At 44.1% G+C, this 71,500-nt stretch overlaps 1 protein-coding gene across 1 annotated transcript; it reads right to left on the minus strand.

Moving 5' to 3' along the window:
* Positions 1–9,748: 9,748 nt before the first annotated feature.
* LOC146363614 (uncharacterized) lies at positions 9,749–23,301 on the minus strand (the record flags this gene model as incomplete). Its single annotated transcript, XM_084918999.1, has 14 exons — positions 9,749–10,118; positions 11,973–12,172; positions 13,010–13,258; positions 14,372–14,464; positions 14,657–14,691; positions 15,046–15,133; positions 16,409–16,779; positions 17,938–18,440; positions 18,978–19,067; positions 19,974–20,211; positions 20,503–20,746; positions 21,281–21,341; positions 21,690–21,821; positions 22,953–23,301. Coding segments are annotated over 14 exons (2,934 nt in total), but the record flags the coding sequence as incomplete, so codon positions are not given.
* Between the last annotated feature and the right edge of the window lie 48,199 nt (positions 23,302–71,500).

Below are 71,500 nucleotides of genomic sequence, written 5' to 3' on the forward strand. Positions count from 1 at the left end.
GGTTACGTAAGCTTGTAATTGCAAAAGGACAATCCTCTCTAGTGTTTTAGATAAAAATGGAAGTTTGGAGATCGGCCTACAGTTCGCTAGGTCACTTTGATCACGACTACTTTTTTTGAGGGCAGGTTGCACCACCGCATGTTAAAGTGAAGATGAGAAACGGCCCACGAGTAATGACAAGTTTATCAATGATAAGAAATGAGGCCCAATTACATCAAACTCATCCTTAATAATCCGTGATGGGAGGAGATCATGAGCCGAGTTTGAACCTCTCAATTGTTCAATTATGCTTTTAAGAGTAGAAAGTGAAACCGGTTCAAACTAGTAAAAGGTTGATGGAAATCCTCTAGGTAGGTGTTTTGTGCATTGAAGTCAACAAACAACTTCAATCATTTTTCTGGAGCCTTAGGAGGTGGTTGAGTCCTCATTGAGGAACGCCACATATCTGTCAAACAGAAGGGACACGTCACTGGCAGCTACGACACCATGAAACCTGTCCTGTCTGACCTTTAATCAGCTATTTCTGTCATTAGGTGTTTCTAAAGTATGATTGAGACATAATAGAATAATCCTTTATCCTTTGTTAATAGTTTAATACTGATGATCTGTCAACAACATGTTCTAAAAAAAAGTCCTCAGGTCTTAAACTGGTGGAGTCCTGAACTGCAGGCATGTCCAGAAGATTTATCAGCAAAATTTTCTCTAATCAGGCAGCACGGTGGCACGGTGGTTAGCACTGTTGCCGCACAGCAAGAAGGTCCTGAGTTCAATTCCACCATCAGGCCGGGGTCTTTCTGTGTGGAGTTTGCATGTTCTCCCCGTGTTTGCGTGGGTTCCCTCCGGGTACTCCGGCTTCCTCCCACCGTCCAAAGACATGCAGCTTGTGGGGACAGGTTAATTGGAAAATCCAAATTGCCACTAGGTGTGAATGTGAGCGCGAATGGTTGTCTGTCCTTGTGTGTTGGCCCTGCGACAGACTGGCGACCTGTCCAGGGTGTACCCTGCCTCTCGCCCTATGACAGCTGGGATAGGCTCCAGCGCCCCCTGTGACCCTGAAGCGGAAGCGAATGGATGGATGGATTTTCTCTAATCACTGGTGGGAGATGCTACTGCTTCTAAGATGTGAACGTTTCATTACAAGTAAGAGTCCCGGGTTGCACTTTGTTTTATGGCACATTATCAGATATGATGAGCTGTATCATATCTGATAAAAACATTTTCTTTATTAAACTCTAAACACAGTGACACTCTGATCTGACACCTCACTGAATATGGTGCCATTATTAACCTCATATATGTGTTTTAAATTCAAAACAGTTATTACAAGACATTAAAGACAATAATTTTAATGGATCTTTATCTAGCATAGTTTTATTTTATTACAGGGTGATTTGTTGCTCATTAGAAGAAACCTCTTTGTTAAACTCTAAAATTCCTTTTTGCTAAAGCATATGTGGTGGGGCGTGGTCTGCGGTGCCGTGCGCACGCACCTGGACAGCATCCGCAATCACGCCAGCCGTGTTAAAACACGGGGACTCAGGGGTTGGTTGTTGTTGTGGTGGTGTGACAAAGGTGAATAAAGATGGCTCAGAACACAAATCTGTGGTACCTTCGTGCCTTAATTACACCACAGCATATGTCTCTGTCTCTCTTCCACAGCATGTCTTCTATCCTGTCTTCCTCTACTCACCCAAACCTGTCGTGGCAGATGGCCCCGCCCCTCCCTGAGCTCTCTGCATTTAATCATTAGTTATTTCTTCCCACTGTTGCCAAAGCACCAGGTCATAATGGGATGTGATTGTTGAGGTTTTTTGCTATATACATAAAATTGAACTGAATTGAAATCTATCCACCATGGATTATATGATTGCATTAGCACAGTGGTTCCCAGACTTGTTTTGCTAGGTCCCCCTTTGTTTTGCAAGAAAGTCTTGGTGCCCCCCCCCCACACACACACACACACACACACACACACACAAACACACGCACATATCACATCCTCCAACCACACACACCCATATTTTGTTTTCAAACTCCATTGCAGTTTACTTCACACCTCAAATCTTTTAAACAGATAAAAGTAAACTGCAATAAATTACAATAAAATAAACTACCACTTTTACATAACAGAAGAACAAACCATTTTGTGTATTTTTTTTAAATTGTGTGACAATATTCAACATTGCTATCAATACATTTTTCAAAAAATAGAAGTTGGGTGGGAAGTATTTTTGGCGATGTTTCATCTTCTGCTTTCCGTTTGTGTGGGACCCCTGTCAAAAACCTGTCCGTTATGCTCGCAGTGTCCTAGTATTCTCTTTTTATTCATACTGCGCTCTCCCTGCATTGGCTCTGCCCACTTTGGGAACCGTGGGCTCTGTGGAAAAGTGACCCTGAGCACACAGCGGGAGCATTCTGCATCCAAGTGTGAAACAGAAAGTTGCCGTTGCAAACAATTTCAGGATCATGTGTAGAACTGACAGTATGAAGCACGCACTGAATGCATTTATTTCGTAATTTTTTTTTCCAATGAACTCTCGCTTACATGAAATTACTTTTCAGGTCTGGATTTCATGTTGATGCCAATGGTTTGTATTGTCGGTGTCACAGTAAGAACTTACCTCACTAACTGGAACACCTTTTATTAAAACCACCTGCACACACTGAACACTGAATGGAGGCTGGAGTAGATACAAACCATCATTGTTCTTTTAATTAACAAACTGAGTCATCTACAATTATAACATGTTTATTAAAAGATAATTAGACCTCCAATTTGTAGTTTTATGTTAACTCAAAGAAAGAAGGCTGGAACTCAAAGACTGTCCTGGAAGCATGTCCACTGGAGTTTATGTTCACAGATTCAATCTGTCTGATCATAGTTCAGAATCATTGTTAAATCATTAAGTAAAGATATGAAGCAATGTCCAAGCATGGCGCAGTTTAAAAAGCGGTTTAAGGATATGGTTTTTACAGGGTACAGGGAAAAGGTAGAGATTTGATAGGGTGTTCTTGTCTAATATTTTCATGTGTGTGTGGGTGCACGGGTATGTTGGTATGGGTATATATATATATTTGTAGGTTGTGTATCCTTGAGGTGTTAATGGGGTTATTGAAAATGTGTATATGTGCGTATGTGTATATACGTATGTATGGATAGATAGAAACATATATGTACATATATTAAAAAAAAAAAAAAATTACACATAACATATAATGTAATTGCAAGGAGGTATTTCTGTAGTCTATTGATACTAGATAGTGGAAAAGGGGTGGGATTAAATAAGCTTATGCTTCTTCCTGCTCCTTGTTGAACATGAACGTTATTTGGAGTTGTGGTTGCTCGTTTTCCTTTTGTTTTGCTTTGTTCATTTGTCTCTTTTAATTCTATTTTGTTGTACTTTTTCAACATGTGTTGTTTACTGCACTGCTATCACTGTTTTGGAGTTCAGTAAATGACGGCACTCCTTCTTAGCCTTTTCAACCTACTTTCATTTCAAACCTGCGGTCAAGCTCTCCTTCAGTGTTCATGGGAGGATTTTAACTTCAACTGTAACTCAGATGGACTCAATTTGATATACCTAAAAGGGTTTAATTTACCAACCAAGAATCAATAGAGACCATAGAGAGTGAAGACAATGACCTTCAGAGTGACCAAGCAGGCAACCACGAAGCACTGAAGTCCTACAGAATCACCCTCACAATAAACAACACATTCAGTGTTTGTATCATATCTATCTAATAGACTCCAATTTGTGCATGTAAATGGAGAGTCCTCTTCACACACTGAGGTTAATTATGGAGTTCCACAGGGTTCAGTGCTAGGACCAATTCTGTTTACATTATACATGCTTCCCTTAGGCAGCATCATTAGAAGACATAGCATACATTTTCACTGCTATGCAGATGACACCCAGCTCTATCTGTCCATGAAGCCAGATAACACACACCAATTAGTTAAACTGCAGGAATGTCTTAAAGACATAAAGACCTGGATGGCCGCTAACTTTCTGCTTCTTAATTCAGATAAAACTGAGGTTATTGTACTTGGCCCTGAAAATCTTAGAAATATGGTATCTAACCAGATTCATACTCTGGATGGCATTACCTTGGCCTCCAGTAACGCTGTGAGGAACCTTGGAGTCATTTTTGACCAGGACATGTCCTTCAACGCACATATTAAACAAATATGTAAGACTGCTTTCTTCCATTTGCGCAACATCTCTAAAGTTAGAAATATCCTGTCTCAGAGTGACGCTGAAAAACTAGTTCATGCATTTATTACTTCCAGGCTGGACGACTGTAATTCATTATTATTAGGATGTCCAAAAAACTCCCTGAAAAGCCTTCAGCTAATCCAAAATGCTGCAGCAAGAGTCCTGACAGGGACTAGAAAGAGAGAGCAGATTTCTCCTGTTTTGGCTTCCCTTCATTGGCTTCCTGTTAAATCCAGAATTGAATTCAAAATCCTGCTCCTCACATACAAGGTCTTAAATAATCAGGCCCCATCTTATCTTAATGACCTTGTAGTACCATATCACCCTATTAGAGCACTTCGCTCTCGCTCTGCAGGCCTACTTGTTGTTCCTAGAGTATTTAAAAGTAGAATGGGAGGCAGAGCCTTCAGTTTTCAGGCCCCTCTTCTGTGGAACCAGCTTCCAGTTTGGATTCGGGAGACAGAAACTATCTCTACTTTCAAGATTAGGCTTAAAACTTTCCTTTTTGCTAAAGCATATAGTTAGGGCTGGACCAGGTGACCCTGAATCCTCCCTTAGTTATGCTGCAATAGACGTAGGCTGCCGGGGATTCCCATGATGCATTGAGTTTTTCCTTTCCAGTCACCTTTCTCACTCACTATGTATTAATAGACCTCTCTGCATTGAATCATATCTGTTATTAACCTCTGTCTCTCTTCCACAGCATGTCTTTATCCTGTCTTCCTTCTCTCACCCCAACCGGTCGCAGCAGATGGCCGCCCCTCCCTGAGCCTGGTTCTGCCGGAGGTTTCTTCCTGTTAAAAGGGAGTTTTTCCTTCCCACTGTCGCCAAAGTGCTTGCTCATAGGGGGTCATATGATTGTTGGGTTTTTCTCTGTATCTATGAAGCGCCTTGAGGCGACTTTTGTTGTGATTTGGCGCTATATAAATAAAATTGAATTGAATTGAATTGAATTCATAATAGATGTTTTCATTATGAAAATCACCATAACAAACAACTTTGATTTCTTGGAGCTATAAAGAGATACTAGAACAATCAAAACAAAAGAGTGAATGAAGACAGTCACCACCCTAAAGTATAGAATATTTCTCTGCATTGGGTGTGTTGCTGCTTAGATACATCGTCAGACTGTAATAGACTGTGCTGTCAGTCAGCTTGTTGGTATTTGCCAGGAGAATAAAAAAGAATCGACATGCTTTTGTTAAACATGTTCCTGGCTCTGATCACTGATGTCAGCAGCTGCTGCACGCAATGAATCAAACAAACAAATTTCCCATGCGTGGGACTAATAAAGGTTGTCTTATCTGTTATGTGATCTTAAACATCTCTGCGCAATATTTAGCAAAGACTTCCTACAAAACATTTCATGTAAAAGTAACTTATGTTGACTGAACCTTACTGAACCTCAGTCAGTCAATACGGCAGTTATGTGACCCACACTGTAGTGTTGGGGATGAATGTGTGAAATGAACCAGGATTTGTAGTTTGAGATATATCAAAAAATGTCTTAGGACTGGCTGGTTCTATGATTTAAAAAATAAAGCTTTCCAGTAAAGTGCCATATTTGCCACATGGCAAAAGACAATTAGTCTTTGTTTGTACATAAATGTTTGTACATAAAAAAAACAATTAATGAAAATAAAAAAGGGATAATTTCATGTTCATAGTCTTACAATCCCCCAGCAGCATAAGTCTTGAGCAGTTTTGTAGGAGTGGGGTCTAAAAGACACGTTGATGGTTTGGAGGAAGTAATTATTGAAGTTAACTCAGAAAGATCAATTGGAGAAAAAGACTCTAAATGAATATCAATGTAACTGAAAGTAGCTGTAGATAATGTTACATCTGTGGATTACAGCCCGTTCTCACTCCCGAGGCGTAACTGATTTGTCGCTAGGGTGCAAGAAGCGTCTGTATATTACACTTCCAGGCACCTGACACGTCCCGGATATGATGAATCAGTAGAATGAGTCAGGAAATATGAGAACCGTTTGGAATGAATCTACACTGTACATTTGTTTTACTTAAACCGCTTTGGAAAACACTATTTAACATTATTACTTTAATAATGTTAAATAGTGTTTTCCAAAGCGGTTTAAGTAAAACAAATGTACACGTGTAGATTCATTCCAAACGGTTCTCATATTTCCTCATTTTTCTGATCTCATCATATAGGGACGTGTCAGGTGCCTGGAAGTGTAATATACAGACGATTTGCCACCTAGCGAAAAATGTTACGCTTTGGGAGTGAGAACGTGTTGGAGATGATTATGAGTAGATTAAGAAGTAAAATTATTAACAAGATGATCGACCTCTGTTGGAGTAGCGTTCAGGTAGCTGCTCTGCTCTGTGTTGGTACAGGGCATTGAAGATGATAACAGTGGGTGGATTATATTCTTAAACTTAGTTACAGCGCTTTCAGAAAGACATCTACTGTGATAAAGTCTACTCTCCACTGCTGTGTAATCAATTATTGTGAATGTAAATGTTATCAGGAAATGATCAGACAGGAGAGGGTTTTCAGGAAACACTGTTATACTGCCTGTATTTATCAGTAATGTACCAGAGGCCTTCAAGATGGCAGAAGTTAAAAAGCCATCTCCAACCTTCCTTTCATATCAAGGAAATGGAAACAGAAATGGAAATCAAATCCTTGAAGGAGTAGTTGTCAAACAGCTGACAGATCATCTGCAGAGGAATGGCTTATTTGAAGAGTTTCAGTCAGGTTTCAGAGCTCATCATGTCAAAGAGAGTCGGGATTAAATGAGACAGATATAATTTATGTAGGCTCTCAAATGAGTTATGATCTGATATGGATGAGGACTCAGGTTTCGTTTTAAAGCTGAGAAAACCAAAATGTCTTTTGACTGTGGTCAGAGTGAAAGGATTACTCTCCTGCTGCATATTGAAGGTTTATGTGAGAACAGTGAGCTGTCTGGAGCACAGAATGTGAAGACCAGCAGAACAATGATAAACAACAATGCCTGTGTGTTTGTACTGCACATCAGAGCCAACGACAGGCTGTCATGTGACTGAGGAGCGGTAAGACACTGCATACAAGACACTGAGTTGAATATGTTTCTCTGTATTCACATAAAAATGCATCTATTTACTCAGAAAAGAGTGTATTTTTAAAAATCTGGCTGATTTCTGCATGGTTACATAATCCTTCCTTATGAAACCATCCTATCTGATGACTTCATAATGAAATCAACCCAGGCTGGTTCCAGACAGCAAAGCTGACTGTTCAATAAAGGCAAACATTTGATGCATTTCCGCTCAAATTGTAGGGACTGACAGTTAACAAAGGAGAGCACAATAGAAGAAATGACACACCTGCTAGTTTGGGAGTTTCTCTCTATAATAATACACCACATTTACAATACAGTATATTTGCCAAGTCATACTCTGAGTTCCTCTGCATGAAAACAAAAAAGAAAGGAAAACAGAATCTAAGAATGGCTGGAAACATATGAGATTGTAAATATATGCTCTGACAAAAGTCAAAAGAACAAACTGGACAAGCTCCTTGAAGTGCAATTTAAATATTCCAGCTTTGTGGTGCCTTATTTAAACAAAAATATAAGAATCATGTAATGGAACTTTTCTTAAGAAATAAATGTGGAATCCTTTCATTCACATTAAATAATGTGAAAATAAGTACGATGCATCCCAGTTTACTGAGGTGTGAGAAATACATCCACACACTTATTGGAAAAAAAACAGCAGAGAAAAGTGAGTTGGGCCGTTATATGTGAGGAGCAGCGTAGCTATGCTAACCCTCATGTTGAGACGTTACATACCTGTGTGACAGCTGAACAAAAAAATCAATGAAGTGAATCCAAAGAAAGAAAAACAGGGATTTATCAGCCACAAAGGGGGTGACTTTATATTTCAGGTTTACTGGACTGTATTAAGAGCTATATGTGTACCTGAGTTTAAGAACATGCAGCTTTATCTGGCCTGAATGAAACCACTGCACCTGCATTTGGAAAAACCAGTCTGGGTTGTGCCTCTCATCTGGACCCCTCCCTGTCAAGCTATGTCATCCACCTCTAGCTGGGTGGGGAGACACACCCAGACTGGCAGTATATGTATGCACTCTAACCTGGAACATACTGGCTCAGTTCTCTGAAGCTACTCCACCATCTGCCTACCTTTCTAACTCTAAGGGTCTGCCACATTAATGCCACTCCTAACCAAATAACATTAAACATGTATAAGGGAACTTTTGTTCATATCTTCTCAAGAAGACATCGCAGATGAAGGTCAAATGTACCTGAATGAACTTGTCTATCGATCTCTCAGTCAGAATCACACACTTACTGTCACAATCCTGGGTCTTATGACCCAGCGGTCTCAGTTTCTTGTGTTTTGTAATTTTGTATTATGATTTGAGTCCACCTTGTTAGTTTAGTCCTGGTCCCGAGGTTGTCATGTTTGGCTTTTGGTTGTTAGATATCCCCATGTCTTTGCTCCTTATCTTCCTCTGTGTACCTGTGTTCATATAGCTCTGAGTATTTTCAGTTCTGTGTCCTCCCTGTCTTTTTATGCGTAATTGTCCTCAGCTGTGCTCCCTGTGTATTCCCATGTCCCTTATTACCTTCCGTGTATTTATGTGATAATTTCCCTCTGTTTCGTGTCGCGTCATCCTTCAGTTTTGTGTGTATTTCCCTGTGATTTCCCAGTGCCTCCTTGTGAGTTAGCTTTAGTTCTCCCCAGTGTAGTTTTGTATCGCCCTTTGCCTTTCTGTTAATAAAGCTGTGTTTTGAGTTTATCTACACGTGTTGTGAGTCTTGCATTTGGGTCCTCACCTCCCTGCACACACCCAGTCCCTGACACTAACATAACTCAGCTCATTTAAACATTTCACATTTTCACGTCCTTCAGTTTTTAATCGCTGAACTTACAGGATGTGAGCTGGACAACATTAATAATCTTAATGAGGTACGTGTGACATCGGCGACACAGCTACTGAGATGAAGCTCATTTTGCAGCAGAGGTGGTTGTAGTTACAGTAGCTGTAGTTGGAGCAGCTGTGGTTGGAGCAGCTGTGTCTGAGAGCTGCATGAAGCTGTAGTGAAGAGAAACTGTTTGATCAACTGAACTTTTGGTACCACATGTACACTGCAGTCTAAAGTCTTAGACATATGAAGTTACATCATAATTTAATAGAACTTGTTACTTGTAAGCTGTCCACCACAGTGAAAGCAAGTGTGATGTTTTATAAGCCAGCGACATGAGATAACATCAGCATCCATATAAATATGTGCAGGTGAAGTAATGGTAGATATCGTCCTGGTTAAAGGTGTGTGCAGAAACAACTTGAATGCAAGTGTCTCTCTGCTTTTGTCCTCCTGAAACAGCCAACAACACTGACTGTTGCAGTGCTGTTTCACACATGCTCTGTGACATTTTTCTGCTGCTACATTTTACCGCTGTGACTGTGAACAGGTTTGTAGAGAAACTATTATTAAGAGAAATCATTCTCATCATAAAAAAGTCAGGGGACACTCATTAATCAATGCAAAGAGACTTTATTTATGATAGTTTTGAAAAGTGCAATGATAAGATCAGTGTTGAGATTGCAGACATCACAATATTGTTAATATTAGTCTCCTGATCACACGTTTGGATGATACACATACAAACAACATCTCAGGGAGGAAAACATCAAACATGTCTGAACCCCCCCTAAAACTACAATAAATAAGAATTCAAATATGATATAAACAACTTGGTTACTTAATAATTTCAAAACTTCACATGCACTTTGGTTTATTACTTCATTTTCAGGATGTGAACTTAAAAATGTTAAAAATATGAGCTGAGTACATGTGACATCAGAACCAGAACTACTGTAAGGAAGCTGATGTTGTTGACCATGGCAGAGGAGGTGGTTGTCGCAGTAGTTCTGGTTGTTGTTGGGGTGGTTGCTGAAGTTGTTGTAGTGGTTGTACTTGTTATTGGGGTCGTTGCTGATGTCGTTGTGGTGGTTGTACTTGTTGGGGTAGTTGAGGTTGTTGTTGGGGTGGTTGCTGAAGTTGTTGTAGTGGTTGTACTTGTTGTTGGGGTCGTTGCTGATGTCGTTGTGGTGGTTGTACTTGTTGGGGTAGTTGAGGTTGTTGTTGGGGTAGTTGCTGATGTTTTTGTAGTGGTTGAACTTGTTGTTGGGATACTTGAGGTTGTTGTAGGGGTAGTTGTTGATGTTGTTGTAGTGGCTGTGGTTGTTGTTGGGGTAGTTGAGGTTGCTGTTGGAGCAGCTGTGGTTGTTGTTGGGGCAGCTGTTGTGGATGTTGTTGGGGCTGCAGTTGTAGTAGTTGTTGGAGCAGCAGTTGTAGTTGTGGTTGTGGTTGTTGTCACCACAGCTATAGTTGTTGTTGTTGGGGCTGCAGTTGTAGATGTTGTTGGGGCAGCTGTTGTGGTCGTTGTAGGGGCAGCAGTCGTGGTTGTTGGGGCTACTGTTGTGGTGGTGGCAGTTGTTGTGGTTGTTGTTGGCGCAGCAGCTGTTGTTGTTGTTGGAGCAACAGTTGTGGTTGTTGTTGGGGCACCTGTTGTGGTTATTGTTGGGGCACCTGTTGTGGTTGTAGTTGGGGCAGCTGTTGTGGCAGTTGTTGTGGTTGTTGTTGGTGCACCTGTAGTAGTTTTTGTTGGGACTGAAGTTGTTGTGGTTGTTGTTGGGGCTGCAGTTGTAGTTGTTGGCACAGCAGTTGTGGTTGTTGTTGGGGCAGCAGTTGTGGTTGTTGTTGGAGCAGCTGTAGTGGTTGTTGTTGGGGCTGCCGTTGTAGTTGTTGGCGCAGCAGTTGTGGTTGTTGTTGGGGCAGGTGTAGTTGTTGTTGTGGGGGCGGCTGTAGTGGTTGTTGTTGGGGCAGCTGTAGTTGTTGTTGTTGGCGCGGCTGTTGTAGTTGTTGTTGGGGCAGCTGTAGTTGTTGTTGTTGGGGCAGCTGTTGTGGTTGTAGTTGGGGCAGCTGTTGTGGCAGTTGTTGTTGTTGTTGTTGGAGCAGCTGTAGTTGTTGTTGTGGGGGCGGCTGTTTTGGTTGTTGTTGGAGCAGCTGTAGTTGTTGTTGTTGGCGCGGCTGTTGTGGTTGTTGTTGGTGCACCTGTAGTACTTGTTGTTGGGACTGAAGTTGTTGTGCTTGTTGTTGGGGCTGCAGTTGTAGTTGTTGGCACAGCAGTTGTGGTTGTTGTTGGGGCAGCTGTAGTTGTTGTTGTTGGGGCTGCTGTAGTTGTTGTTGTTGGGGCGGCTGTTGTGGTTGTTGGTGGGGCAGCTGTAGTTGTTGTTGTTGGGGCGGCTGTTGTAGTTGTTGGCGCAGCAGTTGTGGTTGTTGTTGGGTCAGCTGTAGTTGTTGTTGTTGGGGCAGCTGTAGTTGTTGTTGTTGGGGCGGCTGTTGTGGTTGTTGTTGGTGCACCTGTAGTAGTTGTTGTTGGGACTGAAGTTGTTGTGCTTGTTGTTGGGGCTGCAGTTGTAGTTATTGGCACAGCAGTTGTGGTTGTTGTTGGGGCAGCTGTTGTGGTTGTTGTTGGGGCTGCCGTTGTAGTTGTTGGCGCAGCAGTTGTGGTTGTTGTTGGGGCAGCTGTAGTTGTTGTTGTGGGGGCAGCTGTTGTGGTTGTTGTTGGGGCAACTGTTGTAGTTGTTGTTGGGGCAGCTGTTGTGGTTGTTGTTGGGGCAGCTGTAGTTGTTGCTGTTGGGGCGGCTGTTGTGGTTGTTGTTGGTGCACCTGTAGTAGTTGTTGTTGGGACTGAAGTTGTTGTGCTTGTTGTTGGGGCTGCAGTTGTAGTTGTTGTTGGGACAGCTGTAGTGGTTGTTGTTGGGGCAGCAGTTGTAGTTGTTGTTGGGGCAGCTGTAGTTGTTGTTGGGGCAGCAGTTGTGGTTGTTGTTGGGGCAGCTGTAGTTGTTGTTGTTAGGGCAGCTGTTGTGGTTGTTGTTGGGGCAGCTGTAGTTGTTGTTGTTTGGGCAGCTGTTGTGGTTGTTTTTGGGGCAGCTGTAGTTGTTGTTGTTGAGGCGGCTGTTGTGGTTGTTGTTGGTGCACCTGTAGTAGTTGTTGTTGGGACTGAACTTGTTGTGGTTGTTGTTGGGGCTGCAGTTGTAGTTGTTGGCACAGCAGTTGTGGTTGTTGTTGGGGCAGCTGTAGTGGTTGTTGTTGGGGCTGCCGTTGTAGTTGTTGGCGCAGCAGTTGTGGTTGTTGTTGGGGCAGCTGTAGTTGTTGTTGTGGGGGCAGCCGTTGTGGTTGTTGTTGGGGCAACTGTTGTAGTTGTTGTTGGGGCAGCTGTTGTGGTTGTTGTTGGGGCAGCTGTAGTTGTTGCTGTTGGGGCGGCTGTTGTGGTTTTTGTTGGTGCACCTGTAGTAGTTGTTATTGGGACTGAAATTGTTGTGCTTGTTGTTGGGGCTGCAGTTGTAGTTGTTGTTGGGACAGCTGTAGTGGTTGTTGTTGCGGCAGCAGTTGTAGTTGTTGTTGGGGAAGCTGTAGTTGTTGTTGGGGCAGCAGTTGTGGTTGTTGTTGGGGCAGCTGTAGTTGTTGTTGTTGGGGCGGCTGTTGTGGTTGTTGTTGGGGCAGCTGTAGTTGTTGTTGTTGGGGCAGCTGTTGTGGTTGTTGTTGGGGCGGCTCTAGTTGTTGTTGGGGCAGCTGTCGTTGTTGTTGTTGGGGCAGCTGTTGTGGTTGTTGTTGGGGCAGCTGTAGTTGTTGTTGTTTGGGCAGCTGTTGTGGTTGTTGTTGGGGCAGCTGTAGTTGTTGTTGTTGAGGCGGCTGTTGTGGTTGTTGTTGGTGCACGTGTAGTAGTTGTTGTTGGGACTGAACTTGTTGTGGTTGTTGTTGGGGCTGCAGTTGTGGTTGTTGTTGGGGCAACTGTTGTGGTTGTTGTTGGGGCAGCTGTCGTTGTTGTTGTTGGGGCTGCCGTTGTAGTTGTTGGCGCAGCAGTTGTGGTTGTTGTTGGGGCAGCTGTAGTTGTTGTTGTGGGGGCAGCTGTTGTGGTTGTTGTTGGGGCAACTGTTGTAGTTGTTGTTGGGGCAGCTGTTGTGGTTGTTGTTGGGGCAGCTGTAGTTGTTGCTGTTGGGGCGGCTGTTGTGGTTGTTGTTGGTGCACCTGTAGTAGTTGTTGTTGGGACTGAAGTTGTTGTGCTTGTTGTTGGGGCTGCAGTTGTAGTTGTTGTTGGGACAGCTGTAGTGGTTGTTGTTGGGGCAGCAGTTGTAGTTGTTGTTGGGGCAGCTGTAGTTGTTGTTGGGGCAGCAGTTGTGGTTGTTGTTGGGGCAGCTGTAGTTGTTGTTGTTAGGGCAGCTGTTGTGGTTGTTGTTGGGGCAGCTGTAGTTGTTGTTGTTTGGGCAGCTGTTGTGGTTGTTTTTGGGGCAGCTGTAGTTGTTGTTGTTGAGGCGGCTGTTGTGGTTGTTGTTGGTGCACCTGTAGTAGTTGTTGTTGGGACTGAACTTGTTGTGGTTGTTGTTGGGGCTGCAGTTGTAGTTGTTGGCACAGCAGTTGTGGTTGTTGTTGGGGCAGCTGTAGTGGTTGTTGTTGGGGCTGCCGTTGTAGTTGTTGGCGCAGCAGTTGTGGTTGTTGTTGGGGCAGCTGTAGTTGTTGTTGTGGGGGAAGCCGTTGTGGTTGTTGTTGGGGCAACTGTTGTAGTTGTTGTTGGGGCAGCTGTTGTGGTTGTTGTTGGGGCAGCTGTAGTTGTTGCTGTTGGGGCGGCTGTTGTGGTTTTTGTTGGTGCACCTGTAGTAGTTGTTATTGGGACTGAAATTGTTGTGCTTGTTGTTGGGGCTGCAGTTGTAGTTGTTGTTGGGACAGCTGTAGTGGTTGTTGTTGCGGCAGCAGTTGTAGTTGTTGTTGGGGAAGCTGTAGTTGTTGTTGGGGCAGCAGTTGTGGTTGTTGTTGGGGCAGCTGTAGTTGTTGTTGTTGGGGCGGCTGTTGTGGTTGTTGTTGGGGCAGCTGTAGTTGTTGTTGTTGGGGCAGCTGTTGTGGTTGTTGTTGGGGCGGCTCTAGTTGTTGTTGGGGCAGCTGTCGTTGTTGTTGTTGGGGCAGCTGTTGTGGTTGTTGTTGGGGCAGCTGTAGTTGTTGTTGTTTGGGCAGCTGTTGTGGTTGTTGTTGGGGCAGCTGTAGTTGTTGTTGTTGAGGCGGCTGTTGTGGTTGTTGTTGGTGCACGTGTAGTAGTTGTTGTTGGGACTGAACTTGTTGTGGTTGTTGTTGGGGCTGCAGTTGTGGTTGTTGTTGGGGCAACTGTTGTGGTTGTTGTTGGGGCAGCTGTCGTTTTTGTTGTTGGGGCTGCCGTTGTAGTTGTTGGCGCAGCAGTTGTGGTTGTTGTTGGGGCAGCTGTAGTTGTTGTTGTGGGGGCAGCTGTTGTGGTTGTTGTTGGGGCAACTGTTGTAGTTGTATTTGGGGCAGCTGTTGTGGTTGTTGTTGGGGCAGCTGTAGTTGTTGCTGTTGGGGCGGCTGTTGTGGTTGTTGTTGGTGCACCTGTAGTAGTTGTTGTTGGGACTGAAGTTGTTGTGCTTGTTGTTGGGGCTGCAGTTGTAGTTGTTGTTGGGACAGCTGTAGTGGTTGTTGTTGGGGCAGCAGTTGTAGTTGTTGTTGGGGCAGCTGTAGTTGTTGTTGGGGCAGCAGTTGTGGTTGTTGTTGGGGCAGCTGTAGTTGTTGTTGTTAGGGCAGCTGTTGTGGTTGTTGTTGGGGCAGCTGTAGTTGTTGTTGTTTGGGCAGCTGTTGTGGTTGTTTTTGGGGCAGCTGTAGTTGTTGTTGTTGAGGCGGCTGTTGTGGTTGTTGTTGGTGCACCTGTAGTAGTTGTTGTTGGGACTGAACTTGTTGTGGTTGTTGTTGGGGCTGCAGTTGTAGTTGTTGGCACAGCAGTTGTGGTTGTTGTTGGGGCAGCTGTAGTGGTTGTTGTTGGGGCTGCCGTTGTAGTTGTTGGCGCAGCAGTTGTGGTTGTTGTTGGGGCAGCTGTAGTTGTTGTTGTGGGGGAAGCCGTTGTGGTTGTTGTTGGGGCAACTGTTGTAGTTGTTGTTGGGGCAGCTGTTGTGGTTGTTGTTGGGGCAGCTGTAGTTGTTGCTGTTGGGGCGGCTGTTGTGGTTTTTGTTGGTGCACCTGTAGTAGTTGTTATTGGGACTGAAATTGTTGTGCTTGTTGTTGGGGCTGCAGTTGTAGTTGTTGTTGGGACAGCTGTAGTGGTTGTTGTTGCGGCAGCAGTTGTAGTTGTTGTTGGGGAAGCTGTAGTTGTTGTTGGGGCAGCAGTTGTGGTTGTTGTTGGGGCAGCTGTAGTTGTTGTTGTTGGGGCGGCTGTTGTGGTTGTTGTTGGGGCAGCTGTAGTTGTTGTTGTTGGGGCAGCTGTTGTGGTTGTTGTTGGGGCGGCTCTAGTTGTTGTTGGGGCAGCTGTCGTTGTTGTTGTTGGGGCAGCTGTTGTGGTTGTTGTTGGGGCAGCTGTAGTTGTTGTTGTTTGGGCAGCTGTTGTGGTTGTTGTTGGGGCAGCTGTAGTTGTGGTTGTTGGGGCTGCAGTTGTAGTTGTTGTTGGGACAGCTGTAGTGGTTGTTGTTGCGGCAGCAGTTGTAGTTGTTGTTGGGGAAGCTGTAGTTGTTGTTGGGGCAGCAGTTGTGGTTGTTGTTGGGGCAGCTGTAGTTGTTGTTGTTGGGGCGGCTGTTGTGGTTGTTGTTGGGGCAGCTGTAGTTGTTGTTGTTGGGGCAGCTGTTGTGGTTGTTGTTGGGGCGGCTCTAGTTGTTGTTGGGGCAGCTGTCGTTGTTGTTGTTGGGGCAGCTGTTGTGGTTGTTGTTGGGGCAGCTGTAGTTGTTGTTGTTTGGGCAGCTGTTGTGGTTGTTGTTGGGGCAGCTGTAGTTGTTGTTGTTGAGGCGGCTGTTGTGGTTGTTGTTGGTGCACGTGTAGTAGTTGTTGTTGGGACTGAACTTGTTGTGGTTGTTGTTGGGGCTGCAGTTGTGGTTGTTGTTGGGGCAACTGTTGTGGTTGTTGTTGGGGCAGCTGTCGTTTTTGTTGTTGGGGCTGCCGTTGTAGTTGTTGGCGCAGCAGTTGTGGTTGTTGTTGGGGCAGCTGTAGTTGTTGTTGTGGGGGCAGCTGTTGTGGTTGTTGTTGGGGCAACTGTTGTAGTTGTATTTGGGGCAGCTGTTGTGGTTGTTGTTGGGGCAGCTGTAGTTGTTGCTGTTGGGGCGGCTGTTGTGGTTGTTGTTGGTGCACCTGTAGTAGTTGTTGTTGGGACTGAAGTTGTTGTGCTTGTTGTTGGGGCTGCAGTTGTAGTTGTTGTTGGGACAGCTGTAGTGGTTGTTGTTGGGGCAGCAGTTGTAGTTGTTGTTGGGGCAGCTGTAGTTGTTGTTGGGGCAGCAGTTGTGGTTGTTGTTGGGGCAGCTGTAGTTGTTGTTGTTAGGGCAGCTGTTGTGGTTGTTGTTGGGGCAGCTGTAGTTGTTGTTGTTTGGGCAGCTGTTGTGGTTGTTTTTGGGGCAGCTGTAGTTGTTGTTGTTGAGGCGGCTGTTGTGGTTGTTGTTGGTGCACCTGTAGTAGTTGTTGTTGGGACTGAACTTGTTGTGGTTGTTGTTGGGGCTGCAGTTGTAGTTGTTGGCACAGCAGTTGTGGTTGTTGTTGGGGCAGCTGTAGTGGTTGTTGTTGGGGCTGCCGTTGTAGTTGTTGGCGCAGCAGTTGTGGTTGTTGTTGGGGCAGCTGTAGTTGTTGTTGTGGGGGAAGCCGTTGTGGTTGTTGTTGGGGCAACTGTTGTAGTTGTTGTTGGGGCAGCTGTTGTGGTTGTTGTTGGGGCAGCTGTAGTTGTTGCTGTTGGGGCGGCTGTTGTGGTTTTTGTTGGTGCACCTGTAGTAGTTGTTATTGGGACTGAAATTGTTGTGCTTGTTGTTGGGGCTGCAGTTGTAGTTGTTGTTGGGACAGCTGTAGTGGTTGTTGTTGCGGCAGCAGTTGTAGTTGTTGTTGGGGAAGCTGTAGTTGTTGTTGGGGCAGCAGTTGTGGTTGTTGTTGGGGCAGCTGTAGTTGTTGTTGTTGGGGCGGCTGTTGTGGTTGTTGTTGGGGCAGCTGTAGTTGTTGTTGTTGGGGCAGCTGTTGTGGTTGTTGTTGGGGCGGCTCTAGTTGTTGTTGGGGCAGCTGTCGTTGTTGTTGTTGGGGCAGCTGTTGTGGTTGTTGTTGGGGCAGCTGTAGTTGTTGTTGTTTGGGCAGCTGTTGTGGTTGTTGTTGGGGCAGCTGTAGTTGTTGTTGTTGAGGCGGCTGTTGTGGTTGTTGTTGGTGCACGTGTAGTAGTTGTTGTTGGGACTGAACTTGTTGTGGTTGTTGTTGGGGCTGCAGTTGTGGTTGTTGTTGGGGCAACTGTTGTGGTTGTTGTTGGGGCAGCTGTCGTTGTTGTTGTTGGGGCAGATGTTGTGGTTTTTGTTGGGGCAGCTGTAGTGGTTGTTGTTGGGGCGGCTTTTGTGGTTGTTGTTGGTGCACTTGTAGTTGTTGTTGTTGGGGCGGCTGTTGTGGTTGTTCTTGGGGCAGCTGTAGTTGTTGTTGTTGAGGCGGCTGTTGTGGTTGTTGTTGGTGCACCTGTAGTAGTTGTTGTTGGGACTGAACTTGTTGTGGTTGTTGTTGGGGCTGCAGTTGTAGTTGTTGGCACAGAAGTTGTGGTTGTTGTTGGGGCAGCTGTAGTGGTTGTTGTTGGGGCTGCCGTTGTAGTTGTTGGCGCAGCAGTTGTGGTTGTTGTTGGGGCGGCTGTTGTGGTTGTTGTTGGGGCACCTGTAGTTGTTGTTGTTGGGGCGGCTGTTGTGGTTGTTGTTGGGGCAGCTGTAGTTGTTGTTGTTGGGGCAGCAGTTGTGGTTGTTGTTGGGGCAGCTGTAGTTGTTGTTGTGGGGGTGGCTGTAGTGGTTGTTGTTGGGGCAGCTGTAGTTGTTGTTGTTGGCGCGGCTGTTGTAGTTGTTGTTGGGGCAGCTGTAGTTGTTGTTGGGGCAGCTGTTGTGGTTGTTAATGGGGCAGCTGTAGTTGTTGTTGGGGCAGCTGTTGTGGTTGTTGTTGGGGCGGCTGTAGTTGTTGTTGGGGCAGCTGTCGTTGTTGTTGTTGGGGCAGCAGTTGTGGTTGTTGTTGGGGCAGCTGTAGTTGTTGTTGTTTGGGCAGCTGTTGTGGTTGTTGTTGGGGCAGCTGTAGTTGTGGTTGTTGTTGGGGCAGTTGTGGTTGTTGTTGGTGCACCTGTAGTAGTTGTTGTTGGGACTGAACTTGTTGTGGTTGTTGTTGGGGCTACAGTTGTAGTTGTTGGCACAGCAGTTGTGGTTGTTGTTGGGGCAACTGTTGTGGTTGTTGTTGGGGCAGCTGTCGTTGTTGTTGTTGGGGCAGCTGTTGTGGTTGTTGTTGGGGCAGCTGTAGTTGTTGTTGTTGTTGGGGCAGCTGTAGTTGTTGTTGTTGGGGCGGCTGTTGTGGTTGTTGTTGTTGCACCTGTAGTAGTTGTTGTTGGGACTGAAGTTGTTGTGCTTGTTGTTGGGGCTGCAGTTGTAGTTGTTGGCACAGCAGTTGTGGTTGTTGTTGGGGCAGCTGTAGTGGTTGTTGTTGGGGCTGCCGTTGTAGTTGTTGGCGCAGCAGTTGTGGTTGTTTTTGTGGGGGCAGCTGTTGTGGTTGTTGTTGGGGCAACTGTTGTAGTTGTTGTTGGGGCAGCTGTTGTGGTTGTTGTTGGGGCAGCTGTAGTTATTGCTGTTGGGGCGGCTGTTGTGGTTGTTGTTGGTGCACCTGTAGTAGTTGTTGTTGGAACTGAAGTTGTTGTGCTTGTTGTTGGGGCTGCAGTTGTAGTTGTTGTTGGGACAGCTGTAGTGGTTGTTGTTGGGGCAGCAGTTGTGGTTGTTGTTGGAGCAGCTGTAGTTGTTGTTGGGGCAGCAGTTGTGGTTGTTGTTGGGGCAGCTGTAGTTGTTGTGGGGGCGACTGTTGTGGTTGTGGTTGGGGCAGCTGTAGTTGTTGTGGGGGCGGCTGTTGTGGTTGTTGTTGGGGAAGCTGTAGTTGTTGTTGTTGGGGCAGCTGTTGTGGTTGTTGTAGGGGCAGCTGTAGTGGTTGTTGTGGGGGCGGCTGTTGTGGTTGTTGTTGGTGCACCTGTAGTTGTTGTTGTTGGGGCGGCTGTTGTGGTTGTTGTTGGGGCAGCTGTAGTTGTTGTTGTTGGGGCAGCAGTTGTGGTTGTTGTTGGGGCAGCTGTAGTTGTTGTTGTGGGGGTGGCTGTAGTGGTTGTTGTTGGGGCAGCTGTAGTTGTTGTTGTTGGCGCGGCTGTTGTAGTTGTTGTTGGGGCAGCTGTAGTTGTTGTTGGGGCAGCTGTTGTGGTTGTTGTTGGGGCAGCTGTAGTTGTTGTTGTTTGGGCAGCTGTTGTGGTTGTTGTTGGGGCAGCTGTAGTTGTTGTTGTTGGGGCGGCTGTTGTAGTTGTTGTGGGGGCAGCTGTTGTGGTTGTTGTTGGGGCAACTGTTGTAGTTCTTGTTGGGGCAGCTGTTGTGGTTGTTGTTGGGGCAGCTGTAGTAGTTGTTGTTGGGACTGAAGTTGTTGTCCTTGTTGTTGGGGCTGCAGTTGTGGTTGTTGTTGGAGCAGCTGTCGTTGTTGTTGGGGCAGCAGTTGTGGTTGTTGTTGGGTCAGCTGTAGTTGTTGTGGGGGCGGCTGTTGTGGTTGTTGTTGGGGCAGCTGTAGTTGTTGTTGTTGGGGCAGCTGTTGTGGTTGTTGTTGGGGCGGCTGTAGTTGTTGTTGGGGCAGCTGTCGTTGTTGTTGTTGGGGCAGCAGTTGTGGTTGTTTTTGGGGCAGCTGTAGTTTTTGTTGTTTGGGCAGCTGTTGTGGTTGTTGTTGGGGCAGCTGTAGTTGTGGTTGTTGTTGGGGCAGCTGTAGTTGTTGTTGTTGGGGCAGCTGTTGTGGTTGTTGTTGGGGCAGCTGTAGTTGTTGTTGGAGCAGCTGTAGTGGTTGTTGTTGGGGCTGCCGTTGTAGTTGTTGGCGCAGCAGTTGTGGTTGTTGTTGGGGCAGCTGTAGTTGTTGTTGTTGGGGCAGCTGTAGTTGTTGTTGTTGGCACAGCAGTTGTGGTTGTTGTTAGGGCAGCTGTAGTTGTTGTTGTTGGGGCTGCTGTAGTTGTTGTTGGAGCAGCTGTAGTGGTTGTTGTTGGGGCTGCCGTTGTAGTTGTTGGCGCAGCAGTTGTGGTTGTTGTTGGGGCAGCTGTAGTTGTTGTTGTTGTTGGTTCAGCTGTAGTTGTTGTTGTTGGGGCAGCTGTTGTGGTTGTTGTTGGCGCAGCAGTTGTGGTTGTTGTTGGGGCAGCTGTAGTTGTTGTTGTGGGGGCGGCTGTTGTGGTTGTTGTTGGGGCGGCTGTTGCGGTTGTTGTTGGGGCAGCTGTAGTTGATGTTGTTGGGGCAGCAGTTGTGGTTGTTGTTGGGGCAGCTGTAGTTGTTGTTGTGGGGGCGGCTGTTGTGGTTGTTGTTGGGGCAGCTGTAGTTGTTGTTGTTGGGGCAGCTGTTGTGGTTGTTGTTGGCGCAGCAGTTGTGGTTGTTGTTGGGGCAGCTGTAGTTGTTGTTGTGGGGGCGGTTGTTGTGGTTGTTGTTGGGGCTGCAGTTGTTGTTGTTGGGGCAGCAGTTGTGGTTGTTGTTAGGGCAGCTGTAGTTGTTGTTGTTGGGGCGGCTGTTGTGGTTGTTGTTGGGGCAGCTGTAGTTGTTGTTGTGGGGGCGGCTGTTGTGGTTGTTGTTGGGGCAGCTGTAGTTGTTGTTGTTGGGGCAGCTGTAGTTGTGGTTGTTGGGGCGGCTGTTGCGGTTGTTGTTGGGGCAGCTGTAGTTGTTGTGGGGGCGGTTGTAGTGGTTGTTGTTGGGGCTGCCGTTGTAGTTGTTGGCGCAGCAGTTGTGGTTGGGGCAGCTGTAGTTGTTGTTGTTGGGGCAGCTGTTGTGGTTGTTGTTGGGGCAGCTGTAGTTGTTGTTGGAGCAGCTGTAGTGGTTGTTGTTGGGGTTGCCGTTGTAGTTGTTGGCGCAGCAGTTGTGGTTGTTGTTGGGGCAGCTGTAGTTGTTGTTGGAGCAGCTGTAGTGGTTGTTGTTGGGGCAGCTGTTGTGGTTGTTGTTGGCGCAGCAGTTGTGGTTGTTGTTGGGGCAGCTGTAGTTGTTGTTGTGGGGGCGGTTGTTGTGGTTGTTGTTGGGGCTGCAGTTGTTGTTGTTGGGGCAGCAGTTGTGGTTGTTGTTAGGGCAGCTGTAGTTGTTGTTGTTGGGGCGGCTGTTGTGGTTGTTGTTGGGGCAGCTGTAGTTGTTGTTGTGGGGGCGGCTGTTGTGGTTGTTGTTGGGGCAGCTGTAGTTGTTGTTGTTGGGGCAGCTGTAGTTGTGGTTGTTGGGGCGGCTGTTGCGGTTGTTGTTGGGGCAGCTGTAGTTGTTGTGGGGGCGGTTGTAGTGGTTGTTGTTGGGGCTGCCGTTGTAGTTGTTGGCGCAGCAGTTGTGGTTGGGGCAGCTGTAGTTGTTGTTGTTGGGGCAGCTGTTGTGGTTGTTGTTGGGGCAGCTGTAGTTGTTGTTGGAGCAGCTGTAGTGGTTGTTGTTGGGGTTGCCGTTGTAGTTGTTGGCGCAGCAGTTGTGGTTGTTGTTGGGGCAGCTGTAGTTGTTGTTGGAGCAGCTGTAGTGGTTGTTGTTGGGGCAGCTGTTGTAGTTGTTGGCGCAGCAGTTGTGGTTGTTGTTGGGGCAGCTGTAGTTGTTGTTGTTGGTTCAGCTGTAGTTGTTGTTGTTGGGGCAGCTGTTGTGGTTGTTGTTGGCGCAGCAGTTGTGGTTGTTGTTGGGGCAGCTGTAGTTGTTGTTGTGGGGGCGGCTGTTGTGGTTGTTGTTGGGGCGGCTGTTGCGGTTGTTGTTGGGGCAGCTGTAGTTGATGTTGTTGGGGCAGCAGTTGTGGTTGTTGTTGGGGCAGCTGTACTTGTTGTTGTTGGGGCTGCCGTTGTAGTTGTTGGCGCAGCAGTTGTGGTTGTTGTTGGGGCAGCTGTAGTTGTTGTTGTGGGGGCGGCTGTTGTGGTTGTTGTTGGGGCAGCTGTAGTTGTGGTTGTTGGGGCGGCTGTTGCGGTTGTTGTTGGGGCAGCTGTAGTTGTTGTTGGAGCAGCTGTAGTGGTTGTTGTTGGGGCAGCTGTTGTAGTTGTTGGCGCAGCAGTTGTGGTTGTTGTTGGGGCAGCTGTAGTTGTTGTTGTTGGTTCAGCTGTAGTTGTTGTTGTTGGGGCAGCTGTAGTTGTTGTTGGAGCTGCCGTTGTAGTTGTTGGCACAGCAGTTGTGGTTGTTGTTAGGGCAGCTGTAGTTGTTGTTGTTGGGGCAGCTGTTGTGGTTGTTGTTGGGGCAGCTGTAGTTGTTGTTGTGGGGGCGGCTGTTGTGGTTGTTGTTGGGGCAGCTGTAGTTGTGGTTGTTGGGGCGGCTGTTGCGGTTGTTGTTGGGGCAGCTGTAGTTGTTGTGTGGGTGGTTGTAGTGGTTGTTGTTGGGGCTGCCGTTGTAGTTGTTGGCGCAGCAGTTGTGGTTGTTGTTGGGGCAGCTGTAGTTGTTGTTGTTGGGGCAGCTGTAGTTGTTGTTGGAGCAGCTGTAGTGGTTGTTGTTGGGGCTGCCGTTGTAGTTGTTGGCGCAGCAGTTGTGGTTGTTGTTGGGGCAGCTGTAGTTGTTGTTGTGGGGGCGGCTGTTATGGTTGTTGTTGGGGCGGCTGTTGCGGTTGTTAATGGGGCAGCTGTAGTTGATGTTGTTGGGGCAGCAGTTGTGGTTGTTGTTGGGGCAGCTGTAGTTGTTGTTGTGGGGGCGGCTGTTGTGGTTGTTGTTGGGGCAGCTGTAGTTGTTGTTGTTGGGGCAGCTGTTGTGGTTGTTGTTGGCGCAGCAGTTGTGGTTGTTGTTGGGGCAGCTGTAGTTGTTGTTGTGGGGGCGGTTGTTGTGGTTGTTGTTGGGGCTGCAGTTGTTGTTGTTGGGGCAGCAGTTGTGGTTGTTGTTAGGGCAGCTGTAGTTGTTGTTGTTGGGGCAGCTGTTGTGGTTGTTGTTGGGGCAGCTGTAGTTGTTGTTGTGGGGGCGGCTGTTGTGGTTGTTGTTGGGGCAGCTGTAGTTGTTGTTGTTGGGGCAGCTGTAGTTGTGGTTGTTGGGGCGGCTGTTGCGGTTGTTGTTGGGGCAGCTGTAGTTGTTGTGGGGGCGGTTGTAGTGGTTGTTGTTGGGGCTGCCGTTGTAGTTGTTGGCGCAGCAGTTGTGGTTGGGGCAGCTGTAGTTGTTGTTGTTGGGGCAGCTTTTGTGGTTGTTGTTGAGGCAGCTGTAGTTGTTGTTGGAGCAGCTGTAGTGGTTGTTGTTGGGGTTGCCGTTGTAGTTGTTGGCGCAGCAGTTGTGGTTGTTGTTGGGGCAGCTGTAGTTGTTGTTGGAGCAGCTGTAGTGGTTGTTGTTGGGGCAGCTGTTGTAGTTGTTGGCGCAGCAGTTGTGGTTGTTTTTGGGGCAGCTGTAGTTGTTGTTGTTGGTTCAGCTGTAGTTGTTGTTGTTGGGGCAGCTGTTGTGGTTGTTGTTGGCGCAGCAGTTGTGGTTGTTGTTGGGGCAGCTGTAGTTGTTGTTGTGGGGGCGGCTGTTGTGGTTGTTGTTGGGGCGGCTGTTGCGGTTGTTGTTGGGGCAGCTGTAGTTGATGTGTTTGGGGCAGCAGTTGTGGTTGTTGTTGGGGCAGCTGTACTTGTTGTTGTTGGGGCTGCCGTTGTAGTTGTTGGCGCAGCAGTTGTGGTTGTTGTTGGGGCAGCTGTAGTTGTGGTTGTTGGGGCGGCTGTTGCGGTTGTTGTTGGGGCAGCTGTAGTTGTTGTTGGAGCAGCTGTAGTGGTTGTTGTTGGGGCTGCCGTTGTAGTTGTTGGTGCAGCAGTTGTGGTTGTTGTTGGGGCAGCTGTAGTTGTTGTTGTTGGGGCAGCTGTTGTGGTTGTTGTTGGGGCAGCTGTAGTTGTTGTTGGAGCTGCCGTTGTAGTTGTTGGCACAGCAGTTGTGGTTGTTGTTAGGGCAGCTGTAGTTGTTGTTGTTGGGGCAGCTGTTGTGGTTGTTTTTGGGGCAGCTGTAGTTGTTGTTGTGGGGGCGGCTGTTGTGGTTGTTGTTGGGGCAGCTGTAGTTGTGGTTGTTGGGGCGGCTGTTGCGGTTGTTGTTGGGGCAGCTGTAGTTGTTGTGTGGGTGGTTGTAGTGGTTGTTGTTGGGGCTGCCGTTGTAGTTGTTGGCGCAGCAGTTGTGGTTGTTGTTGGGGCAGCTGTAGTTGTTGTTGTTGGGGCAGCTGTAGTTGTTGTTGGAGCAGCTGTAGTGGTTGTCTTTGGGGCTGCCGTTGTAGTTGTTGGCGCAGCAGTTGTGGTTGTTGTTGGGGCAGCTGTAGTTGTTGTTGTTGGCACAGCAGTTGTGGTTGTTGTTAGGGCAGCTGTAGTTGTTGTTGTTGGGGCAGCTGTTGTGGTTGTTGTTGGGGCAGCTGTAGTTGTTGTTGGAGCAGCTGTAGTGGTTGTTGTTGGGGCTGCCGTTGTAGTTGTTGGCGCAGCAGTTGTGGTTGTTGTTGGGGCAGCTGTAGTTGTTGTTGTTGGGGCAGCTGTAGTTGTTGTTGTTGGGGCAGCTGTTGTGGTTGTTGTTGGCGCAGCAGTTGTGGTTGTTGTTGGGGCAGCTGTAGTTGTTGTTGTGGGGGCGGTTGTTGTGGTTGTTGTTGGGGCTGCAGTTGTTGTTGTTGGGGCAGCAGTTGTGGTTGTTGTTGGGGCAGCTGTAGTTGTTGTTGTTGGGGCAGCTGTTTTGGTTGTTGTTGGTTCAGCTGTAGAAGTTGTTGATGGGACTACAGTTGTTGGGGCTGCAGTTGTAGTTGTTGGCACAGCAGTTGTGGTTGTTGTGGTTGTTGTTGGTGCAGCTGTGGTTGTTGTAGGAGCAGCTGTGGTTGTTGTCTGTGCGTTGCAGCAGGCTGTAAGGAATTTTTGTGTCAGTGTCATATTTTGCAACACACAATTGTAGAGAATGTCAAACTCTTTGAAGTGTAAAGGTTTTACTTACCAACAAAGAGAAAGAAGATTAGATACATATTTGGAATCATGGCCATTTTTCTCCGCACTGATCTCTGAAAAGTTTGTTCATCATGGTTATTATCAGCTAAAGAAAAGATTAAATGCAGAATTTCTCCACGTTTGTGTTAATAAAGACTTATTAACTTACTGTTAAATTATTATGAGGTTTGAGTTCCACAATGGAAATACATCTTTTTTAAAAGTACATATATTAACAAATACCACTTTGATATTCAACTGTGGTCATTCCTGGTCCCTACTTCAATATTAATTGTATTGTAAGTTTTATTTTATTACTTTTAATCATAAATATCTTTGGTACTACCATTTTGTTAATATGCTTCTCTTGCAGTTTTTTAGTTTTTGTAATTGGTATTGCTCTGCAATCATTTCACTTTTCTCAATAAGGTGGTTGTTAAGGTTGAGTTTCAAATAAAACTTAGAAAAGGAATTAACAAAAATGATCATTTTAATGTAACTGATTGTAAATAAATGTACAAGTCAAACGGTCATTCATATGTTCTTTGACACACTTCGTCCCATATGTAATATATTCCTCTTTATAAATGAATATGATTTTCATTATTCTCAGTTGTTTATCCACTTTTTTCATAAAAAATGATTCAAGATTGTTACTAATGATTTCTAAACATTTTTCATTTTTGATAAACAGAAATAGAACAATTAAAACATTTAGAAATATATGTACAAATTTAAATTGCTGCCTAAATTGCTAAATTTGTTGCCAAAAGATCATATCCAGAAATACATATACCAATTCAACTTAAAAGTCACATGTAGATGTCAGATATATATTTAATATTAGGGTTACTTACATAGTATTTCTTTGCTTGTAAGTCGTCCACTGCAGTGAAAGAAAGTGATGTTCTCTGACTTCATCTCCTCTTTTTATAAGCAGCCAACATGAACCTGAGGACAAATATGTGCAGGTGGAGTAATGGTAGTTATCGTCATGGTTTAAGGTGTGTGCACCAACCTTTTATTTACCTGCATCTCTCTCCTATTGTCCTCCTGAAACAGTCATCACTTGAGATTTGACAGTCAATAGGCTGTTATGCGCACACATATTTCTGGCCTTTTTTTTTTCTTTCTAACTTGAGCTTCTACATTTTCTCTGTGTGACTAACTTTATTCTTGTGCTGGATGTGATTGTATCTTCATGGCTACATTAGGACTCTATGTGGTCCAATAAAATGACCATTTTGGGACAATAAAATCTGACAGACTAAACAAATATTCCGTGATTAGTTTTGGACTAAATAAAGCTCACAACTGGCTGACAATATTTAGACCAAGAATCAACATTTACAGGTTGGTGGTGCTTGCTGGGCAGTCAGTGTCAACATCAAAACAACAATGGTTTCTTTTTTTTCTTTTTTTTTTGTCTTTTCTTTTACACACATTCTAAATCTTACTGCTTCATTTAATTAAATTGAAGAAATTTTCACCAATTTAGGTAAATGAGTCACTTTTAAAAGTGTTCTTGAGAGTTGGGAGTTTGCTTTTTATTTGCTTTTATTTTCTTCTAGGTTATTGCAACACTTAATGCAGGAAGTCATTCCTCAGTTATCAGAGACAGGTGAGACCTGACTAAAATACACTTACACACTTGTGCTGTAATAAATTAAAAATATCGAGACAGTAAAAAGAGAGAGGACCGGGCCTCAGGCCGGAGTCTAAGACCCAAGCTGACATATAGACACAGATGAACAGGCGCACGCAGACACAAACTTGCATTCCCACCCCCATATACACAAACAAGCTGTTTTTTAAAAGAAGTCACTGATTCAATGGTGCGTAGCGGGGGAGGTAAACTGTTCCACAGTATTGGAGCTAGGGTTTGAAAAGTGCGATCCCCCTTTGTTTTCAGACGGGTCATGGAATAGTCAGGAGACCACTATCAGTGGATCTAAGAATCCACTTTGGAGAGTAGGGTTGGAGAAGCTCGGTGATATAGGTCGGGGCCTCACCTTGTTAAGACATAAATGTAAAAGTGAGGACTCGAAGCCAGTGCAGGGATTTTAACATGGGAGCGAAATGGGAGAAATGTATTTGTGTGGGTAAAAAGCCTTGCTGCAGCATTTGAGGTGATTTAAGGAAGCCTTAGGCCAAGGGTGGGCAATCTCAGTCCACGAGGGCCGGTGTCCCTGCAGGTTTTAGATGTGTCCTCGAACCAACACAGCTGATTTAACTGGCTATATTAGCTCCTCAACATGTCCTGAAGTTCTCCAGAGGCCTGGTAACGAACTAATCATGTGATTCAGGTGTGTTGACCCAAGGTGAGATCTAAAACCTGCAGGGACACCGGCCCTCGTGGACTGAGATTGCCCACCCCTGCCTTAGACAGACAGGAAAAGAGTGCATTACAATAGTCTAACCGGGAGGATATGAAGGCATGGACAAGCATATCCAGTTCAGCTTTGGAGTGTCCCGATTTCCAAATATTGAGGATAAGAACAAACCAACACTGGCCCAGAAGAGTTCAGTCAAACGATGATTTTATTGAACACACGTGTGGGGAGATGTATACTGTAACACAATCAGCATAGATCCCCGCCCAAAAGCTCAATTCAAAATGGTTTTAATGTGTCAGGGTTCAGCCCCTTCATGCGTCAGCACAGAGTATGATATGCATCAGTTACAGTAAATGATGAACTGAAAGGCTAAAAACAGTTAAACAAGTTCCCCTTTATCGATACATTTTTCCATATATGGCAGTCTGTTTCAACCTTCTCGCCTTCCAGATGTTTCCTGTTGACTTACAATTTTCTTAACTCCTGTTCCATCACTAGTTGCTAGGCAGGCACAAATGCATAGGGCAAGCTAAATGGACTCCATTTCTGGACTATCTTTTATAATTATTTGTATTTGTAAGCGTGTATGCATTAACCTTCTATTGCTCAAAGTCACTTACACCATGTATCGTCGGGACCATCACGCTAGACGAAGCTTACGACCTTAAATTGACTGAGCATCAACTCTTTTATAGGCACAAATTGCAATGTGTATATCAAATCGCTACAGCCACACTTGTAATAGAGGTTTTAATAAAATGCTCATGATGCAAGCCATGTTTAGCAATGATATATTTTCCTTTTTTCCCACAGGAGACAATAGTCCTGAGTTTGGCAATATTTCTTAGATGAAAAAAGTGAAGCAGGTCAGAGATTTAATGTGAGCATCAAAAGACAGAGATTGATCAAAAATCATCTCAAGATTCTGAGCAGTGGCTTTTATCGAGGATGACAAAGGACCCAAATGTTGACTAATTTGGGGCTTGATACTCTCTGGAGCAAGAATTAAGCACTCAGTCTTGTCTGGGTTCAGCTGCAGAAAATGATTTGTCATCCCTTAAGACAGTCCATTAGAGTGGATAATTTGTCTAATTCCCAAGGTTTAAAAGAGATGTATAGTCCATCAATTGATCTGATAAATACATACTATACAATCAGACTTGCAGTCAGAAGCCGCCCTCTGCTGGCCATGAGTAAAATTGCACATTTTATGCATTTCAGCATTGGCTCCACTTTTACATGGAAAGTACAGGCTACAAAAATTACAGGGTAAGTCCCCTGTACTGGTTGTTGTTGGGGCAGGATGGGCTCAGAGTTGAGCTGCTGCTCCTCCACATCGAAAGGAGCTAGTTGAGGTGGTTCAGGCATCTGACAAGGATGCCTCCTGGGCGCCTCCTGAGTGAGGTGTTCTGGGCATGTCACAGCCCCGGGGCAGATCAAGGACACCCTGAAGAGATTATATCTCTCAGCTGGCCTGGAAACATCTTGGTGTTCGCTTTGACAAGCTGGAGGAGGTGGCTGAGGAGAGGGAGGTCTGGGATTCTCTGCTTGGGCTACTGCCCCCACAACCTGGCCCCAGATAAGAAAATGGATGGATGGATGGATGGATGGATGGTGTGATGTAGAATGTTGTTAAGAGTTATTAGTGGTCTATTCACTCATCATGGATATGCTAGTTAGCATGATAATTAGTTCCACTGCTAAGCAGACTTTGCCATTTCGGTTGGTGTGTTGCTGTTTTAATATGATTAGCACTTTAGTGTTTAATGTAGAATAAGCTGTGATTTATCTTATGTATGGCGATATGACCAAAAATATTTATCAGAATATACATTTGAAAATTTGAAACAATGATATAATTGACACTAGACAAAATACTTTACAACTCCACAACTTTATTAGTACAAAAAAAAAAACATCAATGGAAAAAAACAAAACAAAAAAAACATCAATGTATTTTCACTTAAACAAGCAGCTGTTTTTATCTGCATTAAAGTTATATAAAAATGTAACAGTGCAAATGCAAATTCCTTGCTGACAGTTTAACCAAAAGGCATTTCCAGTAGAAACTGGCCGACATATCCTCAGCATAACCATGTATAATATCCACAAAACTTAAAAAGAGGTTATACACACACAATACGGTAATATAATGTTGAATTTTACATTCAGTATTTCAGATTTTTTGCAGACAAGCTAAAGAAGAGCTAACCAGATGTTTCTGTGAATCCTCAACTCACCGTTTCTGTCATGGTTTGTAGGGCAAGCCGTGTGTAAATTATTAAAGGACCCTTTATGCAGGCAGCTCAGATGCATGTGAGTTTATTCATCAGATGATGTGTTAACACTCACTCTTTCAAATAGATGCAAGTAAAACACAGCAGAAAATAAATAAAATCAAAGACTCAGCGGTCCTGTTGCTCTATTTTCACCTGTAAAGCAGGAGTGGGGCAGGCGGAGGTGTGCCCTGGTGCAGGTGTGTCGCAGCGGTCAGTGGAAGAATCCGGGAGTTTCTCTGTGAGTTTCACATTCCCGTGGCAGCGCACTCGGTGCTTGCTCGGAGGTTTAGGGGTTTTTTCGCTGTAAAAATAAGTTTTCTTCCCACGCAGTGAACAGCGGACGCTAATGTTTTTGTCACTTTTTACAAAATGAAACTCAAAGTAAGGTCAGTACTCAAGGCCGTTTCAGCACTATAACAGGGTTTGTAAGCAGACTGAAATTTATCATAAATGGCATTCGCATCCAAATACGGCTGGAGTTGTGAAAGAACGATCCTCTCCAGTATTTTGGACAGGAATGGAAGCTTAGAGATCGGCCTGTAGTTCCCAAGATTGTTATGATCAAGGTTCCTTTTTTTAAGAACGGGCTGGACAACAGCGTGTTTGAAGGCTAAAGGAACAGAGCCTGCAAGTAGGGATATATTCATTAGAGATAGGATGCTGGGTCCAGTTATGCTGAAACAATCCTTGACTATGTGAGATGGAAGGATATCATAAGCAGGAGAGGCGTTCTTTGATTGGTCAATAAGTCGCTTGAGAGTATGGAGCGACACCGGCTAAAACTGTTGAAATGATGATGAACAACCGGGGTGGGAATAAAACTCGACACTGAAGTGAGCAAGGACTTAAGATGTAAAACTTTATGAATAAAATGAGTTAAAAAATTTCTCAGAGAGCATGAGAGCACGCCAGTGGCATTTCAGGACAGGGGTTAACCAATGAATTGAAAACATTAAAAAGGGATGGGGGGTTGTGACCATGAGTAAGAATAATTTTAGATAGGAAGGCAGCAAGTTTTAGCAGCAAGTTGAAATTGCAACCGGCTGGCACGCAGGATATCATAAGAAACCTGGAGTCTATCTTTCTTCCATCTTCTCTCATCCCGGCGGCACACACGTCACAAGGCACGTGTAGAATCGTTTAGCCAGCAACGGGAAGATGATCCTAGGGTGCTTCATTTTTACAGGGGCAACAGTATTGTGGATGGAGGAGCATGTGGGAAAAAAGGTGCTAGCAAAGTCATCAACCATGGAAGAGAGGGAACAGTCAGGAATGGAGGAGGCAAGTTTCAGAAAAGACACTGAAAAATTCTCCACATTGGGAGCATCAGGGTGAAGTTCAGAAATACATAAGTTAACATCAAAGATAACAGGAAAGTGATCAGAAATCCCAACATTGCTTATATCCTTAATGCTAATGTCCAAGCCATATGAAAAAACCAGATCGAGAGCATTGCCCCTAGCATGGGTTGGTTGGTTAACCCACTGGACAAGATTAAAAGAGTCCGTTAATGCAAGGAAATCTTTGGCTAACGGATCGTCATTACAGCAGATATGAATGTTAAAATCACCAACAATAAGCACACAGTCATATTTAAAAATAACTGAACCAAGAAGGTCAGCAAATTCGTGAATAAAAGTCTTATTATATTTAGGTGGCCGGTAAACCGCAACAAACAGAGAAGTTCGCGAGGCTGTCATCTCCAGAAGTTGAGCCTCGTAGCTGAGGTAGGAAGGAGAGGGTAGCTGTTGGACTTTGTATTTACATTTAGAGACCGAGGCTAAGCCACCGCCTCTACCTGTAAGCCTTGGAGAGCTAAAAAAGACACAGTCCGGGGGGAGAAGCTCAGAAAAAGGAAGCGACTCACCAGGGCGAATCCAGGTCTCCGTCAAAAAGAGAGCATCAAGGCTCATGGCGGAGAAAAAGTCGTTTAACACAAAGGTCTTATTTACCAGCGACCTGACGTTGAAGAGCCATCCGTGTCCAGGGCGCAGCATCCGCACGAGTAGCACGTTGCAGGGCACTGAGGTTGCTGTGGTTGACACTACGTCTGTACGAGGCGATCCAGGTCCGAGCAAGGAGGCATGCCGCTGGAAGGGCTGAGTAAGCTTACTGTGAGACGGAGCAAATTCACCGGTGGCCAAGCAGTTTAGTGACGGGGCGATCACTGGAGACTGAATGGAAAGAGCGTAGCAAGCCCCCATAGGCATATGCATAAACCGTAGCCCATGCTTCAAGGTAAGCTTTCATACGCACACGGAAGCCACTCCTTTTATCGCGTCTCCTGTATCGTTTCTGAAAGGGGGTAAGGCAGGGAAAGCTAGTGGGGGAGTCTGGTCGTGGTGGGGCAGCATCTCCCAAAGTCCAGTGTCGATCGAAGCGTTGTGAATAGGAGAAACGGAGGTCTAGGAGTGTTTGCCGGTCATATGTTAACAATGCACAGCCACCTGATGAGCATAATATGAAGAAAATAAAGAGTACTATGCCAAAATCCAGAAGCCGGGGTAGAGAGGGTAAAGAGCAAAGGGGCAGATGCAGGCGAGAGCGAGAGTAAAGACGGCCAGCCATAGACACCGGCGCCATTGAAATTGTTTGGCTGCAGCTCTCATTACTGACTCTGGTACCTGAAGTCTCCTGATCTCTGAGAGCCACAAAATACAATTTGATGAGTTACATTAAGTCAAATGTTGGCCAGCTGTAGCTTGATGTAATACAGCAGATGGCAGCATTACACAGAAAGTTGAATATTTTAGAATGGGAGTGTGTGGGGACTTATTGTTGGTAGCAGCCACCAGTTTTCACTTGTCGAACTACAGTGTAATTGTACTGACCCCAGTAGATGCTACTTGCTTGTACAATATTTTAAGAGAGAGAGAAAAAAAGTGTGTGTGTGTGCGTGTTTTTGTGTATACCATCATGGTGAGGCAAAGTAAAAGAAAACGTGTTTCTACAATCCAAAGTAACAGGACTGTTCCTGTGATCAACATTAAAACCTTTACTGGACCTGATCAACAAACTCCCACGTTAAAACATGGTGATGATGGTGACTTGTCCAATTGCCTTGAAGTTGGCCTCTAATGTTGTTTGCCCCCAATTCTTCCTTGTCCTTTTCAAAGGCTCTACGTGTCCTGTTATGGTAAATAGACTTTTCTACTCTTTCTGAGCACTCAAAGCACTTTACACAACTCGTAGCCACTATGATGCTTGACAGGAGCTTCGATGTTATCAGCTAGTAGTTGGATGGCACTGGTCCCTTCTGTGGATCCTTCGGGATCTGGACTGTCTGGCCTTCAGCATCTCCGTTGCTTTCCACTGGCGTGTTTCTTTTGAAACTTGACAGTGGGGTGTTCCACCCGGAAACACTGGGCTGGGCGTCTTGTCGGAGGACCTTCACTCCAAAAGGAATATGTGGCGTGTGTTTGTACCATATGCATGAAGAGCAATCAGGCATCAGTCAGCAATCAGGCGTCACACAAGAGCAGGTGGGAAAAGGACTTTCCATGGCTGATTTACTATGCTAAGGCACTTTTATTTTTTCATTACTGCTCAGAAACAGCAACAAAAAAGTATATAAGACAATCCTAGATATTTAAAAGAGATAATGTTAGATCATGTGAAAAAATATCACAATTCATGCTTGTGCTACTACTTTTTGGTCTGCGCTACAAAACGAGTAACCTTTGTAGCACCGGAGCTATAAACCAACAAAGTTAGGGTTCAGTGTGCTTGTAACAGGGTCTAGGGGTTTGAAAACTTTTTTTTTAACATGAGCAGGAGTGCACACTTACACAGCCAATTCCAGTTTCCAACAATGGCGGCAGCTACTTAGTTTTAATATTACTCTTATTTCTCTTTCTGGGTCGCAAAAAAACTTTTAACATATTTTGAGGTGAGAATGTAGCTGTGTAAACTTCAAATATCTGAGCCCACACATCGTCTTCAAACCCCCACAGTCTTTCGCTACTCGGGTTAAACATGATATATAAGTCACTTTGATAATAAAATATGTTATTGTTTGGCTTTTTCAGTGTTTTATTTGTTCGTGAGTAAATCGGTTTGGCTGAGATTAAATTAAAAATGTAATCTTTATTAATCCCTCGGGAGGGTTCCTCCGGGGTTTTCACACAGCTGAATAAACGTTAAACAGAAAACTAATTAAACAGAAGTGTGAGACGGTCGAGAGTTTACGCCAGCGCCCGGTTATATTTTTAGATAGCAAGGAGCAGACGGCCGAGTTTCACTCCACCGAGGAAGCTCGTGACGTACTACCCGGCTTTCTTTAGACCGCGAAGGCCGGGTCCTGAGGTGGAAGCAGCCTCTGAATTTGGACACCCCTGCTGTTTCCAGGCCAGCCAATAATAACGATGACATTTAATGTATTTTATCCGATAAATAAACCCTGTAAAATGTATTTATCCCCCCCAACAGCCCTTTTGAATGTCTCCCTAGTATGGCCACAACACCTCACTCTTGGAGCACTTTTTTGCTACATGTATCGCAAACCACGTCTCAGCTGTTTGTGGAGGTAAAGTACGTCCGCAAAGTTGAAATGTGAATAGTTGGTTTTTGTATCATATGATTTATTTATTACATTTTATGTGGAGTGAATAAATAAAAGTATATTTACGGTGGCCCCTAGAGACAAAGCACATACAAACTTCGAAGCACGTAAAAACTCCAAAACAGTACAAAACACAACAGAAGTTCTCCAGGATGCTAGGGGGCAGTGTTGAGCTTTTGTTACCTAGTGGCTACACAAGCCAGCAAGTACCAACGACCGGATTTGGTGTGTGGTAGTAACAGGTAAATGAACTTTTTTAAAATTATTTGAATATATATGAGTGCTTGTGTATAAATACACAAACAATACACATATGCTTTCAATTGTGTAATTTAAGTGATCTGGGTAGCTCTGTTTTGAAGTTCAGTTAACGCTAGAAATGTGTTTTGGAGTTTGTACGTGCTTTGTCTCTAGGGGCCACCACATATATTTATATATAAACATATATAAATAAATCCACTTTTTTTTTACATTAGTAATTCCTTTTGTACATAATTTTATATTGTTGTTAATAATAAATTAATTAAAGCAACAAAACAACCTAAAGAGCCGGTTCGGAGCCGAAAGAGCCAGAAATCCCATCACTACAGTGAAAGAGGCAGATGGCACTGCATCTGAAGCGGATGCTAACGCAGCTGATGCGTCTGCTGCTGACGCAGAGGCTGATCGGATTTCTGAATCCAGTGAAGGTACGTCAACTGAGGATCTGCGCCTCACGCTGCGCATAAGATAGGTGGAGACCCGCAACAAGGAGCTGGGAGTGCAAGATAAGCAACTCAGTATCAGAGCTCTTGAGCTTGAAAGGGGCTCAGCTAAAGGTTCCCCAACGCCATCAAGCACAAGTGTTTCTTCTTCTGCTGGTTTTGATATAAGTAAGCACATCACATTGGTCCCCCTGTTTAGCGAGTCTGAGGTAGACTCCTATTTCAGTGCATTCGAGCGCATAGCCGCTGCTTTGAAGTGGCCGAAAGAGTTTTGGTCCCTCTTACTCCAATGTAAGCTTGTGGGAAAAGCCCAAGAAGTGTGTTCAAGCCTGTCTATTGAGCAGAGTTTAGATTATGAAACTCTTAAGAAAACTGTGCTGCAGGCGTATGAACTTGTCCCTGAAGCATATCGGCAGAAATTCAGGAATCTTAATAAAACTGCTAACCAGACTTTTGTTGAGTTTGCGCGAGAAAAGAATGTGTTGTTTGAGAAATGGTGGTGTTCATGTAAAGTTAAAACCGTGGAAGAGTTGAAAGCACTTATTTTACTGGAGGAGTTTAAAAAGTGTTTGCCTGAACGCATCGTGACTTATTTAAATGAACAAAAGGTGTCGTCTCTCACTAACGCGGCTCTCCTGGCTGACGAGTTTGTTTTAACGCACAAAAGTGTGTTCTGTGCACAGAATTCGTTTCAGGAAAATTTATCTGAACGAAAAAAGTCACCAAGAGCAGTGCGTAAAAATGTATCAGTGTTCATTGCTAAATCAAACGGTCGCGAATGCTTTTATTGTCACGATTTAGGACATTTGATTCCTGCGTGTCCAGTATTAAAAAGAAAAGAAGCGAGGGGCACTGAATCTCCTGCAGGCGTGGGTTTGATTAAGACTGCTCCCTCGCCATTGGTGCGCATTGAGGCTGAACAAAACCCGAAAACTGACATTGATCCGCAGTTTCTACCATTTGTTTCACGCGGCTTTGTTTCGTTGGCGGGTGAAGAAAATGATAAAGTGCCAGTCACGATTCTTAGAGATACGGGTGCGTACCACTCGTTTTTACTAGAGTCTGTGCTGCCTTTGTCTGAAAAAACATCCTGTGGTTCCGACATACTAGTGTGGGGAATAAAAATGAGTGTCACCAAAGCCCCTCTGCATATGGTGCACCTGCACTCGCTGTTAGTGTCGGGCTACGTTAAAGTCGCCGTGCGCCAGCGATTACCAATCGAAGGAGTTTCCTTCATTCTTGGTAATGATCTAGCTGGTGGGCATGTTTTTCCCCCGCCAGAAGTTGTTGATGTTCCTGCCCTTGCTGCTGACTCAGACTCCACTGCTTCAGAGGTGTTTCCTGCGTGCGCAATTACTCGTGCGCAGGCTCGTAAAATGGGTGAGATTGTGGATTTGTCGGGGTCGTTTATGGCTACGCTTGATGAAGACGACTCTTTCGTGTCACCCATTGATTCTGTAAAAATCTCCACATGTGACGTCCCTGAAATGATTCCTGAGGACATTAATCAGAGCTTGAATATGACCAGAGAAATGTTGATCAAAGCACAGCAGGGTGATCCTTCACTGGTGCCTTGTTTGTCCTCTGTTGTGGACAGAGAGGGATCTAAAGCTCCAGTAAAATATTTCATTGAGAACGGTGTGCTGTTACGATCTTGGTCTCCTGACTCGACTGATTTACATAGGGTGAATCAGGTTCTGGTGCCAAAGGAATATAGACTCCAGATTCTCAGTCTCGCGCATGATGCCTGCTTAGCTGGACATCTTGGGGTCAAAAAGACGTATCACCGTGTACTACGTAACTTCTTTTGGCCTGGACTAAAATCGGATGTGGTGAAATATTGTCGCTCATGTCATACATGCCAGGTAGTGGGAAAGCCAAATAAACCAATTCCACCAGCGCCTCTTCACCCGATTCCAGCGCTGGGTGAGCCGTTTGAGAGAGTTCGGTTGGACTGTGTGGGCCCGTTGTGCTGCCACTCGTTTTCCAGAGGCAATCCCATTACATACATTAAAGGAAAAGAACGTTGTGAAAGCCCTCACAAAATTCTTTTCAACTTTTGGGTTACCCAGAGTTGTTCAAACTGATCAGGGAACAAACTTTATGTCAAAGGTGTTTGCCCAGAAGGAGTTAAAAATGAAATATCAAACATCCAGCCCTTATCATCCAGAGAGTCAAGGTGCACTGGAACGATTTCATCAAACCCTAAAAAAAAATACTGCCTTGAATCAGGTAAAGACTGGGAGGAGGGACTTCCACTTTTGCTTTTTGCTGTTAAAGAAACCACTCAGGAATCCCTTGGATTTAGTCCGGCTGACTTAGTTTTTGGACACACTGTGCGCGGTCCCCTGCGACTGCTTAAAGAAAAGTGGTTATCAGAGTCGCATCAAGCCGAATATAACGTGTTAGATTATGTTTGCAGTTTTAGAGAGCGTCTTTTCCGTGCATGTCAGCTGGCCCGTGAAAATTTGGAAAAAAAACTCAAGGCAACATGAAAGCCCGGTATGACAAAAAGACGGTGGTCCGACATTTTGCTCCTGGTGAAAAAGTTCTGGTGTTGCTTCCTTTAGTTGGGTCTAGCCTTCATGCTCAGTTTTCCGGTCCCTATGAGGTGGACAAAAAGATAAGCGACACTAGCTATGCAATAAAAACTGAGGGTTTGCCACGTTAACATGCTTAAACGCTATGTTTCCAGAGAGGACGCAGCAGCTGAAAAAACCTCTCCCATAGCGCCTGTCTCTGTGTATTCGGCACCACCACTGTATGACCTGCAAGATGATGACTTGACCTAATTGAGAAGAGTGGTTGTGTGTCTGTGGCCCGTTTGCGAAACTCAGAAGTGTTAGAGAACTTCGCATCTGTCAGATTCCGCCCGCAAAGATATCCTTGGTCTGATTGAAGCTAATTTGCTGCTTTTCTCTGACCATCCTCGGCAGACGTCTGCGCTGTTTCATGATATCGTTGTGGAAGTTGATAAGCCAATAAAACAACATGCTTATAGAGTAAATCCAACCAAGCGGATTTTAATGCAACAGGAAGTCGAATACCTGGTTAAACATGGGTTAGCTGAGCCCAGTAACAGTGCGTGGAGTTCGCCCTGTATTTTGGTGCCTAAACCAGATAACACCCCATGTTTCTGTACTGATTTCAGAAAGGTTAATGCAGTCACAAAACCGGATTCTTTTCCTCTCCCTAGAATGGAGGACTGCATTGATCGTGTCGGCTCAGCTACATTCATCACTAAATTAGACCAGTTAAAAGGGTATTGGCAAGTCCCGTTAACCCCCAGAGCTTCTGAAGTCTCTGCTTTTGTAACTCCAGATCATTTCCTCCAATACACTGTTATGCCCTTCGGGTTGCAAAACGCACCTGCAACGTTTCAACGTCTGATGCAGAAGGTGTTGTTTGGAGTGAGAAACTGTGAGGCATACTTGGATGACATTGTCATTTATTCTCCAACGTGGTCAGAACATCTGGAAACGCTCTCTGAGGTGTTCAGACGTTTTTGTGAATCTTCTCTCACATTAAACCTCTCTAAGTGTGAGTTTGGTAAAGCCACCATTACTTATTTAGGGAAACAGGTCGGACAGACCGATTACATCACAGCGACGCGACGAAGGCTGTCGAAATTCGAAGACTCCCCCAAAATCACCCGACAAATGCGTCCTCCTTTTCCCCAGATTTGAAGGATTGGTCCGGTGTATCCTTCGTGACCCAACCTATCCCAGAATTCATAGCGTGGCCCAGCCAGTTCACCGTTGTTGGAAATTAGTTTTAATATTACTCTTATTATTATTTCTGGGTCACAAAATGAACATTTTACATATTTTCAGGCAAGAATGTAGCTGTGTAAACTTCAAATATCTGCTCGGTTTATCAAGACACCACATGTTTGCAGAAGTGCTCCGACGTGATCTGATTAGTCGACTAATCGCAAAAATAATCGGTGACTAGTCGACTATCAAAACAATCGTTTGTGGCAGCCCTAATCCAGAGCACCCCACCCAACCCCCACACCTTTCTCGCATCCATTGCCACCATGTGCCCCATTTACATTTCTGTCTGCCCCCTCATATATGCCTGTCTAGAACCGGCCCAGTATCATAGGATATTAAAATAATGAGAACCTGATCCTAAAGTAATGGGGTATTAAATCCAATGTGGCTTTCATCATTCCAGCATTTTGTAGGCTGGTGTGCCTACAAAGCACAGCAAATATTAGCCCGCAAAGCCACAGTACACAAAGCAGCATAGCGCAACGAATTCAATTCAAATCAATATAAGACTTATTTGTAACTTACATCAACAATTATCTTATGATAAATTACTTACTAACTACAACACATACAAACTTACCTTTGTGGGAATGCTTGGAGCAGACAAACATGTGAGCTGGAGTGTTCTGAAACGTCATATTTGGTCTTCGAATAGCCGCAATCCAAGCCCTCCGTCGCCTCTTCATGACTTCGGAAACATGACTTGTACAATTTTTCTTCCATGAAGGAATCCAATGAAAACCGATGTCTTTATCCATCGGCGTCCTGTCATGCAACCGGATATGACAGTTAATAATACAACAGCTTCTTGCCATTCGTTGTGTCTCTGTTTATCTCTGTGTGCAGTGTTGAGGAGTAACGGAATACATGTACCGCCGTTACGTATTTAAAATACAAAATATGAGTAACTGTATTCGGTTACAGTTACTGTTTAAAAAGGTGGTATTTAGAATACAGTTACTTTGTTCACATGAATGGCGGTATTTTCCTGTTTCATATGTTAGCTTATTCTCTCTCTATTTTTAGTTTCCACGCCAGTGGAAACCCAAAGAAAACACACATTAAGAGGCTCTAATGCCTGTGTCTCAATCTCGCGGCCCATGTCACCTCTACTGGCGGCCCGCATAATGACGTGAAGAAATATTTTTAAAAATTATTCACTAAAAATGATTTAATATGAAGGCAACAGGCAGAGTGTTACAGGCATCGCCCTAAAGCATGCAGCCTGATGGGCAGTGTAGTCCGTGCTGCAGGGAGAATGGACTGCCGTACCCGTGATGTGTCTGTGAGCGAGGGAGGGAGGAAAAGGAAAAGTACGAGCTGTCATCGAGCAGAAACGGGAGCTGGAAGCATGTAAATATAATAATACAATTTTTACTCAATCTTTTAACTTCACTCTCAGCATACATGGCGTCAGCTTGTAGTTTATATCCATACAGCCTGGTAATGAGACAAGCATTCAAGATAAATACACTCACATCATGAGCATCTTTTCGACTGCTTCTAGCTGTGATCTCGTGGGTTATTTGGGGCTCCTTGACAGTCGGGACTGGACCTGGAATGCTAAAAGCTGAAGCTGAACACACCACTCAGTCTGTCAGGTGAGGCGATTCTTTCAGTGGCTGAGGATGTAGCTGCAAGCTAAATGTGAGCACATCAAGGTGACTGAAAGTGGCTGGAGGACATCCACAGATAGAGGTGGCAGACTGACACATGGCAAGAACACAGACACACACACAGGAACATGTTGTGGGGCATAAACCAGAATACAGACTCACACATGGTGGGGTTTGTTATGTTAGAATAAAGGCTTTGATTCCATAGCCATCTGCTTCATCGATGGGAACCTCACAGTTGGAGAAACAGAGAGGAGAAAAAATGGGATGGAAGGCAGTTAAAAGGATCATTCAGTGGATAAAAAAGGATGGATGAACAGAAAAGCTCAACTCCACTGATGAAACGACGATCACCGAGATGGACGAAGTTACAGTTTCATGCTTGGGGTGAAGCAGTTAAACTGTTTGGAGGACCACTGAGAAGACTCAGCAGTTCATCCAGGCTGCAAATGGACTGTGTGTGTGTCTGTGTCTGTGTGTGTCTGTGTGCGTTGGCGTAACCTACTCCTCCAACAGTATTTTCACTACTTTTCTGTAATTTTTCCTCATGTTTATGCTAAATACCTAAAAATAAAAATGAAGGTGACAATCAAATTGTCAAAGCTGAAAATATCTGTAGGTACTTTGGTTGAAGCATTTCTTTTAATATACCGCCATCACTGCTGTTAGAGAGTTCTCCCACAGGCTTCTCTGTTAAAATATTTTAGGATTTTGTGTTTGATATCAGCTCTAGTTTAAATACAATGCCCATTTTCTGCTGCCTGTCTTGGTTTGGGACTCAGGGGCATCGGTTTAGCCCAGATCTCCTGCTCCAAAGCCCCCTCCTCCAGCTCCTCTGAGGGGATACCGAGGTGTTCCAAAACTCTTCCCATGTAAGACATGAGGTCTCCGAGTCAGATGACTGAACCGCTTTGGCAAATTGTTTCTGGGTTAGGAGCCAAACCAGGTGCAATTAAAAAGACTTCTGTGAAGAAAAAGTCAACCTCGTCCAAAGCTCCGGGGCCCCACACTGAACCAGGCCTGAATGAGCCTCGTTCTCCGTCGTCCTCTGGAGTCCCCATCAAACCTTAGCTGTCTGATCCTCAGCTCGTCAAACTGGATAAATACAGTACAACTGGTTTCCCCAGTAAAAACGCCGCCTGTTAAATGTTCAGAGCAAAGTCTGTGTGTTTGTTGACTCGCAGAGCAGAGCATTGTGCATCTCCTGTGAGGTGTGTGTGTGTGTGTGTGTGTGTGTAGGCCAAAGAGCTTTCACGGAGCTGCAGCTAATAAAGGTTAAATGAAAAGATTAGAACAGGCTGAGCAGCTGAAACAAGGCGACCGGGGGAGGTCGGATGGCAGCGACGAAGAAGGCACGCTCCTCCTCCTCCTCCTCCTCCTCCTGTCCACTGTGATGATGTTATTTTTTTAAAACAGTGAAAGCTCATTATGGACGCAATATCAACTCCATTATAGATTTAAGAAATCCTTCTGCTTAACCGGGCCATCAATCATGCTCAACAGTGAAACATTATTTACAGCAGCTGCACTCAGAGCCTCGGGCACAGGTTTTAAAAGGCTGATTGGATTTTATTTATTGGCACCACCATGGAGCTTTTCAGCCATGTGGGCGAGCCTAACAGGCTGTGCAGGTTTGTTTGGTAATTAGCAGACTTTTTTTTAAAAAACTGGCAGTTTGACTTTAATTCTCATTTTGCATATTGAGTAAAAAAAAATCAACCGTGAGAGCAGAAGAAGAACAAATCAGCATCAGGTCTATATTCCTTCCAGTTGTTATATCAGTATTGTGCACAGTCACTGAGACATGGCTTTAAAACAAGAGCCTTTATGGTACATCAGTTTAGGTTGTCTTATAAGTTTCTTGCTTTGATAAAAAGATTTGAAGTCAAATCATCAAAATGTTTCCCTAATCAGACTCTTCTTCAGCTGTTCTTGTCCAAACAGAGCAGAACTGAGTCATGTTCCTGTAAATCTCACTCTGCTCGTTACATAAAGGAGCATTAAAGGGAACAAAAGAGCAATTTTCACCCTCGATCTCTGCCAAATGACATGAAAGATAAACTCTGTCCTCCTCTGAACCGTCAGCTCTCTGCTCCAAAAGGTAATGAACTAATTAGGAAGGAGGCTGACCTGGGACGACTGCTCCCGCATCAGCTCTAATTCAGTCGCTTGTGGCTCCGAAGCTTCCAGTTACTTTCACTTCTTTGATGTTTGAAACAGGAAAAGAAAAAGAAATATATATATCTATATATATATAGATATATATATAGATATATATAGATATAGATATATATATATAGATATCGGACATTTTCTTTTTTCAGCTGCACGAGGACGAGGTGGTGACTCCTGTTAGCCACCAGCAGATTTCCGGTGACCTGCACAGCCGTGACAATTTTCCCTTTGAAGATCATTTTTCCATTAGAACGAGGAGGTGCAGAGGTGACAGTCATTACACAATGCTGATGAAAGTTGTGCGAGGCGTTTAATCATGCTGCATTGGTTCCACATGAAGATACAGCAGGCAGACTTATGCACAGAACTAATGTTTTTATGATAACAAAGGGAGAACAAACCTCTTCAGATAAGAAGCTGAACGCAAAATTACTCCCGAGTTGCTTCTTGGAAACTCAGAGGAATGAGTCACACCTGCAGACATTCAGCTGGCCCAACCATCAACTAGTAGGCTTGGCAAACCCCCAAAATTTATCCCCCAGCAAGACTGTCCTATGTCGGTAATAATTATTAACTTCTTCTTTATTGGATTTTAAAATCTTATTTGGTTTTCATGTGTACCCATTTTCAATAAAATCAACTTTAATAGCAGGAAATAACTAGGCATAGATTCTTTTCTCTCTCTGCTTTTTGCCACATTTACAAGAAACCTATATTTAATATATATATATATATATATATATATATATATATATATATATATATAATATATATATAACCCATATGGCCACCCCTATGGAAACATTCTGGAAGCACCCCTGTCCACAGCGCATCTTTGCCCAGTCTCCCCCCCAGGCTGCTCCTGCCTAAGCCTTGCTCTGCTGGAGGTTTCTTCCTGTTAATAGCTACAAGTATTTAAATAACACATTTTTCCTCCCCACTTTCACCAAGCATCTGCTCACAGGGGGTTGTCTGATTTTCTCTGTAGAACTGTTGTCTTTACCTTACATTATCAAGCCCTTTGAGGTGACTCTCGTTATGACTTGGTGCTGTATGAAACGAAAGTGAAAGGCCATAGATTTATTCAATGCATTTACAGAGACTTGTACCCGACCAGAAGTCAAAGGAAGTTTTCCCCTGCTAGCTCTCTTTTTTTTGTTGTTGTTGTCCCGTTTGGATCTTTAGCCGTCAGAATTGCTGTCTGAAGGCAGAAAGATGCCAAACAGATTTACTTTACCAAGTGGATCATCATGGCCTGGCCATATTGGTCCATTTGATTGACCTTTATTATAATTATGTATTTATTTTATTTTCGTTTTTTAAAGACGGGACAGACATGACTGGGGGATAGGACAGGGAGAAAGAATGAAAGAAAGAGAGGGAGAGAAAGAAAAATAGAGGAGGGGAGAGATGGTGAGAAAGGGGGGAAGGAAAAAAAAAGAAAAACAAACACCTGGATCACCTGTATGGAGATAAAAAACCAGAAGAGAAAACAAACAACAAAGAGCAACATAATAAAAACAACACCATCACAATAAACTAGCTAACAGTAGATAACAGTAGATACTTTTTTTAATTTCACCTGTTGAGAATGAAAAAAGAAAACAAGCAGAAGAAAAAGAGCAACATAATAAACATCATCACGATGATCTATGGGAATATAACAGTATGGTGGGCGCTGTCACTTGGTGTTCGCTCGCTCTGCGGTAGAGTATCACTTCCTGTTCCTGCTCAAACACAGTGGTGTTTCTGAGTAGCTTATTTGCTTAGCAATTTAATTAACAACTTTTAAATACATTCTTCTTTCATAGTATAATCTTCACGTGCTTCATCCGAAGCACACTTTCTGTGTACTCACTACCTAATTTATAGCCAAAGTATTCACTCACTGTCTCTGTACTGTTTCGCTAGCTTAGCTTAGCTCGTAGCCGACTCGTTAGCACCATGGCTACTTCACCTGTCCCTCCTGCACTTTCTTGCTCATTGTGTCAGATGTTTAGTTACTCCTCGGCCTCCTTTAGCAGTAATGATATCTGTAACAAATGTAGCATATTTGCAGCTCTGGAGGCCAGGATTACTGAATTGGAGACTCGGCTTCGCACCCTTCATTCACCCGTAGCTAGCCAGGCCCCTGTAGCTGGTGCAGCCGAAGATAGCGTAGGCCCCGCTAGCTGTTCCCCGGCAGACCCCAAGCAGCTGGGGAAAGAGGGCGGCTGGGTCACGGTGAGGAGGAAGCATAGTCCTAAACAGAAGCCCCAGGTACACCACCAACCCGTTCATGTGTCTAACCGTTTTTCCCCACTCGGTGACACACCCGCCGGGGGTCAAACTCTGGTAATTGGTGATTCTGTTCTCAGACATGTGAAGCTAGAGACACCGGCAACCATAGTCAATTGTCTTCCAGGGGCCAGAGCAGGCGACATTGAAGGAAATTTAAAACTGCTGGCTAAGGGTAAACGTAAATTCAGTAAAATCATAATTCACGTCGGCAGTAATGACACCCGGTTACGCCAATCGGAGGTCACTAAAATCAATATTGAATCGATGTGCAACTTTGCTAAAACAATGTCGGACTCTGTAGTTTTCTCTGGTCCCCTCCCCAATCAGACCAGGAGTGACATGTTTAGCTGCATGTTCTCCTTAAACTGCTGGCTGTCTGAGTGGTGTCCCAGAAACGATGTGGGCTTCATAGATAATTGGCAAACCTTCTGGAGGAAACCTGGTCTTGTTAGGAGAGACGGCATCCATCCCACTTTGGATGGAGCAGCTCTCATTTCTAGAAATATGGACAAATTTATTAAACCCCCCAAAATATGACTATCCAGAGTTGGGACCAGGAAGCAGAGTTGCAGTCTTACACACCTCTCTGCAGCTTCTCTCCTCCTGCTACCCCCCCAAAAACCCATCTCCATAGAGACTGTGTCAGCTTCCAAAAAGACAAAAAACAAACTAAAAACCAGCAACAAACAACTTAAACATAAACAATCAAAAAGAAAGAACAGTACAGTATCCACATCTGAACCAAAGAGTAAAACAGTGAAATGTGGATTATTAAATATTAGGTCTCTCTCCTCCAAGTCTCTGTTAGTACATGACTTAATAATTGATCAACAAATTGATTTACTCTGCCTTACAGAAACCTGGTTGCAGCAGGATGATTATGTTAGTTTAAATGAATCAACACCCCCGAGTCATTCTAACTACCAGAAACCTCGAAGCACAGGCCGAGGGGGCGGTGTGGCAGCAATTTTTCACACCAGCCTATTAATTAATGAAAGACCAAGACAGACTTTTAATTCATTTGAAAGCCTGATGCTTAACATTGTCCACCCCAGCTGTGAAACTCAGAAACCAGTCTTACTTGTTATCATCTATCGTCCACCTGGGCCTTACACAGAGTTTCTGTCTGATTTCTCAGACTTTATATCTAATTTAGTTCTGAGCTCAAATAAAATAATTATTGTGGGTGATTTTAACATCCATGTAGATGCTAAAAATGACAGCCTCAACATGGCATTTAGTCTGTTATTAGACTCAATCGGCTTCTCTCAAAATGTAAAAGAACCCACCCACCACTTTAATCACACTCTAGATCTTGTTTTAACATATGGCATAGAAACTGAACATTTAACAGTGTTTCCTGAAAACCCTCTCCTGTCTGATCATTTCCTGATAACATTTACATTTACAATAATTGATTACACAGCGGTGGAGAGTAGATTTTATCAAAGTAGATGTCTTTCTGAAAGCGCTGTAACTAAGTTTAAGAATATAATCCACCCACTGTTATCATCTTCAATGCCCTGTACCAACACAGAGCAGAGCAGCTATCTGAACGCTACCCCAACAGAGGTCGATTATCTTGTTAATAATTTCACCTCCTCACTACGTACGACTCTGGATACTGTAGCTCCAGTGAAAACTAAGGTCTCTAATCAGAAGTACCTGACTCCGTGGTATAATTCTCAAACACGTACCCTAAAGCAGATGACTCGTAATCTGGAGAGGAAATGGCGTGTCACAAATTTAGAGGATCATCATTTAGCCTGGAGAAATAGTTTGCTGCTTTATAAGAAAGCCCTCCGCAAAGCCAGAACATCTTACTATTCATCACTGATTGAAGAAAATAAGAACAACCCCAGGTTTCTCTTCAGCACTGTAGCCAGGCTGACAAAGAGTCAGAGCTCTGTTGAGCCAACCATCCCTTTAACGTTAACTAGTAATGACTTCATGAACTTCTTCACAAATAAAATTTTTATCATTAGAGAAAAAATTACCAGTAATCATCCCACAGATGTAATATTATCTACAGCTACTCTTAGTACCATTGATGTTAAGTTAGACTCTTTTTCTCCAATTGATCTTTCTGAGTTAACTTCAATAATTACTTCCTCCAAACCATCAACGTGTCTTTTAGACCCCATTCCTACAAAACTGCTCAAAGAAGTCCTGCCATTAATTAATTCTTCGATCTTAAATATGATCAACCTATCTCTAATAATCAGCTATGTACCACAGGCCTTCAAGCTGGCTGTAGTTAAACCTTTACTCAAAAAGCATCTCTAGACCCAGCAGTCTTAGCTAATTATAGGCCAATCTCCAACCTTCCTTTCATATCAAACATCCTTGAAAGAGTAGTTGTCAAACAGCTAACAGATCATCTGCAGAGGAATGGTTTATTTGAAGAGTTTCAGTCAGGTTTCAGAGCTCATCACAGCACAGAAACAGCTTTAGTGAAGGTTACAAATGATCTTCTTATGGCCTCTGACAGTGGACTCATCTCTGTGCTTGTCCTGCTAGACCTCAGTGCAGCGTTCGATACTGTCGACCATAATATCCTATTAGAGCGATTAGAACATGCTGTAGGTATTACAGGTACTGCGCTGCAGTGGTTTGTATCATATCTATCTAATAGACTCCAATTTGTGCATGTAAATGGAGAGTCCTCTTCACACACTGAGGTTAATTATGGAGTTCCACAGGGTTCAGTGCTAGGACCAATTCTGTTTACATTATACATGCTTCCCTTAGGCAGCATCATTAGAAGACATAGCATACATTTTCACTGCTATGCAGATGACACCCAGCTCTATCTGTCCATGAAGCCAGATAACACACACCAATTAGTAAAACTGCAGGAATGTCTTAAAGACATAAAGACCTGGATGGCCGCTAACTTTCTGCTTCTTAATTCAGATAAAACTGAGGTTATTGTACTCGGCCCTGAAAATCTTAGAAATATGGTATCTAACCAGATTCATACTCTGGATGGCATTACCTTGGCCTCCAGTAACGCTGTGAGGAACCTTGGAGTCATTTTTGACCAGGACATGTCCTTCAACGCACATATTAAACAAATATGTAAGACTGCTTTCTTCCATTTGCGCAACATCTCTAAAATTAGAAATATCCTGTCTCAGAGTGACGCTGAAAAACTAGTTCATGCATTTATTACTTCCAGGCCGGACGACTGTAATTCATTATTATCAGGATGTCCAAAAAACTCACTGAAAAGCCTTCAGCTAATCCAAAATGCTGCAGCAAGAGTCCTGACAGGGACTAGAAGGGGAGAGCATATTTCTCCTGTTTTGGCTTCCTGTTAAATCCAGAATTGAATTCAAAATCCTGCTCCTCACATACGAGGTCTTAAATAATCAGGCCCCATCTTATCTTAATGACCTTGTAGTACCATATCACCCTATTAGAGCACTTCGCTCTCGCTCTGCAGGCCTACTTGTTGTTCCTAGAGTATTTAAAAGTAGAATGGGAGGCAGAGCCTTCAGTTTTCAGGCCCCTCTTCTGTGGAACCAGCTTCCAGTTTGGATTCGGGAGACAGAAACTATCTCTACTTTTAAGATTAGGCTTAAAACTTTCCTTTTTGCTAAAGCATATAGTTAGGGCTGGACCAGGTGACCCTGAATCCTCCCTTAGTTATGCTGCAATAGACGTAGGCTGCCGGGGATTCCCATGATGCATTGAGTTTTTCCTTTCCAGTCACCTTTCTCACTCACTATGTATTAATAGACCTCTCTGCATTGAATCATATCTGTTATTAACCTCTGTCTCTCTTCCACAGCATGTCTTTTATCCTGTCTTCCTTCTCTCACCCCAACCGGTCGCAGCAGATGGCCCCGCCCCTCCCTGAGCCTGGTTCTGCCGGAGGTTTCTTCCTGTTAAAAGGGAGTTTTTCCTTCCCACTGTCGCCAAAGTGCTTGCTCATAGGGGGTCATATGATTGTTGGGTTTTTCTCTGTATCTATGAAGCGCCTTGAGGCGACTTTTGTTGTGATTTGGCGCTATATAAATAAAATTGAATTGAATTGAATTGAATTAAATACTAAATATTAAACATTATTGTGCAGCACGTAAGATCGACAGCACACAGTGTGCTTTGAGGTAGGAGCCAAAAAGGGTGTAGTTTGTGTGTGTGAGCACCCGTGGGTACACCTGTGAGCATGGACGCGCTTGTTTTTAAAAGGTTCCTTCATGTAATGATCTGCTAGAGGGTGTGGGGGGGCCACAGCCCCGTCCACCAGGGCATGAAGCAGGTATGGAGGAGATCCAGGCTCCAGACATCCAGAGGCCCTCAGAACACCAGAGACCAAGGAAGACCAACAGAGGGGCAGCCGCGCCACTGTCCCAGAAAGAGCTGAGGAGAGTCCCAGATGAGGGGTCACTCAGCAGCCGCGGAGCAGAAGCCAGGGGGGGTTGCAGTGACGCGCCCGTGAGCTCCGCCGGCAGCCAGCTGCGCCTGAGTGACCGAGCCCCAGGCCGAGAGGCCGAGGGCACCCCACCCCCGAAGGGGCCCGAGTGAGCCCCAGGCTCCAGGCCCCGATAAGCAGCCACCAGGAGTGAGCCGGTGTGTACCTGGACGCCCACCCCCGGACACAAAGAACCACCAACACACCGATGTCTGAGGGAGTCTGCCACTGGCAGGGGGAGTGGTGGGGGGAGACCTCCATACCTTGGAGGGCCTGAGATGTCCCCAGAGAGGTGGCGTCTGATACCCGACCTGACATATGGACACAGACAAACAGCTAGCTCTCTGTCAACTTGACCAACAGAAGGTCAAGTCAAGCCTCAAACTCCATACCCCTCCTGCAGTTGGAGAGCTCATTGGTTAGGTCATAACTCTGCCGGTCTGAAAACTCACTGTTATACACTCAGACCAGCTGGATACAGTGGGCGGTGAGAGGGAGGTCTGAACCTGATGCTGCTCACCTGGTTCGTTTGCTTCATTGACTTCATTAAAATGTGATTCAATATTTGGATTTTGTGACTTGTGGCCTCTGTTTAGGACCTCTGCTCATAATACCACTGTGAGGTGGAAGAGTTCACTGTGAAGACAAAAATATAAAACTGACAGACTGAAAGAAGACAAAGATTGTGTTTTCATGAGAAGAGAAATATGAATACTTTTATACTCGAGGGAAAGATCCCACAGTGGTCAAGATTTTATTTTCTGACCAAGGTCAGGTTGTTCTTTCCTGCCGCGGTGGATGTGTGTTTGTGTTTGTTGTGGCACTCTCGTGTACTTTGTGTATCTGGTCTTTGTTGCTCGTGCATTAACGTGATGGGTTCACTCCCAGCTGGTCCATTAGCACGGCAGCGATGAGGCTCTCTTTAAAACTCTGATAACACACAGCTGTCCATCAAAGTGCCCGAGCACAATTAACAGCTGCGTGCACATTAACGAGCTGATGCATTCACAGGGTAATACAATCAGAGATCCCTCCGTGAAAGGTAATGAGTCGAATCAGTGTTATTAGTCCCTTTGTCCCAGTCAGGAACACATTAGCACAGCCACGAACACAAACCTGCAAAATGAGGAAACACACGTGTGCACAAAGAAAGAAAATAAACTGTAATAAAAAGGACTTTAAAATTATTTTGTTTTAGGAGCTGAAACTTTCACATGACTTTACATTACACTGAAAGATATATAAGGTAAAATGTCTTCTCTTTCAACATAAATAACCATGTTTAACACTACAATGCAAAAAAAGTGCATTATTGAAAGCATGGCCATAGCTGCTAGCTGTCTGCTAGGCTTCACCTCAGCTAATCTGAATCACTGAGTTGGACCTCTGGACCGCGTGTGTGCTTTTTGGACCTTTTTAAAGAATGTTAATAATGCCCAATAATGACTCATGTGCGTCTAATTGTACTAACAGACAATCCAAGAAGTCTTGGGTTTAGTTTGGGTGAAATTCTAGGATTTTGTTTAGATGTTACTGAACACAGATGTATGTGTCTGTGTGATACAGTGTGATACAAGGACTGAGTATCATGAAGCGCTGCGAGGAACCAGGACTCAAGAGGCAAAACATGAACTCAAAAACTGCTTTATTGCAGGTGATGTTCCAAAATCACAAAAATATAAAAAACGGAAAGCTGGAGCTAGGAATGCAAAAAATCTGAAAACCAGGGAGGACGTGACACACAGCGCAAAGAACACCTAGCAGTGACAGGAGACAGAGACAGTGAATACAAGGCAGGTGATGAAGCTAATGAGGGATAACGAGCCACAGGAAGACAAACCTGACATAGACGGAAGGTTAACAAACATGGAGACGTGACTATCAGCAGTGGTGGGGAGTAACGGAATACATGTACCGCCATTACGTATTTAAAATAAAAAATGTGAGTAACTGTATTCCGTTACAGTTACAGTTTAAAAAGGTGGTATTCAGAATACAGTTACTTTGTGTTGTTACTACCCCCACAGCAACAGAGAGGCTTTAGCGAGGATCGGGAGGTTAATCAATTACGCTGCATTATTGACGTCTGCAGTCGGGTCTCTCATGTTCGCTCTGTTTACGTAGCTCTGTTAGCTCGGTAATTTTGGACAATAGGCTGTTGACAGAGTTACGTTAAAGTTCGGTTTAAAAGGTTAAAACAATGCTTCTGCAGTTGTGTCAAACTGTATGCACTTTACAGAAGCATTTTACAGTCAGTGCTGCAGATGAAACCAAACTGATATGTAATGTGTGCAAAAGTCAGATCAGCAGAGGCAGAGATATCAAACATCTGTCAACATCTGTTATGCATAATCACATGCACTTAAAGCATCTTATTCCTGGTACTGTCTGCCAACCCCCTGCCACAAGCACCAATCCCCCCCACCAGCACCACTACTAAAGAATACTTACACTATAACGTTAATTAGAAGTGTAACGCAAAAAAACTGGATTTTTACGCCTATTTTGAATTTTACTCGAATACAAATACAAATACCGGCTGCTTCGCACATCTCTAGTCCAAATCCAGGGATCCTACCACTGAAATCACGACTATTTCATAACACGAACGTGATCATTCTTCATTGTGGTCTTAATAATTGTTGTGTGTATTCTTAATGATTGTATATGTGACACCATAATGGCATCTATGATACGTTACGATATATTTAAACAATCTCACTGCAAGATGGCATCATTCTGTACAGCCTGCCATCAGCTGCTCTGTGTTTGCAGTCGTTGTGTTTTTGGTTGTCATGTGTCCTGATGTCTCTGCTGTAATCACCTGTGATTGCCAATCACTTCTAAATCTCCACTTTGTCAGTGGTCCAGATTTATAAAGATAGATCCAACAACTGAACCAGCACACCTGTTGTATTTTCCTGAGACTCTACACTGATAACCCAGCATTCCTCCCCACAGGAGACGCCAGAGTGGACACGGAGAGCAGGCAGGTGTGTCAGTGGGGTCTGAAACCTTTATCTGATCGTCATTCTTGGGATGATGGCTTTTACCACTTCGAAGCTGTTGGGCTGTCTGTAGAATTCAGGAGTTGCTGGATCCAGTCGATTGTTACACAAGCCATCATGAAGCATCCCTCACCCTGGCTCACAGGGCACTATGCTAACCTTCACCAGGGCCCAGCCTCAGCAAGCAAGGGTCTGGAGTGAATCTGGATCCGAATGACTCTGCGGAGGGTTTGATGGCTAACACAACATTCCTTCTTCATGACTTTTTCACCTCCCAGGAGTTGGATTTTTATATTTGTAACTGAGACGTGGCTTCATACTAAGGAGTCTCCTCCTTCTTCCACTTCTTCCACCCAGCTATTCTTTTTTTAGCTCCCTGAGGATCTCTGGAAAAGGCAGTGGACTAGGTTCTCAAAGAGTGACCTTTGACCTTTAGATGCAGATGAACAGCTGAGTCTTGTCCTGCCGAGGCGGCTTTTCTACGTTGTGTCATGTGTTTATGAAGTGGCTGTTTGGTCTCTCCAGTGTAGAGGTCTGAGCATTCCTTGCTGCACAGCATACACTACATTGCTAAGTTTGTGTTTGGGACCCAAACCCGTTTTCACACTTTGGTATGTGTGATTAGGCAGAGGATCAGCAGGGGGTCCACGACCCTCCAATAGGGCTTAAAAGTCTGGGACTCTACACCAGTTACTCTTAGAACTGAAGAAGCTTCTCCGATGAGACGTGAAACACTTTCAAGAAACTTAGAGAAGTCCAGATGCTTTTCTTTCCGAGCTCCTCTGTGAGACGTGTGCACATAGATAATCTTTCAAGTGTTGCACATTTTATCATTGCTTTTTAAAAACTGTGACTTGTGCAATTTGGACTTCTACTCGAGCTTGACTACTGAGAACCTTACCAACTGTTTATATTTCCCTCTCTGCTGCATTGGACTGTATTGTCTCTTTTATAACCAAACAGACTAAGCCTTCCTCTCAGCCCTTGCTGTAAGATACAACCCATGATCTAAGATGCTAGTGCAGACGAACTGAGAGAAAGTGGAAATTGACAGGCTCCAGAGGAAAAGCTTCAGTCAGGTTTTAGATCGCAGCACAGTGACTGCTCTTTTGTTCTTAATGATCTGCTTTTAACCGGTGACTCTGGCAGCTCTGCAGTGTTAGTGCATCTCGACTCGTCTGCTGCCTTTGAGACTGTGGACCACAAGATCCTGCTATCTCATCTGGAACACGAAGTTGGAATCAAAGGCACGGTTCTGACTAGGTCCAACTCATACCTGACAAATATACATTTCTCCATCCATGTTGTTGTTGCCAACCTCTTTTTTTTCATTGTATATGTTGCCTCTATGGCAGGGGTGTCCAACTCCAGGCCTTGAGGGCCGGTGTCCTGCAGGTTTTAGATGTGTCCTTGATCCAACACAGCGGATTTATATGGCTAAATGACCTCCTCAACATGAAGTTCTCCAGAGGCCTGGTATTGAGCTAATCATCTGATTCAGGTGTGTTGAGCCAGGGTGAGATCTAAAACCTGCAGGACACCGGCCCTCGAGGCCTGGAGCTGGACACCCCTGCTCTGAGGTCTATCTTTAGAATATTTCTTTCCACTGCTTTGCTGATGACATCCAGGTGTATGAGCCCATTCAACTGAACAGCAGAGGTCCTTGGGAGCCTCTGCAAAACTATGTTAGCGACATTAAGTCCTGGATGAGGATAAATTTCCTAAATCTTAATGAAAGAAAGGCCGAGGTCATATGCTTTGGGAAATTCGTAACCCTTGAGTGACACTCGGAGGCATTTGGTTCCTTACTGTCATGTTCCTGTAAAAAAACCAAAAATACTTATTGAACAATTATCTTTGCAGTTTTCGCCTCTTGATAAACAGTATGAACACATCACCCCAGTACCTTCATCTTCTCTATGTCCATCTTAGAAGTGATTTTAAGTAGTTATTGCTAACTTATAAAGCTTTAAACAGCCTGGCACCTGTGCGCCTGTCTGAGCTGCTTCACATTCACACACCTGTGAGAGCTCTGAGGTCATCTGACCAGATGCTCTTACGCAAACCTAAAACCAAATTAAAACAGAAAAGTGATGGAGCTTTTGCAGCCAAATATCTATGGAATAACCTACCTCCTCTGCACGGCTCAGCCAGTACACATCTTTATTAATGTTTATTCATTTTTATCTTATTAAATGTTTTATTTAATAATTTATTATTATTACATTTTTTACATTCATTCTCCTTAGCATTTGGCACCAACATGAAAATAACATTTACCAAAAAAAGGGTGGATTGACATTTTTTGTATTTGCTCTAATAGAAGTGTCCTGATATTGTTACGGTCCTGGGTCGGTGACCCAGTGTTTTGAGTTTTGTTGTGTTTTTTGATCTTTGATTTCATCATTGTTATCACTATTAGTGTTTAGGTTTCTTTCTCAGTATTTCTAGCTCTCTAGTTCTTTGTTCTGTGATTTCTAGGTTTCCTGAGTCCCTTTTGTTCAGTGTCAAGTCTGTGCTTCCTGTTTTATTTTGATAGTCCCTGTCCTGTGTCCTGTGTGCAGTGTTTCTTCCCCTTTTCTTGTCAGCTCTGATTTCTCCCAGCTGTGTTTGTCTCCCATTCCCTGATGGCTCCAGTGTGTATTTAAGCCCTGTGTTTTGCTCGCTCTTTGTCGTGTTGTACGTGTTCATGCTGTGCGTTTGTCTTGTTCGGCTGTTAGTTTCCTCGTGTTTAGTTTCCAGTTTGAGGTTTTGTTTTTTGTGAAGTTTACTTTTATGGAAAGTCTCCCAGCAATAAACGCTGCCGCTTTAAGTTTAACCTTCCATTTCCAAGTCCTGCATTTGGGTCCTTTATCCTGCCTGCTGCACAGCACCAACATGATAGATCGAAGCCGTGTTTCGCAGATCTTTGCAGCAAACCTTGTGTTTCTGTGCTGTTTTCTGTGAGGTTGTGTTGTAAAGCACAGTAGTCAGCCTGAATAGTGACTTTCAGCTTCTGACAAACCTGATTTACTGCTGTGTTTAAATGTGTGTGTTGTAAGTCTTACTTTACATCTGCAGGTCAGTTCCTGTTATACAGCAGGTCCTGACCTTAACGCTGCAGACATCTGTCAACATGCTTTTCACTGCCCTAAAGTCTTACTTTGCAGGTCAGGGTCTACTATAACTTTATTCTGAGCGCCTCATCTATGAGTGCACGTCTGAGAAATCAGTTTCCTGTCCGGCTACAGCTAACCAACTTAAAATTCCATTTTTATCCTGTGAACAATATTTCTGTCATGCACATGTTTAGTTAGTTTTTAGGAAAATGAAGATGTAATCAAAGGTCTATTTAGTGTTTTTTGTGAGCGTGCAGCTCTTCACTTCCCTGCAGCTGTCTTCTTATTGCAGCTTCCTGTTTCCTTGCATGTGCGTCCAAATGGCCTTCCACTAATGACCATATGTTCCTGCACAGTCTGCGTCCGGTCTGCCCTCTGTAGTGCTTCTGCACACGGCCAGCTAGTGAGTTATTCCTGCATAATTGTGTTTAATAAGGTATTCGGTTTGCACTCCTCTACATGCCTCGTTAGCAGACATGCAGCTGGAGCATCAGATAGGACGTGGACAAGATAGAGTGGAGGTCTAGTTTTATCTCATGTCAACAGCACCATCAGCTGTTGAAGTGTTTTATTAATCTGAATTGGGATCAATTAAAGACCTGATACTCAGAGATTCTTCAGTTTCTGTGTAGAGGCATTCTCAGGCTGTCAAGAGACTCACGGTTGCAGGTTCAATTAATGTTGCTCTGGAGATTCATTGGATATCAAGTGCACTTTCAATACACTGCACGCGTAATTACATCATGATCACAGAAACACTTAAAACATGGAACGCACGCAAGCTGTGGTGGTGACACTGAAGGCTCACACTACACTTCTCGTTTGGCTCTCGGCGAAGGCGGTCGCACTTTTCTCCTCTCCTCCTCCTCCTCCTCCTCTCCCTTATCTTCCCTGCTTAGCCTCTTATGTCCTTGTCTTGTCTCGTGTGCATGACTTTCCCTGGAACACTCTCTCACAGTCTGTTCTCTAAAACCTAAAAGAGAATTATGGATTTGATCAACTGGTCTCTGAATGCTATTGACACCCTTTTCTCAACGAGAAGTCTGGGCTCGGGAGAGCCCGAGTGCCCTGGAGGGACTTTCCCTGCCGGATACACGATGGACGGGTGGCAGAAATGGAGGATCGTGTGCCTGGCGGGACTGTCGATCGAGGACGCTGAAGATATCTACCTATTCGGAACCCTGGTAACAGGGTTCTTGCTGATCGGAGCTGGCTTGGCCCTGGCATTTCACAGCAGGGCAACCTGCACGTGGCGAATAAAGCCTTGATTGATTGACATTAAAAATCTGAAGGTTTTATTTTGTGTGAGGCACTGCTGTCCACTGGGAGCACTGTGAATTTGGCCACAGCCTAACCTTTACAGCAAATGCTTTTATTTTGTAGTTCCTGTTACACTGGGCCAATGGTGTAAAGATCTCAGAACACCTGTTCAACCAGTAATATTAACTTTGATCTGGCGACAGGCTGCACTTACCACGTCTGCTTTATTGCGCTGTGGGCAGATACACATCTTTCAGAAGCATTAATCTCCCACCTTATTTGCAACATTCTTGCATTTAACTGTTTTTTATGTTCTTTATAGATTTGTATCAACATTTCAGCATCTAATAATGTCTCTCACTGGAGTAGACCACACTCATAGGGATCATTTTGTGCAGGAGTCACGTGATATATGAGACATCCATTTATTAAAAAGCAGAGTGCCATAACCGAGATGTCTGCCATCTCCAGCTGATGTTTTAGGATTTGTCAGGCAGGTCTGTGTTGAAGTTCCTTTGTAATGTAACCCCCTGTTGTGTCTCATTAGAGTTAGTTTCCCCTAAATGCTTACACCTAGAGGATGTGCATTGAGGTGACTGTTGTTGTAATTTGGCTCTATATAAATAAAACTTAATTGAAGTGAATGTTAAGAAGCCACATTTTTCAGCTTCCTCATTATCATGTGAGAGCAGCAAAACAGTAGTCATGTAGTCATTACTGATGATGTAATGACAAAGTAAAAATAACTTGCTGTTTTAACCTTCATACACTGCTCATATTTTATGTCTTCAAAGTAAGGTTTGTATGTATTCAAGTGTATCCACCAAATGCTGACCCACAGTTCAAAATTTAATTTCATATTTGTGACTGGAGGATTATTTCTTTGCTGTAGCAATTCTTCCAGGCAATAAATCTTACACAGTTGGAAAGCTGGGTCACCTCCCCTTGAATGGTGCCACATTTGTAAGGAAATGCTTTTGTAGGTTGAGCAGCACAGTGGGTTGTGAAAAATTTGCCAAATCTTGTCTGCCAGTGTCAAACAGCTTATTTTGCTACTTAGTCTTGTTTGGGGCTTCTGGTACCCCTGATTGAAACAATCGGGGACTGTGGGTATTTGTACTTGCAGATACAAAGCACAAGTACCAAGAGACAGCCAAACATCTAATATACTCTGATTTGTGTAGTAATTATCTAGCCTTAGAGACAATTCAGAGTGCTTTTAACTACACTTTCACAGCACTTTATTCCATTCACTGCTGCTTTACTGTTACACCAGAGGTTTCTTGTGATTAATTAAAAATAACCAATGACTATCTGCAGGAAACTGGGCAAATCTGGTGGGAACATAGGCAGTTAGTAACAATGTTAATGTTTCCCTCAAACTCAGTCAACACTATCCCATAAAGATTCACACAGGAATAATGGACCACACAGACTTGGATCTAAAATGCACCTGAACAGATATGGGTCACATCTGACCTGGTATAGAATCAATGTACAAAAATATAACATTTAAAAGTAGTTTTACATTTTGTGTATTTTGGGTCACGTCAGGAAAAGTGATCAAATTTCAGGCTAAAAGACTGAAATTTGGTGTATTTTTACTCCCAGCAAATGTCAACATTTACCCAGCATGTAGTAACAGTATGCGAGGTTTAATTAAGGGAATCTCATTCTCAGGTCACTTGTATGGCAATGTAAGAACACATGAGCAAAGTTTCATGAAACACAAGCATATGAGATACGATGCAAAATACATGGGACACAATGCACACGTCTGGGGTTCTAACCTGAATGCAGGGAAAATTAGAATCAGGAAGCACATGAAAAACTACGAACAGAGAGGCAGAAATTATACACAGCCGCAGACGCCGAGGATGAATCATGTTTCATGTGAACTGTTTCCAGGTCTGCTTGGAGTCCAGCCGAAGCATTTATACACAGTGGGCAGAGTGGAGCCTTGTAGTGGAGGGCTTTATGGACAAGTCGATGTAGGAGATCAGCTTGACTTCTCAGGCTAACCTGCTTTGTCCTCCACATCTCATCCTTTTACACCATTTGACTGTAGCAGTTCTTTCAGGAGACTTAATACTATATTATTATTGCAGATACTTCAGACTGTTCCATCATGTTATTCTTAAACAGCGTGGCATTTCCTTTGTATTTTCTGGTGTCCTTATTTTGACTCCACCTTGCATTGTGCCATTTAGCTGAAGGTTCATTTCTAAAATTGAATTTATAGTTCAGCTCAACACTGAAGCGACTAATCTCTGGTTGAAATCAAGCCTAAACTGCATTAGAGTAAATGTTACCCCTGAGCCAAGAGCCCAGCTCTTCTAAAGTTTGAATAAGTTAAAAGTTTAATGAAACCATCCGTGAACCTGTCCCTGAGGGAGAATCATTCACTGTCAATAGGAGCTACTTTTTCAACTCTCTCTCAGCCCGTTGTGTAAAAAACGATCCTATAGCCATCAGCTGAATGGGGGCAGACTGTGATGCAAATGGAGCCAAATAGCCTTCTCTGCCCGGGCACCAGCCCAAAAATCCTGAGGTTCTATCTCTGGTGTGATAAGAGACACTGTAGCACTTTCCACAGACCATTAGCTGTGGATTGATGAGAGCACCCAACTTCCAGTGATTTGATCACCGCTGGCCGAGGACCAGTAACGAGGGCCCGTTCAGGCTCTTGTTGTTAGCAAAAGCAGCAGAGAGCGTCCCTCGGTTCTCTCACAGCTCATCTCCTTTTCAGCTGCCCATTACTTTCTTACCTTCAAATCAGTGTAACCATGAACACACAGACTTCAGTTACTAATAAAAGTGCTGTTGCTATAGAGTCTGAAATGAACTGCTTGAGTCAAACCTTCAGCATCTGTATCATTAAAAAGGAAAGCAAGAAGGAGAGGAAATCAGACATGTATCTACGTGAAGAACAGAGTGTGTTGAGTGCATAACTCATTCATACTTATGGTGGCAAGTGTTGAAATGTATTTTTACCTTTAAGGCCGTACCTCATAATTACCATCACACATTAATTTGATCCCTTTGCACACAGTTGTGTACTGGAGAGTAGTTTGGCATGTAGTCTGTTACCCTGATACTAACAGGTGTTAAGACTGTTGTCGTAATTATAATATGTAAATTTGAGTGTGCAGGTGCTCCTCCATGATTGGTGCATCCAGGGAGGACGGATCGTACCAATTGGTTAATGACCAGGAGGCAGCACATAAGAAGACACCGCCAGGAACTGCAGGTCATTCGTCCTCGACCCAACCCAACCGGTAGACCGTGTGTTCACTGTTAACTATGTTGGTTTAATGTAGGAGCCTGTAGGGCTGGACCGCCTTTTTGTTTGATTAGTTTTCTCCTGTTTTTGTCAGGTAGGGAGGAAAGTAATTGTCGTTTGGTTTAGTTCTTTTGACTAGGTAAGTTATTTACTCCTGAATAGGCTACCTTTTGTTTGCTGTTTTGGCCTTGGGTTCACCCCGAAGTTATAATTCCCTTGGTGGGGGCACTAGAGATGGCACGATAAGGCCTAACCGGAGGACAAGAGATGGTTGCCATGGTTATGTGAGAAGCGATATCTCCTTATAGGGAGATTTCCAAAAAGTGCAGGAGATGAAATGTGAGGCGGACATGGCATCTAAAGGCTTTCCTCCAACCATTTCGACCAATCATGTTAACATGCTGTTTTTAATACATGCAATAAAAGTGTTTACTGCCTGAGTGCAGCAGCTTTTGTCTCTGAGCCAGAGAGACGGAGGTCCACGGTGTCGTTTAGTTTGAAATTCTAGCCGTTTGATAATAAACTGTAAAAACTTATAATTTGAGCATATTTGTCTTCTCTCATAAAATACAAAACAAAACTCAAAGCTAAGGCTTCTAAGAAGGCCACTGTTCAGCACTCAACCATCACATACTCATGACTAAATCTGACTATCAAAGATAAAAACAAAACAGGAAGTGTGGCCTTGTCTCTTACAGATCTTCTTCCCAGTTAAGCATCATTCATTCATGCCAGTAGTTCCCTGTACATATTAGCAAAACATCAGGCTGGCAGAGGCAGAACTGATGAAAGGAGTCTGATACTGAGTTGACGATTCAGTTGTCAGCTGCTTTTAGTGAAACTGTCTTAGTGATGTTAAGTCAAGGATAAAAACTTTTTTAATTTTAACAATCGTAAAACAGAAGCAATTTTATTTGGCCCAAATCGATTTTCTGACCCTCCAGATGTTGATTTTGCTGTTTTGACCCCTCATTTAAAGAGTTCGATCACAAATCTTGGAGTAAAGATCGATTCTGCACTTACCTTTGATGACCACGTGAATGGGGTGGTAAAATCAGCATCCTACCACCTCAGACGTCTATCGAAGGTCAAGCCCTTTCTCTCCAAACATAACTTAGAAACTGTAATTCATGCTTTTATTACATCACGCCTGGATTGCTGTAATTCCATTTTAAGGGTTGGGCAGAGAACCCTGTCACGCTTACAATTAGTGCAAAATGCTGCGGCTCGATTTTTAACTGGTAGAAGGAAATTCGACCTCATCACTCCGGTTTTGGCCTCTCTGCATTGGCTTCCAATCGAATTTAGGATCCGTTTTAAACTTCTTTTATTGGTTTTCAAATCTTTAAATGCTTTGGCACCCGTTTATTTGTCCGATTTGTTGAAGCCTTATGTTCCCACTCGTTCCCTCTGGTCAGCTGAGCAGCTGCTGCTTTCAGTCCCCAATTCACAGCTGAAACTCAGAGCAGACCGGGCGTTCTCTGCTGTGGCCCCGTTGCTTGGGAAAAATCTTCCTCTTCATATTAGACAGGCATCATCAGTGCCGGTTTTTCCAGATTAAAAACCTATTTTTATTCTCTGGCTTTTAACTCTGTGGGTGACTGACATTTTTATTAATTTTTTATTAATTTTATTGTTTTGTTTAGTTCTTATATTATTATAATTTATAGTTGTATTGTTCAGCACTTTGGTCTACCAGGTGTGTTTTTAAAGTGCTAAATAAATAAACAATGATAATGATGATGATGATTAACAAATCAAAAAATCTCAGTTAAAAAAAAAGCTGTATAAAATGTTTCCAGTGGATAGTGTCATTGTTGCCAGAGCACCTGAGCAGCACTTGGTAGGCTGGACTGTGCCATTTAAAAGCCTCACCCTTCTGGTCTACGTAGACCGCGAAGGCCGGGTCCTTCAAAGCATTAGACAATACCTCTGCATCAGCACTGATGTAAAAGGAGAAGATCATTAAAAGGCCGTAAAACCAGCATGATCGTAACCACAACAACAGTACACAAGGTGAAAAACATTCAAGAGCTGCAGACCTGCAGAAATGGAGGCAACAGTGGACGTGGCCTCCGTTTGACGTCAGCTGTGTCGTACGCTGCCGTCTGCCAGGCACTGGACGGTGGGTGTAACAGCACCGTAATACTGTTTATGACAAGAAGCATCACAGCTGGCTGTTAATGAGCCAATTAGCATGCAGAGTGTGCTCACGCTGACCTCAGTCCAGCAATGAAAGCGCCAATGTGAACCTCTCTATGAGGCGCTGAAGAGAAAGAAAATTTCATCAGTTATCAAAAGAAGAGGCGACAGCAGGACGCACAGTGGGAAGAAGTTGATCCACCAAAGGCAGCGTGATGCTCTGCTGGAAAGCCGTGGGTCGTGGCCGTCATGATGTTATTTGGATGGATAATCAGAATCAGAAGACTTTATTTATCCCCAAGGGGCAATTAACAAACAACAGAGCAGCATAACGTTGAAAGTAACCATACTGGTGAACTCTTTTAGCGCTCTGTCACAACAACCGTTATTCAGGGAGGGTTTGGAGAACATGAGGGTGAGTGCTGACCACCTCAGCGCTTCTGTGATCTGTCTTGATAATAAAAGGCCAACATTGCCATTTCTGCCAACGGCACTCGGTACTTCTGCTGACATCACAGGAAATCCATCCCCAAGATGGCCCAACTCATCATGTAGATCTTTGACTGCTGTAACAGGGGTTAGTTTCACCCAACCGATCAGGTGTTGCTGCGACAGTAATCTCCATCGGTCCATCGGAAGTGTGAGCATGTAAGCGTTTGATTCAAAGGTCCTTAAGTATAGTTAAAAGCACTGTATGATTTTTTTGTGATTGGGTGAATGACACGCTCCAGCTGAGTAGAAAGGTGCCATAAAAGTACCATTACATGAAGTCTCGTTGGTCCTGTGTACACTGATGCTCCCGCTCTGCTCACCTTACTTCACAGCGTTGAACAGCTGGTGGATGTTCGCAACACGCCTGCACGTTATTCACATGAATGTACGTAGCAGAGAAATTTCAACACTGCGGGATTATTTTGCTCTGCTGTTTGGAGCTGTGACAACAGTGTCTGCAAATCACTCGAGTATTAGTGGCATTTAAATAATGACACTGACATTTAGCAGTGTGTATATGTGTACTTCTCTCTGCCAGTGTGCTAGATGCTTCATCTCTGTGAAATCTACTTTTCAATGTTGGGTGAAAAACTGAAATCATTGCTGAAGTTGAAGCAAACTGTAGTAAGTTTGGTTGGAAAATGAGAAGCTCATGTGTCAGCAGCCATCACACCTGCATCCACAGAGCACGACTGGACTTGCAGAAAGAGCCGGAGCTAGCTCGCCTCTTGTAATGAGTGTCAGGACACAGTCGGAGCTGTTCATGCCGTGTCGTTGTATCCTAGACAGCTGCACGTGTCCCTCTTTCTGTTTTTTAATAGAGCGAGCCTGAGTGTTCTGCTATTTGCTTAAGCCCTGCTGAGAGGAGCTGTGGCCACGTAACCACAGTAACGATTACATACGTCTCTCAGCAACAACCGACCCCATCATAAATGATGTCATCTGCCTCGCTGGCCCTGCCTTCATCATCTGTGACACATGCTCGCTGCTCTGTCACCATCAGAATAACTAACATGTCTGTTTTGGGGACTAGTATTTAGTTATTATTGTAACTATGGTCCTTTTTGCTGTGACTGAGGAGGAAAAATGACAAACATAGCCCCGGCTCTCTGCTCTGTCAGCGGCACATTAGTGGAACGCAGCCAGTCCAGAGTCTCTAAACGCTGCCTTAGCTTCCAGGTCTGCAGCATGAAGCCAGTGGCCATGTTTAAACCTTCTTTCTCATCTCCAACACCGGAGGACTCCTATTAGTTCAGCTCAAGTTCTACTTTAGTTTCTTGACAACAAGACAAGATGCTCATTTTGTAAAATATGGTCCAGCAAGCGTTCTTCGGTTTCTGCAAGTCCCCGTGATGTGTGCTTTTTAAGACTGCAACAGTGAAAATGCTCCAAGGTTCCCAGCAGAGAGTCAAACCCTGTGGTTAAAATGTTAATGCAGAAGTGCCAAAAGCTGCAGTTCCTCCAATGTCCACTGGAGGCTGTTTTCAGTCAGTCCCCACAGTGTTTGTAGCACTGCTGCACAGCAGGGGTTGCATAAGTCATCCCTGTGGGATCTGGAGCTGCATGAGCACAGAGCACACTACAAGGTTTTGGCACTTCAGTGTTTTCTTCATTTTTCAGTCCAAAATTCTCTGATTTTAGCTGCTTGGCACCGATTATGTTGAGAAACCAGCTGTTGATCTCAAAGTGCTCTGTCCATCTTTTATGTGCAGTCTATGGCCAGTCCTGTAGGGTCGCCATCAGGGAGCTCTGCTATTGGTTGGATGTCACAGTTGAACCATAAAAGTGATTAAAAATGTTTGAATCACATCTAGCAGCGGTCAACATATCTGACCAATGAAATTCGTGCTTTCTGGACGGCTCTGTATAACCAAATACCACTTGAATATCTTCTGTGTCCAAATGAGGAAAAAAACCCTGCAAACATTTTCCAGGAGAACGCCAACAGTTTGGCTCACATGAAATCCAAGTTTATTAATAATGAGCTGTGATTCTGCTTGTAATGCAGCCGATGCTGGAAACAGGCAGGAAGTGAAAGCTGTTCTGAATGTCAACACACACACACACACACACAGTGCTCGTGTGTTTGTGGTGGAAGATTTCGAGCAGCACGCCGCCTGGTCAAGCGCCGCTTGGCCGCCGTCCTCTCAACAGTTTGTTGTTTGGCACCCTGCTGGAGATTTAGGACAAGACTGTGGCTATTTGGTGCTCCTCCAGGCCAGCTGGTGCACGGGTTCAAGCTGTTAATGGCAAATTATCATCCTATTAATCTCAGCGAGTGCTGGGCCTTTGTCAACAGTCTGCGCTGTAAAAAAAAAAAAAGAGAGATCCTCCTTTCCACAGTGCATCATCACTCCTGAGGGCAGCCGCCGCCAGGCAGAGACGACGGCGAACTGGAGGCAAGAACTAACGCTGCTGCTTCCTGTGTGTCCATTGATATCGCCTCACTTTATATTGTAAGGTAAAGGTCCCGCAGTAATACAAAGAAAACAGCTAGAGGGCTTCATTTTCCATTAAAACGAACATCTTTTAGTTTCGCTGTATGATCACATCTACCAAAATCCTACTGACCTTTGAACCTGATGTGTTCTTCCTGTTGGTGACACATGACTTCTGCTCTGATTAGTTGAATGTCTGAGCTGCAGAAGTTTATTTTCCCCGAAAACAGTTTTTAGAGATGATATAAGGTCCAATCTGAAGCAGCCTATTTAAAGGTTACATCTAAATTTATGGCTCACATTTTAAATTGGAAATCGAGACAAATTCGAATTGGAATGTGGTTTTATCCTCATCTGAAATAGTTTGTGATTTATTTGTCATGGAATTGGGTTTCTATTAAGTATTTTAGTAATTAATAATTCAGATTTAATGGATTTCCTCGCTTGTGTTTCTTACCGTTTACCTTTCCCCGTGTCTTCTGTCCTTTTGTTGACCTGGGTATTATCACTTCCTGCTTCTACCTGCGTCTTCTTCCTTCTCAGCCCGAGTGTCTGTTTACATTCACGTTCCCCGACTTTGATGATTCTGGGATCAGAGACGCCTGCGGCTCCAACACCAGTGAAACTATAACCAATCTGCATGTTAGCATCCACAGGCGTCAGAGCGCGAGCGTGACTCTGAACAGCTGTGTTAACATTAACAGATGTTTCAGGCTCTGTGCTGTTGCCACGGTTTCACATCGCCTCCTCATCTTTTCTTTATTTGGTTGCCAAGTTCTCTCGTCTTTACTGTCAAATGTAGCAGGGACGTGGGGCGAGTAGAGGACTGTGTCTGTGTATAAATCTGTTTTTGAATCACGTCGTGTTTGAAGAACTACTCGTAACTTTTAGCTTTGAGGCAAATTACCAAGTTTCAGAAACGGTCTGAATTAATATGATCAAGAACAGGTAAAAATAAATAACATTTATACACTTCACAGATGTTTTTACAGACTTTGTTTAAGAGTTTAAAAAAAGGCTGAATTAACATGTTAAATGCAAAACTGCATAAAAAGCTTGCAGTCAGTAAAACTACCAGAAGCATAGTTTGTGTATGTCTTGATGATGCTCAATCATCCAGGTAAGCAAATCTCCAAAGGTTGATTCTGTTCATCTGGACGTAGCGTTTTGTGGGAGAAACGTTTCGCCATCATCAGGTGACGTCTTCAGTCTCAGCTGACTGCAGGTTTCCAATCTTATAAACAGGACATTTGCACAATGACTGAAACCAGCCCACTGAAGGGACAATGGGCTGGGAGGTCAGTTCCTTCATCTTAATTATGCAAATTCTCATGATCATCTTGAGGGCGGAGTCAAGGAGGCCATTTACGTGAAAAGAGAAAGACCATCTCTGAATGGAGGAGGGGCCTAAGGGTACATCTGTCACCATCTTACATGCTGTGATTGCAGCCATTCCCCATCTCTCTGAATGGGACTCATGGCCATTGATCAGTGGTTGTTGATCAATGGTCATGAGAATTTGCATAATTAAGATGAAGGAACTGACCTCCCAGCCCATTGTTCCTTCACTGGGCTGGTTTCAGTCATTGTGCAAATGTCCTGTTTATAAGATTGGAAACCTGCAGTCAGCTGAGACTGAAGACGTCACCTGATGATGGCGAAACGTTTCTCCCACAAAACGCTACGTCCAGATGAACAGAATCAACCTTTGGAGACATAGTTTGTGTAATTCTACATAGGTTTGTTTGTTAAGGGATGCTGTGTAACTCTGGGATTTTTCACCACAAATGTCAGGCAGGGTTGGGTGGGTGCTCTGGATAACAGTTTTTGTCATGTAATTGGACTGTACTTTTTCAGGCCTCTACCCTAAAAAGGCCCGACCAACTTGGGTGTCCCACCTGAAGGCTAAGCTTCTGCTGGTCTAGCTTTTAGCGTCACTGAGGCACGCAACCCCCCTGACCATGTTAAGGTGGCAATCCCTCAAGGGGAAAACAGATAAGCAAAAAACCAAAACAACAAAAAATAAAATAAAATATTTCTCATTAGATTCCAACAAGTGAAAACATTTACCTTAATTGGATGGCCTATATCAAATATATTCAAGCCCAGCAATAACACTTCTCACTACTGCCAATATCAACAAAACTAAAAAAAAAAGTAGGCCAACTTACAAAGAAAAAGACAATTCACCAGGTGCTGAAAAATAAAACTGAAAAATAGAAACACAGAATAAAATAAAATATCTATTCAGATCTTCACAGCCAATAACATAAAATCTATCTTAATTAAATTTGCAGAATAAAGTAAGAATAAAATAAGACGTTGATTTCACGAACACTCAAATTAACAGAGTCACATTAAACGCACCTCATTGCCTGCCGTAGCTTTCTTCGCAGCTGCACTTCACCTCAGAGGTAGGTTAATAAATTTAACTTAACCACAATACTTTCACATGTGTTCTTTATATACTCGAGTCCAGCTTGAAGGCGGTGGCAAGATGCGTCAAAACGCGCAGTGCACCCACTGTAGGCACAACGGTCCGTGCTGAGCGCTCCACCAAGTTTTAAAACAAAGTCCCGCAATTAAAAGGACATTTAAAAAAAACGTTTCTAACAAATCCAAAATGAAAACATTAAAATACTTCACTGTCAGTTACAGTCGCTATGATTTTGATGATATTTGCTGCATCATTTTTCTGCCCTGTGTTGCTCTAAAAGTAGTTATAAAACTTACATTTTCTGAATGTTGGGAAAATCTTTAAAGACTATTCTTATTTCATTGTGGGTTTTTTGGACACATTTCTAGTTAATTTTTGTAGCTCACTAGCTCCAGGAGTTTAGATGTGTGATGTCATCAGTAAGCGCAGAAAAAGAAAAAGAAAACAGTGTCTGAGACATGAGAGCAACGTTTTGCTGATGATACGCTGCTGCCTGTAAACTCCAAACCTGAACTGAGGAGAATAAAGTTGCCAAAAGGAGAATGGAGTCATGTCTCTGAGGGTGCAACACCTGCCTACTGACAAACCTGACACTGGGTCATTTGCGTACTAACAGTGATGCGATGTTTAGCCAGCAGTTTCCTGGCCACTACTTCAGGTGGCTCAGAGGTTCTTGTTGCTGGACCGATGTACAGGCTGGCATTTCCCTGGACCCGGCTCCTGAGCCGTTCCTGGATTCCCGAGTGTGTTTACCTGAGCAGTGTGTTTAGTTCTGTGTGGAGCGTGTTGGAGTACGAGAGCACAGCAAGAGTGCAAGAGTGAGTGGAAGAGCCCCTTTTCCTCCCTTCCTTGGATCCTTGGAGCCCCGATCATTCCCCACTCTTTGTACTTGGTTCACTCGGTGTTTGTTTCCATCTGTCCGTCTGCGCTCGAGTCCATTCAGTCAGCTCTGACAGTTACAGGTTTTACAGATGCTTTTCTAATAAAGTTATGTAATACAAATATATGAATATTTTAATATTACATTTATTTTTTGGTAATACAAAAAGAAAGAAACTGAGAGACGCTGTGAATTCTGGGATAATTACAGCGGAGTGTGTTGAGTTTATGACATTTACAGTGTGAACCAGGTGAAGATAAACTGACCTTACAGGACAAACCCGTCTAAACTCTGGATAATAATGGACGTGGCAGCGTTCTGTAAGTACCAGCCAGCTGTTCAATTATTAAATCAACACCCTCATGATGCTGAGGAGAGGGGGCTTAAGGGTTTTTAGTAAGTTAGCTGCGTACAATAATTAAGGTTCAGCACACACACACATGGGCTTGCTTTTGATTAGCTAAGACCTCCTGGCATTAGGGGGTATTTTCACTGATTGATTTTGGTGTTTAACTCCATAGAGGTCTTTTCAAAGTAAAGGATCAAAATTTGAGAACACTTCCAGGCCGGTGGTCAGTTTTTCCCTGATAACAAAATCTCTAAGAACGGGACACCAGTGCCACCAGCATCCAGTAAGGAAGAAAAACATTGTTTACTCCCATTTTATAGTTGTTGCCGTGCAGTTTATAGTTAAATTTATGAAAAATGCAGACAATGTGACAGGAATAAAATCACAGTTTTTGCATTAACTTAGACTTAGAGCTTTTTATTGTCATTGTGCAGTTTCTTGCACAGCGAAATTGGGTAGCTGAACCACAAAGGTGCTAAAGTAAGAAGAAGAGAAACCAATATACAACGAAGGCGGAAAATAAATAAATAATTAAATAAATAGAATAAAATAAAAAACAGTGTATATGTATACATATGTGAGTGGAACTATATACATGGTGTATGTGTAGGAAACATTGAAACAGACTGGGACCAAAATAATTGCACATGAGCCAAAAATATTGCACAGAACATGGAAAGACTGAGAACAAGGTGATTCCCAAAGAGATGTGAGCAGGAAACCTGGTGCAGCTCAGCCTCTGTCCCCTAAACATGCAGAAAGAGAACCACAACTGAGTGCAAACTGAACTGATGTATCAGTGTGAGCCTCCCCCAAATCCGATCTGACTTACTAAATGTATTATAAATGAGGTCTCAGTTGTAAGTTTTTAATTTTACATTACATGCTCCCTTTGGTCCCAGCTGCTCGAATAAATGAAGCCATCGAGGGTAAACACAAATATTAAGAGCTGAGAGAGGTGAGGGACGGGCAGGGTCGCTCTCTTTCACCGCTGAATCATCTCGGAGAGGGGATTGAAACGACTGAATGGCCTAAATTGAAATAGCTGCGGTTCAGCTTAGAGGAGAAAAATGGAGCTTGAAGGACTATTATGTGATGGGATGACACAGCCGTAAAGATTCATCCAATTTTATGGCCACATACAGTCGAGACATTAACTCCATCGCCCCATCCATCCGGCACACGGCCAAGCGCGCTTGTGTGCTTCGTATGAGACTCGATCTGCTTATGTAAGTTTATTTATCTGTGTATCTAAATAAGTCACTATTAAACCAGCCATTGTATCGTCCAATCGAAAGCTGCGTTTTACCATCTGAACCTTTACTCTGGTCTTTATTCACCTGTGTGTGAGAATGTTCTGCAGTGCTCTTTATGACGTGACACATTTCAGAGAAAGCTTAATATATACCAGACGCAGCTTTGACAGGAAAGGCAGTTGTAGCAGAAACAGGAAATGACATCAAAATCCTTTTGAACCATTGCAGTCGCCCCCTGCTGGCCATTAGGACTTCAGCGCTGGCTCCACTTCGTACACCTGGAAGCTATGATCATGTTTAATCGCATCTTCACATCATAATCAAGTCGTGTTGATTATAACCATCATAATCAACACGACTGAAAGAAAGTCAGGCGCAGGTTAAAGTCCAAAAAGAGGGTTTTTATTTAACCCCAAAACAAATTTGGTTAAATTATACAGTAAAATCTCAATCTTGGGTCCATAAAATAGGTCAAAGTAACAGAACTCTACTCAATAGCTGACAACAACCAACCCTACTAACTCAAACTGACCTCGCTAAACGAGACAAAGGGAGACTTGAACAGTGGCTGATCAGCTCACAAAAACAGGTTTCTGTGTGTTCTACCCATTTTTGTAACGGAAACTAACGCGCCAATGGCCCAGAGCCATGACATCACCCTACCTGCAGGTCTCCACATAGGCTTGCTCCGCCCCTTCTCCACTTTTTAGCTCATCAGCCATGGGACTGCAGCTGCCACTGAGCTAACTCAGAAAACAAACATGAAATCATACAGTGTAAACTAAAATGTGCACTTATGTGATTGTATAAGTAAAGTTCTTTATAAGTTAAGAAAGAAAAATATACGTGTAGCGTTGTGCGTAAGCCTCTACTGTAACACTGATGTGTGGTCGATCTTACGGCTGTGTGGCTGTCACTGCAGCCATCACAGCGACTATGGTGGAATAACCAACTTCTTTATGACGTCACCTCAGCTCAGCCATGTCTGTGCTGTCGGGGCCTTTGGAGCGTCTCTAATACAGTCTGACAAACATGGCTGTGCAGTTAGTTTGTTCCGGGTTTGGTAAGTGAAATCCTGCCTTCATCCCTCAGAAGCAGAGATGGTCAGTGTCAGGAGATGTTCCTGCTTGAAATGAGCAGGGTGTCCTTTAACATCTGGAACAGCTGCCGTCTTTTTAAAAATACGAGACGTCTGTTTCGTTTTCACGTGGAACTAAAAACACTTCCAGGAGTCAGGCTGTAATCCAGCTCTGCTTGCTCCAACAATTCCCCGGTTTTATCGGCACCTCAAAGGATCATTTTGATGTAATTTGTCCCTAAATGCGAGTCCACGGTGATCCCACTGTTTTCCCCCACAGTCACAGCTGCAGCGTGGGAGAAGATGAAGCTGCACACAGGAAGTAGAAGACTCGGCTGCAGTGTAGAGGTTGGTAAAGAATTCAGTCCAAAATCTGAATAACCCCATGGTGAAAACCAACACACCTGCACCGTGCAGCACTGAACGTGTTGCATTTGTAACTGGGCCACATGCTGAACCATAATAACCACCATAGCAGCCGTGTGAGTCACAGTTTTACTTCCTCCTGGTCTCGTTGTGTGTGATTTCTCCCAGCTGTGTCTCATTC

The sequence above is a fragment of the Perissodus microlepis genome, chromosome 22, assembly GCF_051167445.1.
Source record: "Perissodus microlepis isolate ML-2025 ecotype Zambia chromosome 22, ASM5116744v1, whole genome shotgun sequence".
NCBI lineage: Eukaryota > Metazoa > Chordata > Actinopteri > Cichliformes > Cichlidae > Perissodus > Perissodus microlepis.